At 44.3% G+C, this 69,550-nt stretch overlaps 2 protein-coding genes across 3 annotated transcripts in view; one reads left to right on the forward strand and one right to left on the reverse strand.

Annotated features, from left to right (window-relative positions):
• The first annotated feature begins 33,503 nt into the window (after positions 1 to 33,503).
• Positions 33,504 to 60,314, forward strand: ZDHHC7 (zinc finger DHHC-type palmitoyltransferase 7). 2 transcript variants are annotated; one of them, XM_070761885.1, is made up of 8 exons: positions 33,504 to 33,712; positions 42,347 to 42,431; positions 47,727 to 48,049; positions 49,977 to 50,101; positions 52,505 to 52,601; positions 54,480 to 54,561; positions 58,126 to 58,256; positions 59,205 to 60,314. In XM_070761885.1, exons 3-8 carry the CDS (start codon positions 47,744 to 47,746, stop codon positions 59,382 to 59,384), a joined length of 921 nt encoding a protein of 306 aa, XP_070617986.1. In that variant the 5' UTR covers positions 33,504 to 33,712; positions 42,347 to 42,431; positions 47,727 to 47,743; the 3' UTR covers positions 59,385 to 60,314. The 2 variants fall into 2 exon arrangements, with proteins under 2 accessions (XP_070617986.1, XP_070617987.1); XM_070761886.1 differs by having other exon boundaries at positions 33,515 to 33,712; positions 42,351 to 42,431.
• A 6,466-nt stretch (positions 60,315 to 66,780) lies between these two features.
• LOC139172656 (hepatocyte nuclear factor 4-beta-like) overlaps positions 66,781 to 69,550 on the reverse strand; it is a 23,800-nt gene continuing 21,030 nt past the window's right edge. Inside the window, exons 9-10 of the mRNA XM_070761887.1 lie at positions 68,328 to 68,447; positions 66,781 to 67,112 (exon numbers count right to left, since the gene is read on the reverse strand). Coding sequence (XP_070617988.1) covers positions 66,976 to 67,112; positions 68,328 to 68,447 — 257 coding nt within the window. The 3' untranslated portion in view covers positions 66,781 to 66,975. The remainder of the gene's footprint in view (positions 67,113 to 68,327; positions 68,448 to 69,550) is intronic.

Here is a 69,550-nt window from a genome sequence, read left to right on the forward strand (position 1 = left end):
AATGTTAGGACCAGAAACTAAAGGATTTTCAGGAAGGAAAAAAATGTAAATGTTTATAAAGGAAGAAAGAGGGAGTGAGGGGGGAAAGAGAAGAGAAGAGAAGAGAAGGGAGGGAGAGAGAAAGACAAAGAAAGAAAGAAAGACAGACAGACAGACAGACAGACAGACAGACAGACAGAAAGACAGACAGAAAGAAAGAAAGAAAGACAGACAGAAAGAAAGAAAGAAAGAAAGAAAGAAAGAAAGAAAGAAAGAAAGAAAGAAAATTCTTAAGGTATATTTTGAGTCCACTCTAATGCTTTAGAGTCTCTGTCTGTCACCCTTCTTGGTGGAACAGTGAAATGAAACGACTGCAGAATGTTTCACAAAATATTTCCTCTCCTCCTTGTATGGATTTCCACAACTCTGGTCTTTGGCAAAACACGAATCAGTTCTGCCAATATAAAACTTAGCAAAAATAATCTCACCAGGGAAATACGAAGACCCTAAATGAAGCGACCGCTAGGTATATAAGGATATTTTCTTTCTCACCAATTTTTTTTCAGAAGGGAATAAATATGGTCGAAGATTTGCTGCCCATAGAATGCAAGATTAGAAATAAATCCGCTTTCCAAAATAAATTTTGGAGGACTCCAACTCAGCCAGGAAGCTTGTCCCGAAAGAGCACTCAGACGTTATCCAAAGGAGCAGTATTATGCTTTTGAATTAAAATATTCCCAGGAGATGCCATCTATAAAAGAATCGGACTGCAGAGCCTGCTCGATTTTTGGTTTAAAAAGAAATGCTTACCTCTCTTCAAACACATTCTCAAGAGTGGACGGCATTCAAATCAGCAGAAGGCCGACATGCCATTCCATCTGTACAATTGGAAGGTCAAATGACTTTGCCCTCATTTTCTAACTACTTGATCCAACGTGGGAAGTGAGGGGAAGGCAGATACGTTTGCTAGTACCTTGAACCCAGTTGCTGGAGGGTTTGATCGCAAGTCAAGTGCTCCTGAAGCTCCTTAGAACTTCACTTCTCCTCCCTTGAGTCTTAACGCAAAGTCTTGTTGAGTTGAGCTCTTGGTTGTTTGCTTTCTTGGCATGCTTGCTGGAGAAATATCTTCACGGCATCTGACCTTGCTCCTATCTCCATTTTGAGCTTCACAACAACCATGTCAGTTAGGTTGGACTCACAGGCAGGGACAGGACAAAACCACACACTAAGAGTTATACAACTGGTGGGGGATTTAATCATAGCTCCCTCCGGTTCTTTGTCCTTCCCAAGGCAACCCATTTAACCAAGGCAGCAACGTTGAGATCTGAGCTTCCTGGCCGTGAGTCCCACTGTACAAACTTCAGGTCAGAGCCTTTCAGCTATTTGAAACCATATTTGTACAGTAATCCCATCACCTAAAGTTAGAACAAAGCGTTCCCCTCTCTAATGGCTGCTTCAGAGTGACGTTGAGAACAGCTTCTGATGGTATCTGGACCTCCCAGATGTGTGGTCTCCAGCTCCAACATGGAGACACATCACTTTTATGACCTTGCCTCCCAAAGTTTGTTTTACTTAAAACTTACTTCTCCAGTTTTGGACAAAGTTCTTTTCTTAGACCTCACAGAGCTTCGTTTTATGTGACATGATGTCAGGGGGATAGGTTCTTCTTCTCCCTCCCTTTCCTCCAAAAACTTTTGTCGTTTCACTGCTGAAGAATCAACGTTGAAAAGCAAGGAGGGTTAAAAGCAATCGATGCATCTTTATCACCTCGAGGTTCGACTACTGCAACGCTCTCTACATGGGGCTACCTCTGAAGAGTGTTCGGAAACTTCAGATCGTGCAGAATGCGGCCATGAGAGCAATTGTGGGGCTTCCTAGATTCACCCATGTCTCATCAACACTCCGCAGCCTGCATTGGCTGCCGATTAGTTTCTGGTTACAATTCAAAGTGTTGGTAATGACCTATAAAGCCCTTCATGGCATCGGACAAGAATACTTTTGGGAACGTCTTCTGCTGCACGAATCCCAGCGGCTGATCAGGTCCCACAGAGTCGGCCTTCTCTGGGTCCTGTCGACTAAACAATGTCGACTGGTGGGACCCAGGGGAAGAGCCTTCTCTGTGGCGGCCCCAGCCCTCTGGAATCAACTCCCCCCAGAGATTCGAACTGCCCCCACCCTCCTTGCCTTCTGCAAGATGTTGAAGACCCATTTATGTCACCAGGCTTAGGGGGATTAATCCCTCCCCCTTCTGACTTGTAGCATTTGTGTGTGGTGTGATTGTGTAGTATTGATTGTTTTTAGTAACTTGTTTTAACTTGTTCTTTTTAATATTAGATTTGTCTTTGGTGCAGATGCTCTCAGGGTACATAAAAGAAAAAGAGACATTTGTCAAGAATCATGTGGTACAACACTTAATGATTGTCGCAGGGGTCAAATAAGCAATGAAGAAGCAATATTAATAAAAATTTTAGGATATAAGCAACAAGTTACAGTCATACAGTCAACATGGGAGGAAATGGGTGAAAGGAATGATGAGGAAAACTAGTAGAAATAGAAGTGCAGATTTAGTAGAAAGTCTGACAGTGTTGAGGAAATTATTTGTTTAGCAGAGTAATGGCATTCGGGAAAAACTATTCTTGTGTCTAGTTGTCTAGGTGTGCAGTGCTCTGTAGCAATGTTTTGAGGGTAGGAGTTGAAACAGTTTGTGTCCAGGATGCGAAGGGTCAGTAAATATTTTCACGTCCCTCTTTTTGACTCATGCAATATACAGGTCCTCAATGGAGGTGGGTTGGCAGCAATTGTTTTTTCTAGCTATAGGTCCTCACTGTGCAAACTTTTTCCCCATTGCATCTCAGGGCTGAGCCAATGGGAGAAGAGGTAGAGCCTACAAGCCTCAGTCCACCCCTGGGGGTGTCCTCGGGACCCGAAAGTTGAACTCTGCAGCCTTTCGCTGGCTCGTTCAGTCCGCCCTGCTTCTAATCACGGACATCCCAGATTCCTATTGGCAGCCGACCCGATTCAACAAACTTTGGCCCTCCCCTGCGGCTTCGCAGTCCCAGGGAGACTGAAGGCGAAAGCATCAGTGGGGAAGCTGAGGGCTGGGTCACAGCTTGCCGACTTCAAAGAGTGCCGCTTGGATTGCGTCCCTTTAAGAACGGAACCGGTTGCCAAGGATCACGCCAGGAGCAAGGAGGATGGGTCAAGGGAAGCATCTCCTGAGAGGCTGCTTGGAATTGGTGCAAAGGGGAGGGGGGAGCTCTCCGGTTTGGGGAAGGGGCTGGAACCCACACTGCGTATCGGACACAAACACTCTAGAACAGTGTTTCCCAACCTTGGCAACTTGAAGATATTTGGACTTCAACTCCCAGAATTCCCCAGCCAGCAAATGCTGGCTGGGGAATTCTGGGAGTTGAAGTCCAGATATCTTCAAGTTGCCAAGGTTGGGAAAAAGCTTTCGAGAAAACATCCAGAGATACTTTACGAGAAGAGCCCTCCACTCCTCCACTCGCAACAGAATCCCCTACGCAACCAGACTTACAATCCTAAGTTTAGAAAGCTTAAAACTACGTTCAACACGACCTAAGCACAGCCCATAAAATCATCTGCTACAACGTCCTTCCTGTCAATGACTACTCCAGCTTCAACCACAACAACACACGAGCACACAACAGAGACAGACTTAAAGTAAACCGCTCCAAACTCGACTGCAGGAAATACGGCTTTAGTAACCGAGTCGTTGATGCCTGGAACTCACTCCCAGACTCTGTAGTATCATCACCTAATGTCCAAAACTTTACCCTTAGACTGACCACTGTTGTTGACCTCTCCCGATTCCTAAGAGGTCAGTAAGGGGCGTGCATAAGTGCACCAGCGTGCCTTCCGTCCCCTGTCCTAATGTTTCTCTCTTACTAGGATCATGTATATGAATATTATTATATCTTTGCACACCACCAACATGTACTTGACAAAACAAATAAATAAAATAAATAAATAAAAATAAAGGGCCACCGTTCAAATGATATGCCTGGGGTTGGGGGTGGCAGTGGGGGAGAAAAAGCATTTTTCAGCCAAGGGTGAACAAGGATGTGTGGGGTTCAGCCCCCCCACCCCCATCTGCTCCAAAAGGGGTCAAGCTGTTGCTGAGTGTCGCCTTGCCAAATGTGCACCAGTGGGTGTTAATGTCCACTTAACAGTTCCAGACAGATGTTCTAAGCTGGGTGGTAACCTTTTGCCCAGCCCCCCCCCTTTTTTTTCCAGTCTCGCTATATTTTTTGGGATATACATACTTTTTAAATTTTATTTCCTTCCTTCCCCCTTTCTCCCTTCCTTCCTACTTCCCTTACTTACTTATTTACTTACCTTATTCTTTCTTTCTTTCCTTCTTTCTTTCTCTTGCCTGCACCTTCCCTCCCTTTTCCTCTTCCTTTCTTTTCCTTCCTTCACTTCCGTCTCATATCATTCCTCCCTCCCTCCCTTCCTTATTTCTTTCTTTTCCTGCCTTCTTCCCTCCCTTCTTATTTCCTTTCTTCCTTCCTTCTTTCCCTTTCCTTTTCTCCCTCTCTTCTCATATCCTTCCTTCCTTTTTTCTTCCTTTCTTTATTTTGCTTGCTTCCTCCTTCCTTTTTCCTTTTCCTTTCTTTTCCTTTTTTCACTCCCCTCTCATATTCTTCCTCCCTCCCTTCTTTCCTTCTTTCCTTCCTTCTTTCCTTCCTTCTTTCTTTCCTTATTTCTTCCCTCTCCTGCCTTCTTCCCTCAGTTCTTATTTCCTTTCTTCCTTCCTTCTTTCCCTTTCTTCTCCTTCCTTTTCTCCCTCTCTTCTCATATTCTCTCTCTCTCTCTCTCTCACTCACTTTCTTTCTTTCTTTCTTTCTTTCTTTCTTTCTTTCTTTCCTCCAACCAAACTCCCAAGGGATACTCAGCAATCATAGAATCCACAATTGATTCAGGCTGGATGCCAGAATTTTTCTTTGCGAATGGCTCTTATTTTTAAAAGCTTGTAATACTTCGCATACATATAATTCTGTTTTTCCCCTTTCCCCAGAGATGCCGCCTCTCATATCAAATCAGACACTCTCTAAAAGTGCTTTGAATTTTCAGTAATAAGTCCAGCAAGAGACTGAACCAAGTCTAAGGTTGCCCGTAAAATGATTCTGTAGAGCAAAAGAGGTTTTACGAGAGCCATGATTAAAACACTTGTGAGATAGCATGTTTACATCCAGGATTATAAGGCTTAAAGGCTGGAAATATGTGCCTAAGAGAATTAGCTTCTCTGCTTTTAAACAGAACCATTAATTATTCCTGTCTTCTATATGATCCTTAAGTGGTCCCTGAAGAAGCAGCATTTTTTCAGTCAAATATTATATTTACTTATTGGGTTCAACAGAGAGTTGGAAGACTGTACATGCTGTTATTTATATATTCATTCGTCTTCTGCCAAAAACTACCAGAGTTTCTAGTCCTCGCTGAATTGTCATATCCCTGAAAAGGAAAAGAAGTAAGGGAGAGATGGAAAGGGAAAGGGAGAGGGGGAGGGGAGGGGGTGGGAAGAGGAGAAGGAGGAGGGGGGGAAAAGAAGAAGAGGAAGAGGAAGAAGAGGAGGAGGAGGAAGAAGAAGAAGAAGAAACATAGATTGACGGCAGAAAAAGACCTCCTGGTCCATCTAGTCTGCCCTTATACTATTTCCTGTATTTTATCTTAGGATGGATCTATGTTTATCCTGCGGATCTACCAACCACATCTGCTGGAAGTTTGTTCCAAGCATCTACTACTCTTTCAGTAAAATAATATTTTCTCACGTTGCTCCTGATCTTTCCCCCAACTAACCTCAGATTGTGCCCCCTTGTTCTTGTGCTCACTTTCCTATTAAAAACAGGAAGTAGAAGAAGGAGAAGGAGGACAAGAAGAAGAAGGGAAAGGGAAAGGAGGAGGAGGAGAAGAAGAAGAAGAAGAAGAAGAAGAAGAAGAAGAAGAAGAAGAAGAAGAAGAAGAAGAATTATTTGTTCTCATTATTATTGAGGACTTTCTTTTTTTAACATTCAGGGATGAAGAAAAACACCACCCAACCCATCTCTTTCTCATTGCCAAAGTAGCACAAAGGCTATTGTTCTTTCTATCAAGTATATTTCTATCCAAATAATGGAATTAATTCGTCTTGGTGGGGAAGTGAAATGGTTAGCGGTGACTGACATTTATTTACAGTATAATACGAAGCCCCCCAGAGAGATTTCTGGCCCCGTGACCTGCCCCATCAATACAGCTTTTATTCACTAAAGCAAAAATAATCACATATTAATAAGTGAAACCATTTGGCTTCCTGTTTAGATTGCAAGGCTATGCATTTCCCCCCATTTATTCTACAAGAGGATTAACTCACATTTATTTTCGCCGATTTCCAAGAGTTTGTAAGTGAGATCTTTTACTTTTTAAAATCATTATTTTCCCATATTGGAAGTCCCGGTCAAGGTGTAACTTTTACTACTGGGTACATTTAAAACAAGGCTATCCCAAGTTGGCAACTTTAATACTTGTGGACTTCAACTCCCAGAATGCCCCTGCCAGCAAACTCCGCAACTTTAAGTATGCCCATGTTACACCAACACTCCGCAGTCTGCATTGGTTGCCGATCAATTTCCGGTCACAATTCAAAGTGTTGGTTGACCTATATGACCTATAAAGCCCTTCATGGCATCGGACCAGAATATCTGCGAGACCGCCTTCTGCTGCACGAATCCCAGCGACCGATTAGGTCCCACAGAGTTGGCCTTCTCCGGGTCCCGTCAACTAAACAATGTCGGTTGGCGGGCCCCAGGGGAAGAGCCTTCTCTGTGGTGGCCCCGACTCTCTGGAACCAGCTCCCCCCAGAGATTAGAACTGCCCCTACCTTCCTTGCCTTTCTCAAACTCCTTAAAACCCACCTTTGTCATCAGGCATGGGGGAACTGAGATACCTTCCCCGGGCCTATACAATTTATGTATGGTATGTTTGTATGTATGTCTGCTTAATAATGGGGTTTTTAAAATATTTTAAATTGTAAATTATTAGATTTGTTATGAACTGTTTTATTGTGTTGTGAGCCACCCCGAGTCTACGGAGAGGGGCGGCATACAAATCTAATAAATAATAATAATAATAATAATAATAATAATAATAATAACAACAACAACAACAACAACAACAACCACAACAACAACAACTCCACAATCTGTGAAGCTAGGATTTCTGCTTGCCAAGTTAGTAGGTTCTGCCATCTTTCAAATGCACTAATGGAAGTTCTGGTCCAGAATCGCAACTGGGACCAGTGTCAGCTCCTGCGTACTGGCTATCTGGGAAGTTGCCATTTGGTGGGTAGAAGCTGTACCGGTCTTTGAGCAGCTTGGACACTAATGGAAAAAGATATTAGAGCCTTGGTGGTGCAATGGTTAGAGTGCAGTACTGCAAGCTACTTCTGCTGATCACCGGCTGCCACCAGTTTGGCAGATCAAATCTCCCTTCCATCCTTTCAAGGTGGGTAAAATGAGGACCCAGATTGTTGGGGACAATATGCTGACTCTCCAAGACCGCCTTCTGCCACATGAATCCCAGCGACCGGAGAGGTCCCACAGAGTTGGTTTCCTTAGGGTCCCATTGACCAAACAATGTTGCTTGGCGGGATCTAGGGGAAGAGCCTTCTCTGTGGGGGCCCCGGCTCTCTGGAATCAGCTCCCCCTGGAGATTCTGTACCTGCCCTCCTTGCCTTCCGAAAGACTTTAAAAACTCATCTTTGTCGGCAGGCTTGGGGTTATTAGATCTTCCCCCTGACCAGTGAATGTTTCTTAGTATGATCTGTTGAATGAATTGTTAATGGAAGTTTTTTTTAAATTAAAATTTTTAAGGATTGTTTTTTATGTATATTAATTGGATTGTTTACTACTGTCTCTTTGATGAGCTGCTTAAACTTGAAACTTATTCTCTATAGACCACTTAGTGAGGGATGCCCCAGGTCGCCTCTGGTTTGGGGGCAGGTGAAGGGGCTTTGAACAGCCCCTAAATGAACTGTTCATTTAGGCATCTGTAATATGGCGTATAATAGGGGTAGTGATTTCTGACAGTCTCAAAATGGGTGAGCAGTGTGGTCGGGCAGTAGGAAAAACAAGTAAGGATGCTTGGCTGCATAGCTAGAAGTATAACAAGCAGGAAGAGGGAGATTGTGATCCCGCTATATAGAGAGACCACATTTGGAATAATACTGTGTTCTGTTCTGGAGACCTCACCTACAAAAAGAGATGGATCAAATTGAACGGGTCCAAAGATGGGCTACAAGAATGGTGGAAGGTCTTAAGCATAAAACGTATCAGGAAAGACTTCATGAACTCAATCTGTATAGTCTGGAAGACAGAAGGAAAAGGGGGGACATGATCGAAACATTTAAATACATCAAAGGGTTAAATAAGGTTCAGGAGGGAAATGTTTTTAATAGGAAAGGGAACACAAGAACAAGGGGGCACAATCTGAAGTTAGTTGGGGGAAAGATCAAAAGCAACATGAGAAAATATTATTTTACTGAAAGAGTAGTAGATCCTTGGCACAAACTTCCAGCAGACGTGGTTGGTAAATCCACAGTAACTGAATCTAAACATGCCTGGGATAAACATAGGTCCATCCTAAGATAAAATACAGGAAATGGTATAAGGGCAGACTAGATGGATCATGAGGTCTTTTTCTGCCGTCAGTCTTCTATTTTTCTAACTGTTTTAAGTAGAACACAGCTTCTACTCCGAAGTTACAATGGAGAACATGATGTGCCCTTAACTGGTGCTAGATATGTGGAATTTTGCTGGGGTTCCGAATAATTTGCAACCTTTGAAAAGCAAAGAAAAATCCAGACAACTAGAGATGGTTTTCCAGGTCAGCGAGAGGGCTGGGCTGTTTGCCGTCTTCCGCAACGCTCTTTTAGATGACTTCAAAGGAAATTCGAACCTGCTTGAGCAGCAGATTAATCTCTTTCCAGAAGAAATAGCATTACTGATAGAGGCATGGCTTTTAATCCTCAATGATTAAATCCGCAAAAGGAGGTATTAATTTGTCAGGGAGCATTTTTGATACATTTTTGGACACCTTTCCAATGCCTGCTTGGAGGTTGCTGAACGTCGCTCGTACGTACGTGCGTTGAACTACAGGTGAACTCCAGGTTGTTGTGAGTTTTGGGGAGAAGAGCAATGGGGCAACCGCTCCAAAGCTGAACTGACGTTGCGAAACAACTGACATCGGTAAAATCAGGTGTTGGCTGTCCGCCTGACCGGCGTCTTTGTTGGGATCTGAATTTCCTTCTTCAGTTTAGAAAGATGGGACGTTCTTTAAAAAAAAATCAAAGAAAATTCTTCAGATCATTTATGGAACTTAGTGGAGCAGAAGATCCAAGCAGATAGATAAATGGATAGTTAAATAGTCCTGTTTTAAGAACCAAACTTATAGATATACTTTCTCTCGAAGAGTTCTGAGAAAAGCAATAGATATGAGGAGGGGACTGGAGGCTAAAATAATAATAATAATAATAATAATAACAACAACAACAACAACAACAACAACAACAACAACTTAATGTCATATGGACAGTTGGCGGAACAAAGCATTGCATGGACAGTTCTTGGAGAAGATTGAAGGCAAAGTGGATAAAGAAAAGACCTGGTCATGGCTTACAAGTGGAACACTCAAAAAGGAGACAGAAGGACTAATACTGGCGGCACAAGAACAGGCCATTAGAACAAATGCTGTCAAAGCTAGAATTGAAAAATCAACAGATGATCCAAAGTGCAGACTCTATAAAGAAACAGATGAAACAATTGATCACATACTCAGCTGCTGCAAAAAGATCACACAGACTGACTACAAGCATAGACATGATGCTGTGGCACAGATGATCCACTGGAACGTGTGCCGGAACTACCACCTACCAGTGGCAAAGAACTGGTGGGATCATAAACCCGAAAAAGTGGTCAAAAATGAGCAAGCAAAACTACTGTGGGACTTCCGACTTCAGACTGACCGAATTCTGAAGCATAACACACCAGACATTGTGATTGTGGAGAAAAAGAAAGTATGGATCATCGACATCACAATCCCAGGAGACAGCAGAATTGAGGAGAAGCAGCTAGAGAAATTAGTGAATTACGAAGATCTAAAAATCGAGCTGCAACAACTCTGGCATAAGCCAGTGAAAGTGGTCCCAGTGGTACTTGGCACGCTGGGCACAGTGCCAAATGATCTCAGCGGACATTTGAAAACCATCGGAATTGACAAAATCTCCATCTGTCAATTGCAGAAGGCCGCTTTACTGGGATCAGCAAACATAATTCACCACTACATTACACAGTCCTAGGTACTTGGGAAGCGCCCGATTGGTGATGAAATACGAAATCCACAACATTTGCTGTGTTGTATTGACATAATAATAATAATAATAATAATAATAATAATAATAATAATAATAATAATAATAGGTTTGTATGCCGCCTCTCTCCGAGGACTCGGAGTGGCTCTCAACAAGTAAAAACATCATATACAAATCCAATATTAAAACAGTTTTAAAAACCCCTATTAAAAAATAATCATACAACCCAAACACACCATACATAAAGTCAAGACAGCTGAGGATATATCAATTTCTCCATGCCTGGTGACATAGATGGGTTTTCAAAAGTTTACGAAAGGCAAGGAGGGTGGGGGCAGTCCTAATCTCCAGAGGGAGTTGATTCCAGAGGGCCGGGGCTGCCACAGAGAAGGCTCTTCCCCTGGGTCCCGCCAGATGGCATTGTTTTGTTGATGGGACCCAAAGAGAAGGCCAACTCTGTGGGACCTAATCAGTCACTGGAATTCGTGGTGAAATCTATGAAGAAAGATTGCAGGATTCATACACTGCTCAAAAATAAATAAATAAAGGGAACACTTAAACAACACAATATAACTCCAAGTAAATCCAACTTCTGTGAAATCAACTGTCCACTTAGGAAGCAACACTGATTGACCATCAATTTCACCTGCTGTTGTGCACATTCAACTTTGGACAGAACAAAGTATTCAAAGTAGTTTAATGAAAAGAAGGACAAGGGGAGACAGGATAGCAGTCTTCCAATATCTCAGGGGTTGCCACAAAGAAGAAGGAGTCAAGCTATTCTCCAAAGCACCTGAGGGTAGAACAAGAAGCAATGGTTGGAAACTAAACAAGGAGAGAAGCAACTTAGAACTAAGGAAAACATTGCTGACACTTAGAACAATTGATCAGTGGGACAGCTTGCCTCCAGAAGTTGTGAATGTTCCAACACTGGAAGTTTTTAAGAAGATGTTGGATAACCATTGGTCTGAAGTAGTGTAGGGTCTATTGCCCAAGCAGGATATTGGGCTAGAAGACCTCCAAGGTCCCTTCCAATTCTGTTATTCTGTTATTATTCTGTTAGTGTACTAGATTCCAAGAAACTAGCACTATTTGAGGTTACCTAGTTTGGGTAACAAAACATCTGCAAGGTTAGAGAGCACCAAGGACTCCTGATTCCAAGAAACCTCACCACTGCAATGAGATTTCTCTTATCTCTATCACATGGTGATATGGACTTTGAATCTTGATCTGTCAAGCTACTAAGAAGGAGCTGAGTTGAAGCCACAGATCTGAAAGTCGACGCAAGGACTTTTTGGTCAATGCCAGGTGATGTTTTGGTTGAGAGAAGATTCCGTCTTTTTAGAAGGGGGAAAAAAATCCCCCACGGTTGATTTCTGGGGGTGTTGAAATCTCAGCTGGTGTTTCCATCATGCTTGACCCCTTATTTGTTTATAGTGAAGCTGGGTGTTCGAGGATTGTAATAAATACAGAAGGAAAGAAACACAGCCCTTCTCGTGGGAGAATTAATTCCAAGGAGAAAAGGTAATAAATAGAGTCAAAATAAGAGGAGAGGGGCCTGGTGGGGAGTGACAAAGATTTTTTACAAAATGACATTGCTGGAATGTAAACCACAAGGCCTTTCGTGGCTAGGCAGGGATTCGGTCTCTGCCCCTTTTGGGAAACTTAAGACAAAATATAGTTGAGTGACTGTTTCTGGCCTGGGGCCTCTTTGACCTTGTTAAGGAGTATGTAGAGTGATCCCTGAGTTACCAAGGAGGAAGGGGGAGGAAGAGGAGGATGAGGGGAGAGGAGGAGAAGGGAGGGAGGTAAAAAGGAAGGAAGGAATGAAAGAAGGAAGGGGGAGGATGAGGGGAGAGGAGGAGAAGGGAGGGAGGTAAAAAGGAAGGAAGGAAGGAAGGAAGGAAGGAGGGGGGAGGAAGAGGAGGATGAGGGGAGAGGAGGAGAAGGGAGGGAGGTAAGAAGGAAGGAAGGAAGGAAGGAAGGGGGAGGAAGAGGAGGATGAGGGGAGAGGAGGAGAAGGGAGGGAGGTAAAAAGGAAGGAAGGAAGGAAGGGGGAGGAAGAGGAGGATGAGTGGAGAGGAGGAGAAGGGAGGGAGGTATAAAGGAAGGAAATGTGAAATCTTAGCAGATTTCCAGCAGATAGTCAGAAGATATGAGCAATGGTTCAATCATATAAACCAGATACAACAAAGCGTACAAAATAGTATTTACTTTAGCAAATATCGGAGTCAAGTTAAACAGTCCAGTCATACCCAGTCAAATCAATCAATAACTCTCAATACTTCAAGCCTTACTTGTACAGCTTACAAATGCATAAACTCATTGAGTCTGTCATCTGCACCTCTATAACTGTCTGGTTTGGTGCTGCAACCCAACAGGACCGACACAGACTTCAGAGGAGAATCAGAACTGCAGAAGAAACAATGGCTGCCAACCTGCCTTCCATTGAGGACTTGTAGACTGCACGAGTCAAAAAGAGGGCAGGGAAAATATTGACTGACCCCTCGCATCCTGGACACAAGCTGTTTCAACTCCCACCCTCAAAACGTTGCTACAGAGCACTGCACACCAAGACAACTAGACACAAGAATGCCATCACTCTACTAAACAAATAATTCCCTCAACACTGTCAGACGTTTTACTAAGTCTGGACTTACTAAGACTTCAGCAGAACAACAGAGTTGGAAGGGACTTGGAGGTTTTCTAGACCAACCCCTGGGTCAAGCAGGACAACCGACCTAGGCCATTTTCAACAAACGGTTGTCCAATCACTTCTTAAACGCCTTCAGCGTTGGAACCCACACAACCTCTGGTGGCAAGTTGTTCCACAGGTTCATTGTTGTTACCATCCAAAACTTGGTCTCTCAGAGGTAGTCCTCATCTTGCGACTTACCCTTTAGCAAAGTTAAAATGGCCTCAGGAGAAAGGAGATGGAAGGAAATGACCATTCCTTATACTTATGACCATTGCAGCATCAAACAATGCCGCTTGGCAGGACCCAGGGGAAGAGCCTTCTCTGTGGCGGCCCCGGCCCTCTGGAACCAACTCCCCCCAGAAATTAGAATTGCCCCCACCCTCCTTGCCTTTCGTAAGCTACTTAAAACCCACCTCTGTCACCAGGCATGGGGGAATTGAGATACTCTTTCCCGCTGGGCCTTTACAATTTTATGCATGGTATGTCTGTATGTATGTTTGGTTTTTATATTAATGGGTTTTTAATCGTTTTTAGTATTGGATTATTATTGTACGCTGTCTTATTGTTGCCGTGAGCCGCCCCGAGTCTCTGGAGAGGGGCGGCATACAAATCCAATCAATCAATCAATCAATCAATAATCAATCTCCATGGTTATATGATCAGAATTCAGCAACCGGCATAGATTAATGACAATTGCCATGTCCTGGGGTCCCAAGATCTGACGAGCAAAGTCAATAGAGATTCGCTTAATGACTGTAGCTACTGACTTAACAACTCCAGTGATTTACTTAACAATGGTGGCAAGAAAGATGGTAAAATTGGGGTAGGGGGAACCTCACTTAACAACTGCCTGGCTCAGCGACAGAAGGCTCAGTTGTGGTCAATCAATTGTGGGGATTGTCTGAATGTGGCTTCCAGGTGATCTGGGAGCGATGAAGACGGGAGGGGAGAGAGAAGAGTCTTCCTCTATGTGTTGGTGGCATGAGACGGTATGCTTATCTAGGTCTTGTGAGGTAGGTGACAATCTCCCAGTTCACCAACCAGCCAAGATGTACACAATGGTCTATAGGAGGTCTTGAGCCAAGAAGCCAAGGAAGCGTGAGATGGGTCGGAGCGCTCTTCTATCAATTAGCCGAAGGGAACGAAGAGGAAGGGAATTCTTGGGTGGCTGAACAAGATCTGAAAGATGGTGAAACGCTTGGCCTCCGAATTGGCATCCTTTTAGGGTATCGTCTCTGGGGGGGGGCTTCTTCCAACGGAGCTGGCCCAAACCAGGACCTGTCCAACTGTTGTTTGGATTCACACCTTTACTGCTGGAAAAAATGTTACGTCTTGGGGACCCCCAAGAGGAGAGAGAGAGAGAGAGAGAGCTGCCATTTGGCTAGTCTGACACCTGTTCCATCTAGAGGGGCAGGTAACTGGCAAGATGGATTTGAGAGGCTGGAAAAAAGAAAGGTTGGAACAAGAGCGAGTATGGGAAAAAGGATTAACAATAACAACAACAACAACAATAACAATAACAATATATTATTATTATTGTTGTTGTTGTTGTTGTTGTTGTTGTTGTTTTGTTGTTATTCTTATTCTTGTTCTTGTTCTTGTTATTAATAATAATAATAATAATAATAATAATAATAATAATAATAATAATTAGATTTGTAGGACAAGGATTCTTCCTAGCCAAGCATCTGTGCCCTTGCTAGGTTATCTTAGTAGCTATAGCATGATCCTAATTGTGCCAGAAAGGGAGGGAGGGAGAAAAGAAAGGAGGGAGGGAGGTGGAGGAGGAAAAGTGAGGGAGGTAAAAAGGAAGGAAGGGAAGGAGGTAAAAAGCAAGGGAGAGAGGAAGGAGCAGGAGGAAGGAAGAGGAAGAAGAGGAGAAGGGAGGGAGGGAGGAAGGAAGGAAGGAGGAGGGGGAGGAAGAAGAGGAGGATGAAGGAAGAGGAGAAGAAGGGAGGGAGGTAAAAAGAAAGGGAGGGAAGAGAAACTGGAGGAAGGAAGGAAAGAAGGAAGGAAGGAAGGAAGGAAGGAAGGAAGGAAGGAAGGAAGGAAGGAAGGCGTTTCCTCTCATTTTATCAGGTAACCTTCAGGGCTACTGAACATTTTTAGATGTAGCCCCTTTTACCCTCTTCTCTAATTTACTCTGAGCATTTATTTAGCAATTGGCCCAAATGTATAAGGAGCCATGACCTGAGACCTCAAGAGGGTTCTCCTGCACGGATACTGAGCTCTTTGCAACCAATTGGATCAGGAAACCTCAGGTTCTCTGCAATCTGCTGGGAAAATCTGCTGCCTCTTTCAATGCTCAGCCTTCCCCCTTTCATCCAACTATTCTATTTTATGAAACATGGAACAGCGTCACCTACTGTTCCTACTCAGTAAAAGCACTTACTTCTTGCTCACAGTCAAAAAGCTTTTTGACTTCTCAGGACTAGTTAGGAGGAGGAGAAAAAACAGAAAGCCATGTACGATAGGAATCATCCCTCCTTCCATCCATCCATTTCAATGTCTATAGCCACCCATCACATACAAGTGATGTTTCTTCCCTCCCTTGGAGAGGGAGGGAGGAGGAGAGAGAGAGAGAGGAAGGGGAGAGAAAGAAAAAGGAAAGAAGGAAGGAAAGAAGGAAGGGAGTGAGGAAGGGAGGGAGGGAGGCAGGGAGGGAGGAAGGAAGGAAGGAGATGGGAGGGAGGGAGGAGGAGAGAGAGAGGGGGGAAGGGGAGAGAAAGAAAAAGGAAGGATGGAAGGAAAGAAGGAAGGGAGGGAGGAAGGATGGAAGGAAGGGAGGGAGGGAGGAAGTAAGGAGATGGGAGGGAGGGAGGACAAGAGAGAGAGAGGAAGGGGAGAGAAAGAAAAAGGAAGGATGGAAGGAAGGAAGGAAAGGAGGAAGGGAGGAAGGAAGGAGATGGGAGGGAGAGTGAGAGAGAGGGGGAAGGGGAGAGAAAGAAAAAGGAAGGATGGAAGGAAAGAAGGAAGGAAGGAGATGGGAGGGAGGGCAAGAGAGAGAGAGAGAGGGAGGGGAGAGAAAGAAAAAGGAAGGAAGGTGTTCTGTCTGGGTTTTCCCAGACCTCCACACCCACTGAAAAAACAGCCAGACACTCTGGTAAAATCCAAAAGTAGTTTATAGCAGGAAAAAAATAAGCACAAAGGAAAACCTGTCTTCACAGCAGACAGGTTACAGATACGTACAACAGGGTCCTGATGTCCAGTCAATTTCACAAGCTGCTTGCTGGCACCCCCCCCCCCCCCCAAGGTTTCAATAGTCCAAGGCACAAACCAGGATTGTAGCCACCAAAGTTCACAGACAGGTCTCACGAATCTCCAAGATAAAACTCCACAAGCCAGGAAGGGTGGGGCCACCTTTTATCCTTTCCCAAGAGCACCACACCCAAACCCAGCTGCAACCACTAATGCTGGAAATACCTAGCCAATTGCGTTCTTCTCTCGTTAGCTCTCCTCTGTCGCATATCTATGAAGTCACTAGCATCTTCCCCCAGGGAATCCAGGCTGCTTGCTGGGGAGAGCTCCCCCTGGTGGAACTCTGGCTGTCCTTCATCTTCAGCCTGGGATTCAGCTTCTTCGTCAGTCTGCCCCTCCTGGTCCTCAGCCTCTGAGCTGGACACCGACAGCAAATCAGCCCTTCCCGGAGGGGTCCCAGGCTGAACCACAACAGAAGGAAAGAAGGAAAGAAGGAAGGAAGGAAGGAAGGAGATGGGAGGGAGGGCGAGAGAGAAAGAGAGAGGGACAGCTAGAGAGAGGGAGAGAGGGGGGGAAGAAAAGGGAAGGAGGAAAGGTGGCAAGAAAAGGGGCCAATTTACTCCACACCTGAACTTGAATGAACAAACCTCCATTCTCTTTCCCCTCCCCCCCCCCACAAATCCTCTTTCAGAGGCACTAACTTTGGATCTGGAGCAATGATGGAGATTTACAAAATATTTGGGATATTTTTTCTGCTCCACGTCTTCTCTCTCAGTGTCTGGAATGATGCTTCAAGCATTCTGGGCAAGGAATGTGGTGGCTACCAGTTTGGAAGAATTCGTAAAAAAAGAATTGTGGGTCACTTTCACGACTGTTGGTCAAGACTAGAATGTCCATCACACCAAGCCGAGGGCACCCCGGGGTTATACAGCCACAGTTGTTGGGGGAAAGAGACAAACCCGAGGTCTACAAAATGTTTCCACTTTGGAGCACATTGGAGAGCGAATGTACCAATGAAAATTCCAGGATTTGGGGAAGGCTATAAATATATTTTTTTTCCAAAACCAAGGCGGGGAGGGAGATGCCAGGAAGAATTCATTTCCCATCTCACTTGTATAAGCCCAAGCCTCTCCTTTCCTTGGAGAGAGTCGGAATTGGCGAAGCTTGCCCTCTCGTGGTCTGTGGGCTTCCCGCAAAAGACCCTCCCCAAAGTCCTAGACATTCAGCGAACTGACTCTGCTGTGGTTCTTGAGCCGCTCGCCTAAAGAGGCGGGTGGAAGAAGGGAAGGGAAATAATGGGGAAGAAAGGAAAGGAGGAAAGAAGGAGAAAGGAAAGAGGAAAGGAAATAATGGGCAAAAAGGAAAGGGGGAGAAGGAAGGCAGAAAGGGAAGGAATAGTTTTAATGGTGATTTTAGAAATTAGGGGGGTTTTTTCCTTGACTTCTTTTTATTGTTGTTGTTAATTGTAATTTTTTTATAGGATTGGGCAGTAAAGAAGTAACATTAAATAAACAAACAAACAAACAAACAAAATGGAAAAAAGGAAAGAAGGAAAGATGGAGAAGGAAAGGAAAATAATAGGAAAAAGGGAGGGGAGAAGAAAGAGGAGGAGAAGGAAAAGTTGGGGAAAGGAAGGAAGAAAAGGAAGAAAAAAGGAATGAAGAAAGGAGAAAAGAAAGAGGGAGAAAGAAAGCAAGAAGGAAGGAAGGAAGGAAGGAAGGAAGGAAAGAAAGAAAGAAAGAAAGAGAAGAGACATTTGCAAAGGAAATTTCTGGCATGCAGCCTAAATCAATTGCAGATTCTATGATTGCTGGGTATCGCGAGTTTGATTGGAGGAAAGAAAAAAAGAAAAATAGAAAGAAAAAAAGAAAAAAGATAGAAGGAAGGAAGGAAGGAAAAGAAAAGAAAAGAAAGGGATTTTCAAAATGTGCATTGCAGATGTCAGAACACCAAGATGGGAAGCTGTGTGAAGGGGGGAGCGCCCATTCTCACAAATCTAAACTCCGCGGTCCGTCGATCTTGCTGGCTGGTTTATTTTATCTCTTCCTCCTCTTCTCACTCATCGCCTCTTCTGACGAGGCTCCTCCGTCGGCCGGCCGAGGGGGCCCGTTGATTGCAGATCATTAGCAAAGGCTCAGAAGCTGGGGAAAAGATGTGCCGGGAGCTGCTCCCTTTGCCCACCCGGCGAGAGAGAAGGCCGCCTCTCAAGCCCCTGGTAGGAAGATTGCCCAAGCCCCCCAGAATCCCCCTCCCCAGCCATTAATCCCAACACCTGGCCACCTGAAATAACACGCAGTCAGCAGGACCGGCCCATCTAGGCTCGGTGGAGATATGTGGCCGTCTGGAAGAAGGGAGGGGGGTTATTGGGGTGGGTGGGTGGGAAGAAGAAGAAGAAGAAGAAGAAGAAGAAGAAGAAGAAGAAGGTGATGATGATGATGATGAAGAAGAAGAAGAAGGTGATGATGATGATGATGATGAAGAAGAAGAAGAAGAAGGTGATGATGATGATGATGATGAAGAAGAAGAAGAAGAGGAGGAGGAGGAGGAGGAGGAAGAAAATGATGAAGGGGAAGAGGGAGAAGAAGAAGGAGGAGGAGGAGGAGGAGGAAGAGGAGGAGACCGCAATATGGGTTAACTCCAAATTCACCAAAGAAGAATAAGAATAAGAGGAGGAAGAAGAGGAGGAGGAGGAAGAAGAGAAAGAAGAAGATGAAGAAGAAGAAGAAGATGATGATGATGAAGGGGAAGAGGAAGAAGGAGGAGGAAGAGGAGGAGACCGCAATATGGGTTAACTCCAAATTCACCAAAGAGAGCCATCCGTAGGCTTTGAACAGGAGGTGGCATTAAAAGTTTGATTCTTTAGTTGGTTTCATCTCCTCTGCAAATGCAAAAGCCTGAGAGAACGGATTGCAATGCCAGAATATTTTGGGAATTATTTTCTGCTGAGATTTTCAAAAAAAAAAGGGGGGGGGGAGAAAGTCTCCCAAATGGTTCCAGGCTTTTGAAACCGAACCACACAGGGCAATTTTTCCAACCCGCTCAAAGCGTGGCTGTGTTTCTTCAGCTGGGCAAACGTGTTTCCTTCACACAAGATGGGCCACAAAGATGGGTTGGTTTTGTTTTTTTTCCAGAGCCGAGTCTTCCAACCATGGGCACAATTTGGCATCTGGCTCTGTGGCTGATGCCAGCTTGTTGTGTTAATTGCTTGCAATTGACAGCACCACACACCCAGGAAGCTGTCGGGGGTAACACAACCACCCTGCCTTAGATCTGGCACAATCTGCAATTGTGTATACGTAAAGCAATAGGGGTTTGGAGACGGGGAGATTCCTTGTGACCAGCGTCCAAAACAGGGACATCTGATGCCCCAAATGCCACCGTTTCAACCTGCTGGTAATGGTGGGAGATGAGATACTTTCAAAGCTACACACAAATGGACTGCCATTTGTCTAGGGTGGTGTAGGGTTCCTGCTTGAGCAGGGGGTTGGACTAGATGACTTACAAGGTCCCGTCCAACTCAGATAGATAGATAGATAGATAGATAGATAGATAGATAGATAGATAGATAGATAGATGGATGGATGGATGGATGGATGGATGGATGGATGGATGGATGGATGGATGGATGGATTAGATGGATGGATGGATGGATGGATGGATGGATTAGATAGATAGATAGATAGATAGATAGATAGATAGATAGATAGATAGATAGATGATAGATAGATAGATAGATAGATAGATAGATAGATAGATAGATAGATAGATAGATAGACAGACAGACAGACAGACAGACAGACAGGATAGATAGACAGGATAGATAGATAGATAGATAGATAGATAGATAGATAGATAGATAGATAGATAGATAGATAGATAGATAGATAGATAGATAGATAGATAGATTAGACAGACAGACAGACAGACAGACAGACAGACAGACAGACAGACAGACCCAGGCAAGAAAGCTGAGTGTGCAAACATATGAGTTTGCACACTTTAAGTCAAAGGGAAAAATTAGTTGTAACTTGTAACTGATGTCATGAAGCTGGGAATGTGCATATGTGCATAATTGTGCATATGAAACATATGCACACATCCATGTATATACATATGTACATGTATGTAAGTATGGCCAAAAGAACCCTCCTTGCTCGACATTTGTGTGGGGTTTACTTACTCCCTATTAAATTGCCATCTCTGTGATTCCAATGGTGCATTGAGACCAACTAAAACATCCTGGGGAAGAGGGGGGGAAATATTTGGATTGGAAGGCTTGCAAAAATGCAATGGCAGCCCAGATGGACATAGTTCCCTGCATTGCTTAGATATGGAATTGTCACACACAGAGGCTGGAGAAATTGTTCAGAAATATTTTTAGTAGTAGGGCAGGCCGAGCCAAATGTTGGAAGGGTTTCCAAAAGAAAGTTGGAAGTTGGATTATATCAATATTTGGAATTATATATACTACTTATAGGTGCTATAATTAAATTCCTTTCATGATACAGAAACTACACTGCTCAAAATTCTTTGTTCTGTATGAAGTTGTGCTGACAACAAAATGAAATCCCCTGTCCAACTGTCTCTCCTATATTTTATATATCTTTTCTCCCATCCATATATCCTTCCTCTACTCTTCATTGATGTATTCTATTCTCATATCTCTTCTTCTATCCCTTCCCTGATATTTACTACTACACTTTTTTATTCTCTTTAACTTTCAATTTGTGTTGGACAAAATAAATAAATAAATAAAATAAAATAAAATAAAATGATTGTCAACCAGTGTTGCTTCCTAAGTGGACAGTTTGATTTCACAGAAGTTTGATTTACTTGGAGTTATATTCTGTTGTTTAAGTGTTCCCTTTATTTTTTTTTGAGCAATATATAATGATAATAGACATAGATAAAATAGTAAATAAGCGCAAATTAAGAGTCAATATATAGGGTTTCCTGCTTAAGCAAAGGGATGGACTAGAAGACCTCCAGGATCCCTTTGGACTCTCTGGTTCTATTATTCTATTCCGTTATTTTGCAGCATTAAAAAAAATTGGAGGGCGACGTCACCCCCATCCAATTCTTCATCGTTGGCCAGATTTATATTTTTCAAGCTCCCTCGGGATTCCCATCTCATTCGCTCCCATCCATCTCACCCTACATGTTGACAACTTTTATATCAAGCTGAACTGACCAGTCCTGACTCAGATTCCCAGCATGGCCATTGAAATCCTGTGATTAATCACCTTGCCTATCTTATCTGGGGGGGTTTTGGGGGGTGGAAGGAAAATAAAAAAATAGGACGGCTTGTTTCCCTTTGATTACAGGCTCAGCTTTAACAACAGGAAAGTTGCCTGGTGACTTCATGTTTTATGGAGGTCGCCTTCCAAATGAGAGAGGGAGAAGGAGAGAGAGAGAAAGAGAGAAAGAAAGAGAAGGAGAAAGAGAGGGAGGGAGGGGGAAAGGAGAGAGAAAGAGAGAGGGGGAAGGAACAGAGAGGGAGAGAGAACGAGAAAGAGGGAAAGAGAGGGAGAGAGGGAGAAAAAGAAAGAGGGAGAGAGAGGGGGATGGAGAGAGAAAGAGAAAGAGAGAGGGAAGGAGAGGGAGAGAGGGAGAAAAAGTGAGGGAGAGAGGGGGGATGGAGAGAGAGAGGGATGGAGAGAGAAAGAGAGATGAGGAGAATGAAAAAGAGAGAGAGGGAGAAAGAGGGAGGGAGGGAGAAAGAGAGAGGGGGAGAGAGGGAGAAAGAGAGGGAGAAAGGGAGAGAGAAAGAGAGAGAAAAGGAAATAGAGCGGGAGAGGGATAAAGAGGGAGATAGAGAGAGATGGAAAGAGAAGGACAGAGGGAGAAAGAGAGGGAGGGGGAGAGAGAGAAAGAGAGAGAGAAAGAGAGAGAAAGAAAGAGAGAGAGGTAGAGAGGGAAAAAGAGATGAGGGAGAAAGAGATGAGGGAAGGAGAGAGAGAGAGAAAGAGAGAGAGAAAGAGAAGGCAGATTGGCCACTGGGTTTTCTTGTTGAAGGGCTAGGTTTGGGCCATAAGGCAGGAGAAGGTCAGAAGTTCATTGCAGGGACATGTGGGTTTGAGGAACGAAGAAAACTGCCCCCCCCCCCAGTAGGGATGGAAGGTGAGAAGTCTTCGTCCGCATGTAAGACAGCCTTCCAGATTCATACCAATTTGAATTGAATGGTCCAGTGGGAGCATATTTTCATATTTTCTGCCTTCACTTTGGACAAAATCTTTTCTGCATATGCTCAAAAGCATCCAAACAGTCCACAATTGCCTTGGATACTTCTTGTTTGGTTTTGGCTGCTTGTTGATTTTTTCCAGTTTGATGAGTCCAAGTGAGTTGATTCTGAAGTTCAACCAGACAACTTTCAGATCAAATCCTATTATCATCCCGCCCCCCCCGCCCCCCAGTTCTATTGGTTCCTCTCCTGCAATAGATGGACAGAGGTTTGGAAATAATTCTGCCCTGGATGGTGGAGACTAAGACCAACAAAGCTGACAACGGTCAGTAAACTGGGATTTTTTAAAAAATTGGAAGGTGGTTGAGTCCATGATCACTGGTACAACTCATGAAAGTGTTTCATGATCTTCTGCTGGTGAGCTGAGTTTTTGACCTGGGCCCAAACAAGGGATAAATTTGCCGCTCTTAAAATGCCCACAAAATTAGTAGGACTTTGGAAAGCTACAGCGGTCAACTTGAAAGACCACTCCTTTCCCTATCTGCAGAATCGGTCCAACGAAAATATCATCTTGGAACCTGCTTAAATGTATCCTTTTAGAATATTTATGTGAAAAAAGAACAATATAGGATCTCTATGCGAGGCCGCAACTTGGCTCGGTCGACTCTACCTGTGGATACACATTCAAAAATTCCTCGCTTCCCCCTTGATCTAAAACAGCCTGAACCCATCGCCCAGAAGGGCTTTATCAAAACACCGCGTGGTGGAAGGTTCTTTCTCAAATTATTTTTTATTTTCACAGGCTCGGAGCATAGAAGGGGATCTCGATAGAAGAGCGCCTACCCCTGGGTTTCAGATTGATCCTAATTGTCCAAACAAATGTCCGTTTCTTGGAGGCCAGTACCACGAATTCCACTCCAAAATGTCACTCCACCCCAAAGCCAAATAAATACACCGTTTATGCTCTCATCTCTTCACAGCAAGGGACAGCCTTTGAGTGAAGCCCAAGACTCGGCCATCTTCAACATTATCTGTTCAAGAAGGGGCGGGGGAGAGCCATTTGAAGGCAAAAGTCCATTGAAAACATGTTAGCGTCGGCCCTTGGATGCTCTCGCAGGCCACTCCTGTGAGATCTAAGATGCTCAGCGAAATTCAGGAGGAGACGCTGGAGGATGACAAAGATTAAAACCAAATTCTTGAAAGGGTCCCAAAGTTAACAAAAGGAACAGAGCGGTATAGGAACTTCAGCTAATTGGCTCTGAGTTCAGATTCGGGTTTGTTCCTCCTTACCAATGCAAGAATTGGCTTGGATCTTTTCCGCTCGAGGGTTCCAGCAGGTAGAAATGAGGAGGTGGGCTACATTCACCTCCTGTTTGAAGTTGGTCTCCTTTTCATTTGATAAGCCACTGCTCCTTGCTCAGGTTAAAGGAACTGGGTAGTTTTAGTTTACTGTATTTTTCAGAGTATAAGACGTACCTCTTTCCTCCCTAAAAGAGACTGATAATTTGGGTGTAACGATCTTTCCAGCTCTTACCTTGCAGGCTGTTTCATTGTTACTCTCTGCAAAGAATATTTCCAAGTCTTTGCAGGGGGGTTTTCATTGCTCTATTTGCTCCAAATGTTCCTTTCCAGGTGCTAATGATGTTCCCAGCTCTTACCTTGCAGGCACTTTCATTGTTTCTCTCTGTGAAGAATGTTTTCCAAGCCCTAAGTCTTTGCAGGGTTTTTTTCATTGCTCTAACTGGCTCCGAATAAGTTTCTTTCCAGCTAACAATCTTCCCTGCTCTTACCAGCTTGCAAGCTCTTTCATTGTTACTCTCTGCAAAGAATGTTTTCCAAGCCTTAAGTCTTTCCAGGGTTTTTCCCATTGCTCTATTTGCTCCAAATGTTTCTTTCCAGGTGCTAATGATGTTCCCAGCTCTTACTGGCTTGCAAGCTCTTTCATTGTCACTCTCTCCAAATAAAGTTTTTTTAAAGCCACCAGAAGTGGTGAGTGCTCCATTATGGGAGGTTTTTAAGAAGAGACTGCACATCCATTTGTCTGCAATCGTATAAGATCCCTTGCTCAAGCTGGGGTTGGACTAGAAGACCTCCAAGATCCCTTCCAACTCCCCAAAACTTTACCCTTAGACTATCCACTGTTGACCTCGCCCAATTCCTAAAGGGTCACTAAGGGGCGAGCACAAGTGTACCAGCGGGCCTTCCGTCCCCTGTCCTAATGTTTCTCTCTTACTAGTATCATGTATACATATTGTTTTATCTTTGCATACTACCAATATGTACTTGACAAAATAAATAAATGTTCTGTTGGGCTCTCTGGTAGAATCCTCCCAAAAATCCACAGATACAAATTTCAGACACACACCCGTTTGAAAATTCAAAACAATGTTCTTTATAATGAAAATTCCCTTAACCTAAGCCCTCTTTTGGTATAGCAGAGAGCACTTGTCTCCAAACAAACTGGTAATTTGTACAAGTCCCTTATCAGTTCTGTGATACTTAGCTTGCAGCTGTGAGGCAATTCACAGTCCTTCTTCTTTCACAAAGTGAAACACACTTTGCTCTGGTTTAGTTTCCAAGCGGAGGAAAATCAGCACACAAAAGGTCAAAGTCAGTAAAGCAGTCATGAAACACAACGATCAGATAATCCTCCACAATGGCCAAACCCACAGGCTGCTCTTTATAGCAGCCTCACTAATGACCACAGCCCCACCCAACCACAGGTGGCCTCATTTTCTTTGATAATAATCTCTCAGTTGTTGCTGCCTATGCATCGCTCTCCGCATGCGTGGCTGTATCATTAACTCTTGTTCTGAATCCAAGGAGGAGCTAGATAATTGATCTCCTTCTGAGCTGTCTGCCCCACTCTCCTCCTCCCTGTCACTCATGTCTTCTTGGTCAGAGGAGCCTTCATCATCAGATTCCACCGGGGGGGCAAAACAGGCCTGCAGCATGTGGATGTCTCCCCCACATCCACAGTCCTTGGGGAAGGAGCTGGGCCAGAGCTAACCACAACAATAAATAAATAAAAATAAAAATAAAGCTTTGGTGTGATTCAACCTCACAATTTCTTCCAAATGTAATCCTTCACACCCCCCCCATTTTTTTTTCCAGCACTGTGCCCTTTTCAAGTCCGCCTATCAATGGAACGAAGAACCTTCCCTCCCCTCTGCCATTTTTGACAGTTGGATTTTAAACATTTGTTACACAAATGTGCCCCTGGACACAGGACAACCTTTAAAAAAGAAAGCTCAATCCCTGGGGAGTTTGGCGGAGTTTTAGCAGCCTCTGCTCTGGGCTGATTTAAGGGATGCCATCAAACTTTAGTGCTGTGTCAGTATGAACTTCGCTTGCACTGGGGTTTTTTGGGGTGTGTGTGTCTTTCTCCCTTGCAAATGTGTTTAAAAGGACACTTAAAAAAACAATACAAGATGGAAGGGAATTTATTTTCCAAATGTGAAACCTTAAAACGATTTGGTTTGGGGGGGGGTTGGTTGGGGGTTTTTTTAGCATTAAGATTGCAAGGCTCAAAACATTCCTTCCCTTTTGTCACCATTATGCCTTCCATTGTTTATTTATTTTTATTTATTTGTTTTGTCCAATACACAATGATACACAATGAGGGTTATAGAGGATATAATCAAGTAGAATGTATTAAAGGGGGAATAGAGGAGAAAATAAAGGAGTGAAATATAACTATGTTCTATAATACATATAATATATTATAGATCATATAACTATAATCCACAGTAACTGCATTTAAACATGTCTGGGATAAACATAGATCCATCCTAAGATAAAATACAGAAAATAGTATAAGGGCAGACTAGATGGACCATGAGGTCTTTTTCTGCCATCAGTCTTCTATGTTTCTATGTTTCTATGAGAGAATAGCAGAAAAAGATATAGGGATAGAAGAGAAGATATAGGAGATATAGGAGAGACAATAGGACAGGGGACGATAGGCACTCTGGTGCATTTATGTACGGCCCTTACTGACCTCTTAGGAGCATGGTGAGGTCAACCGTGGATAGTCTAAGGGTAAAGTGTTGGGGGTTAGGGGATGATACTACAGAGTCCGGTAGTGAATTCCACGCTTCGACAATTCAATTACTAAAGTCGTATTTTTCACAGTCAAGTTTAGAGGGGTTAATATTACGCTTGTAACTGTTGCGGGCTCTTGTGTTGTTGTGGTTGAAGCTGAAGTAGTCGTTGACAGGCAGGACGTTGCAGCATATGATCTTGTGGGCAATACTTAGATCATGTTTGAGGCATCTTAGTTCTAAGCTTTCTAGACTCAGGATTGTAAGTCTAGTTTCGTAGCGTGTTCTGTTACGGGTAGAGGAGTGAAGGACTCTTCTGGTGAAGTATCTCTGGACATTTTTTAGGGTATTAATGTCAGAAATGTGGTATGGGTTCCAAACAGATGAGATGGGTCTGTGGAGGGACCTTTGCCACCCGGTCCCATAAATACTAGAAAAATAAAGAATGTGGCCATAGATGGATCAGATTTTTGATGTGACACCAAATGGGTGTAGGTTAGTCTGTCCCAACTTTCCAGAGGGATGAGCCATAGTTGCTACAATCCCCAAAACAAAACGATGGCTGCCAATTACGGCCACTGAATCCAGCATTCATCTGAAGGCTTGGGCAAAGCTGAGTCAGCCAAATACAAGAGGTACGGTTAGCAAATGCCATTCATCCTATAACACCAAGGCATTTATTTATGGGTCAGCGATGAGCAAGAAAACAGGAAACTTCCATGTTCTGTTAACCACAGTCTATCCTTATGTCAAAACCAAAAATTATAGTCAGCTCGGATGAGCAAAAAAAGGCAAGGTTATAAGCCACAATTTGGAGATGCCTTGTTTCAGAAAACCCCATCTGAGGCCAAATGAATGCTGGTCTTTGATTCTTTCAAAAGTCTTCTTCTAAACCCTACAATGAATGGCTAAGGGGACCGGGTAATATCTAGTCCTGAGGTCTTCAAGCTTGGCAACTTTTAAGACTTGTGGACTTCAACTCCCTTCTTAAAGTTTGGGCAAACCTGGTCTAAGCTTCTTCTTCTTCTTCTTCTTCTTCTTCTTCTTCTTCTTCTTCTTCTTCTTCTTCTTCTTCATCATCATCATCATCATCTCCTTCTCCTCCTCTTCCTCCTCCCCTTCTAATCTAACGATAGTAAAGACCCCTGGTCTTTACTACCGGTTCTGTGGGTATGGCTTGGTGAACGTGGTAGGGAAAGGATACTGCAAAATCCCCATTCTTTCCCCACTCCTGGGGGAAGGATATTGCAAAACCTCCATTCTCACCCCACTCCAGGGGAAGGATACTGCAAAATCCCCATTCTTTCCCCACTCCTGGAGGAAGGATACTGCAAAACCTTCATTCTCATCCCACTTGGGGGCCAGCCAGAGGTGGTACTTGCTGGTCCTCTGAACTACTCAAAATTTCCACTATCGGTTGGATTTCAGGTTGGATTGACCTGATAGCTCTCTTCCAATACTTGAAGGGCTGTTATGAAGATGAGCGAGTCAACCTATTTTCCAAAGCACCTGAAGACAAGCAAGAAGCAACAGATGGAAATGAATCAAGGAGAGAACCAAGCTAGAACTAAAGAGAAATTTCCTGAGAGTGAAAACAATCGACCAGTGGAATGACTTGCCACCAGAAGTTGTGGGTGCTCCAACACTGAAGGTTTCAAAGAAGGGATTGGATATCTCTTGGTTCAGGATGATGTAAGGATTCCTGTCAATGTCAGGGGGTTAGACTAGAGGACCTCCAAGGTCTCTTCCATCACAAGGAAGGGGCAGAAAGAAGTGTGGCACCAGCAACCCTCCAGGTACAGCTCCCTCTGAATATTCTCAATTTTTATTTGGGAAACTCAACTGTCCAGCCATTGCTTCTCACCACAAGGGGTCACTCCGAAGCTTCCAAAAATGTGAGCGAAACAAGCTACTCTTTTAAGTTTCTCTGCACATATTGAAAATACCTAATCATTTATAGTAGGGAGATCACAGCTCTCGCAGGCAAAATGTTGCTGGGGATACAATTTCCCTTCTGAAATGAGATCTAAAATGCCACCCTTCTTCCTCTGACACATAGGGGACGTACAGTAGCAGAATGGCAGGATGAAAATAATATTTCAGGCAAGCACAGAAATGAAAGACAGTTCCGCCCTCTCAACCCCCACTTTGAATTTTCAGGTAGCCTTACCAATTTTGGAGGTAGAGGAGGAGGGGGAAGAGTGACATCCTTGGTGCTCTCTGAGATTCCAGTTGTTTTATGAACCAGTTAGACAGCTCCATCAGTGCAAGAAGAGTAGCTAGAAGAGTAAGGAATTTGGAGGGAAGAGGAGGAAGAGGAGGAAGAAGAAAAGGAAGAGGAAAGAGAGGAAGAAGAGGGGAGGTGGAGGAGGATGAAGAAGAGGAGTGAGAAGGAGAAGGAGGAGGAGGAGGAGGAGGAGAAGAAGAAGAAGAAGAAGAAGAAGAATTAGAAGGAGAAGATGAAGATGAAGAAGAATTTGAAGAAGGAGGAGGAAGGAGAAGAAGGAGAGGAAGAAGAGGGGAGGTGGAGGAGGAGAAGGAAAAGAAGAAGAAGAAGATGAAGAAGAATTAGAAGGAGGAGGAGGAGGGGAAGAGGAAGAAGAAGAAGAGGAGGAGGAGGAGGAGGAGGAGATAAATCTATTATTGCGGGGTTCTTAATGATCTCTTAGCTCGGCTGTTTTCCTGCAGTCATTTTATAACCTAACCTCAAAGAATTCTCACTGGGCCAAGGTGATTTGGGCAAGGGTATTTCCTGCTTCTGCAAAGCCATTGGGCAATTCAACCAACCAGTTCATCCTTACCATTGCCATGAGAACAGGAAGTATTTTCTTTTTAAAAATGGTCAACTTCTTTGCTTTAAGCAACTCAATATTCAACCAGAGGTCCAAAAACCCTGAAGAAGGATGAGACGGTCATTCAAGGAAGCCCCTCTACCCAAATTTAAGCCCCGGAACCAAGGACTCCAAGCCCCTGTAGGGGAAAGAGGAGCTAAAGGAATTTAAAGGCCATTTGATGAGGTGTGAAAAATAACTTCATAACTTTTCTCGCTCAAGAAAAGTTGGGGGGAGAGCATTTTGGAAGAACACATTGAACCTTGGAGCGCTGTTTTTTTTAGCAGCTTAAACTCGGAGAATTCCATTATTTTCCCCCTTGCCAAGGTGTGATTTGGACGGGGTTCCTCTGCCATTTCGCGCAAGAAGGAAGTGGGTTGCCAAGTGAAACAGAAGGACAAAGAGAGCTATGCTATGCCCACCTGGCTCCGGGATAAATTAATATTTTTTTAACGCTCCATCCTGAAATTCAGACGGTTCCTGAGTTGGTTTCAAGTGTCCCCTGCTGTAACATGGACACCCCTGTCTTCCTGTTCCCCTGCCCCAGTAAGGAAATTTTCATTTGTCTCCTAGCAGGAATAAGACCGAGTTTCCAATTTGCAAATTATTTTATGTATTAATTTATTTATTTATGTATTAATTAAATTTCTATGCCGCCCTTCTGGAGATGACTCGGGGTGGCGTACAACATTAAATATAACAATGTACAAGAAATCTAAATAACTATAAAAATTTACTAAAAAAAACACATTTTAAAATATCCCATATACACTCACACACATTCATTCATCCAATCCAATCATATCTAGTAACAGTCTCATCACTCACGGCCTCTATGCCCGCCGACAGAGGTAGATTTTTAAAGCTTTACAAAAGACCAAGAGGGAGGGGGGCAGTATGTATCTCCGGAGGGAGTTCGTTCCAGAGGGTTGGGGCCGCCACAGAGAAGGCTCTTCCCCTAGGCCCTACCAGCCGACGGGACCTGGAGAAGGCCGACTCTGTGGGACCTAACTGGCCACTGGGATACATTAGGCAGAAGATGGTCCCAAGATAATCTGGTCCTAAGCCTAAATTATAGAGCGAAGTAAACCTACATATTCGTAAGAGAACTTATTTAACCATAAATGTCCTTCTTTCCAGAATTCTTGATGGATTTGCCCCAAAGGGTGGGAAGCACAACAGTTAATTTTCACTTCTGATTTTCTCCCCCTTGGCATGGAAGCCCAATTCTAAAGCAACAGATGTACAGATGTTTCAAAACATCTGGATCCCAGCTGGACTTGCAGCTGGACTCCATCGGTTGCAGGTTGCCAAGTTTCGCAAATATTGTCAGGAGGAAAGCCATAAATAAGTTATCCATCCTGAACAGATGACATCGTCCGCCGTCATTCTTCTTTCGCTACCACTTTGGCAAAACAAGATATTTCGGAGGTTTACGGATTCCAAGCCCTGAATAATTTTCCATCTTTCTTTCCTTCCTTTTTTTAAACCAATGGTGCATCTACACCATGAGCTCTTCCAAAATGTTCCCACCGTCCCAAAGTGGGAATATGTTTTCTTTGCATGGAAATATCGATATCCCTAAAGGAGAAATGTAGGAAAGATTTTTGCAGACTTCATTTCTTCTTGAGAAGCTAGCTTTCCAAATGCAGGGAAGAGTTTACGCAGAGCGATAGTGAAAAATACGGGTCTGTAAATTGACCCATACTTCATTACGGGCTGTGGATAAGAAAACTGAAAAGTGGATCAGCTTTGGGAGGAAGAAAACTGAAAAGTTGGCTAGGAAGTTTCCTTTTTCAAAAAGCACTTTCCTATTTTAATCAAAGGCTGCTCCCTAGTGGACACAAGCAAACCTATTTAAAGAAAGAAAACTGATTTGCACATTTAAAAAAAAAAGACTCAGAACTTGATCTAGCAATGAGTACAGGATTCAACTCTTGTAAGATGTTTCTTTTCCTAGAGAAATGTGGGCTATTCAGTCCACAGAGAGAGGCCAGTGTCTTCAGCTAACATTTATTCATTTTGTCCAAAGGAAGTTCTGAACTTTGAAATAAACATGAAATAAACTACAGAAATCCCATCATCAGAGGACAGTAATAGATTTTGGGGGCCTCCAGGCCATTTTGCACTTTTCAAATGTACCTACAATCACCTACAAAAAGATATGGATCAAATTGAACGGGTCCAAAGACGGGCTACAAGAATGGTGGAAGGTCTTAAGCATAAAACGTATCAGGAAAGACTTCATGGACTCCATCTGTATAGTCTGGAGGACAGAAGGGAAAAGGGGGACATGAGCGAAACATTTAAATATGTTAAAGGGTTAAATAAGGTCCAGGAGGGAAGTGTTTTTAATAGGAAAGTGAACACAAGAACAAGGGGACACAATCTGAAGTTAGTTGGGGGAAAGATCGAAAGCAACATGAGAAAATATTATTTTACTGAAAGAGTAGTAGATCCTTGGAACAAACTTCCAGCAGACGTGGTAGATAAATCCACAGTAACTGAATTTAAACATGCCTGGGATAAACATATATTCATCCTAAGATAAAATACAGAAAATAGTATAAGGGCAGACTAGATGGATCATGAGGTCTTTTTCTGCCATCAGTCTTCTATGTTTCTATGTGGTCTAAAATCAATCAAATAATAATAATAATGTCAGATCTGCATCTAACACTTCCAGATGAAGGCATGTCTCAAAAAATCGGAGTACTTTAGATTAATTCTCAGATTTTAAGGCGATTCACTCTTTCTCAAGAGTTTGCATTCTAAGGTGGCAGAACTTTAGAATATTCTATAGATTATCTATAGTATCTATATTCTATAGATACTATAGAGTATCAATATTCTCATCTACAGAAAGGAGAATGAAAGGAGAGCGGAAGGATTTATCTTAGTATGATTTATATCGATTGTTTGTTTAGCAGCCTATCACTAAGTATTGTATCTTATGATTTATGATGTATTTTATGACAATCATTTATCACTTGTTGCTTGTATATACAGAGAGCTTGGGTATCCAATCACGCTTGGCCCATAAAGAATTTTATTTAGGCTGGGCAAGCACGCATTAAATTATTGTTTTTGCACTTGTAATAAAGACTGCAATTGCATTTATTGGCTGTCAATCACCAGCAAAGTACGGAATTGCAGTTAAAGGGAAACTGCGTAACCATGGAGTAATGAACTACAGGGGCTGCACACAAAAATGGAAACACCTTGAAAAATCATCAAATCATCAGATTTGTGAAGCTCCCTTCGAACAGTTTTTCTGGAAACTGGGTTCTGTAGGTGTCTATTGAGCTCTGCAGTGATTTTAGGAGCTGCGGTCTAGCGATCCGCTCTAACAATTCGCTTTAGAGTCCGACGGTCTCTCTCAGACAATTTCGACTTTCGACCAGATCTGTGCTTGGCTGAGGACGTTTTCCCTTCTCTTTCAAAAGCAGTCATGACGTGTTTCCATTTTTTTGTCCACCCCCTGTAAGTCTGCAACTTGCAGTAAGAATTGCACGCGCTTCTCCGTCTCACCGCGGTCAGATCGGTGCACAACTGTCCTGCACAGGTTGCCCTGGGTTTGATAAGAAGCATATTATATAAAATGCATTACTTATTTGCAAGCAGGGAGGGTGGAATACGACAGCCTGAAAGGTCTTGGAGGAAGAATGGAGCCCGAGGCTTTCTGCACATGCCCAGAGGCGGTGCAAAACCGGGGGATAAGCGAAGGTAGGAGCCCGGCGGCTCCCACCGCAGTTGCAGCACTGATGAATTGCAGCAACCCTGCAAAGGAGGGCAGGAGAGGCAAGCGTGCATTCTGCGCAGGCGCGGACCCGGCCGAGGCCGAAGAACACCCTAGAGTTGGAGGCATAAGGAGGCACGCTCGCGCAAACGTCACTTCCGGTGTTATTGGACGGCCGCCATTTGCGGAGCAAGCGGGCCTGTCAACGCCACTCTCGTTCTTTCTCTCCGGCCAGGGGGTCCCGCGAGTTTGATTTCCCACCACCACCAATTTCCCACCACCAACAATTCCCACTCCGCTCAATCCGCGAAACGAGAGAAGCTAAGGAGTCTCCTCCGCCCCCCACGAAGTCGTCGCGAATCCCTGCTTTTATTGCTCCTCCCTCTATCCCCTTGGGGGGGTTAAAAAAACACAACAACCAGTGCTCTGAACGCATGCGCGGACGCTCCTTCCGCCCTCCTGAGGGCCGGGCCAAAAACGCGTGACGGGGCGCATGCGCCGGATGCCGTGGTGCTTCTGGACCTCGTTCACTCGCTCGGCCGTGCCTCCGCGGCGACGGGTCCTCAGCCGGCGGGGCCTGCGGGGCTGGGCCCCTTCATCTGGGATGGGCCGGTACCTCCGCCCTCGTCATCAGCCGGGAACGCGCGAAGCCAAACCCTGAAGGAACCCGGGACGAGGTGAGTCTGTCAAGGGGGCGAGAGGGCGGGGCATTCCGAGGCTCCGCCCATCTGGCTCCTCCCCTCCCGCCGGATAGCCCCGCCCAGCTGATCTCTTCCCTTTCTGGGTGGCCCCGCCCCTCTCCAGCCTCCACCAGGTGCCTCCTCATCCTCTCTCTTGCCCTGGACCTCACCTCCCATAATCCCCAACCGTAGGGGATTATGGGATTTGAGGTCCATCTTGATTTGGGCTCAGGTCCCATAATCCCCAGATGTGGGGGATTATGGGAATTGAGCCCCACCCCAATTTTGGATGGGTTAAGTCCCATAATCCCCAACCATGGAAGGGGGGAGGATTATGGGGATTGAAGCTCACCCCAGTTTTGGAAGGGTCAGGTCCCATAATCCCGAGCCACTGGAGGGGGAGAGTGGAAGGGAATTATAGTACTTGAAACCCACCCCAGTTTTGGAAGCGTCAACTCCCATAATCCCCAGCCATTGGGGGAATGGAAGGGAATTATAGCACTTGAAGCCCACCCCCAATTTTGGAAGGGTCGAGTCCCATAATCCCCAGCCACAGGGGACAGTATTATGGGACTTGAGGCCCATCCCAATTTAGGAATGAGAAAAAGCCGATGGGAGTTTTACCAACTGGATGCCCTCTGGGCAGGTTGGACTTCCATCTCTCGCCTTCCTCTTTGGACTCCTTGTTGGGAATGATGGGTATTGAAGCCCTGTCTTTATAAAGGGACTGTGGCCTCCCAGGATGAATTTCAGGATATGAAGTGCCAATCCCTATCTGGGATTGAATAATGGAGTGGGAGGTCATCTAGCCCAACCCCGATAGACCCGAGATCTTTTTCATCATGCTTATCTTGCCTTGTTTCACTCAAGTCGAGATTTCCCTGCTTTGGCTCAGGGTTTCTCAACCTCGGCAGCCTCAGCTCCCCAAATTCCAGTATTTCCAGCTCTAAGTCAGAGATGGAAGTCTCTCCAAATCTCTTAGCGGTGATACTTCTAGAAAACAATGTGAAAGTGATGGCCTTGAGCTAGTTCAGGATGTAGTGTAACTCCTTTCTAACTAGAATGTGTATTAATTAGGGTGTGGGAAAATCTAGCATTAATTTCTGTGGGGGGGCAGGGAGGGAGGTATAGTTTTAATTAATTAGATTTGTGTACACATTGTTTTACATTGTACCCTGCGAGCCACCCCTAGTCTTTGGAGAAGGGCGGCATACAAGTCTAATAAATAATAATAATAGTCTAAAAAATAATTATTAGATTTTTTTTTTTTAGAAGGAAAAAAAAAGGAAAGGAAATGAGACATTTTGCAAGCAAAGCGTAGTCTGTTACTGCATTGGGTCATGTTTCCCAAATGCATTCAGGAAGTGGCACACAATAGAAAGGGTAGGCTTTCTCCTCGCCTGACAAAACCTTCAGATTATTTCTACCCTTTCCCCCCCCCCCCCAATGCAATAATTGGCTACTGCACAATTATTAGGAAACAACCCTAATTGGAGGGCTCTGAAAGACTCTGGAGGTCATTAGCGGAGACCCTGCTTCCGTAAGTGTCAAATAATTGAATGAAAGAGATGTCCAACTCATCAGATGACTTCAGTACTTGGTCATCTGCATATCAGTTTTGGCCAGTAGAGCCATCAGCCGAAGGATGAATTGCAAAACTTTGAGAGCCGATCAAAATTGATGCCCCTGGGGAGGCTGCTAAATGGAAAGGTTTTTAAAAAAAACAACAGATAAAATTTTCACTTCGGTCTTAAAAACAACAAGGAGAGAGGAAAATAAAGCAGACAGTCAAGTATTATAGCTTTAAAAAAAATCTGAATTATATTACAGACGTCATCAGCAAAACGTGAAACGTACCATGGTTTGCCCAGGTGTTTGGTTTTTAATAATAATAATAATAATAATAATAATTTATTGGATTTGTATGCCGCCCCTCTCCGTAGACTCGGGGCGGCTAACAGCAATAATAAAAACCACATGTACAATCCAATAATAAAAAACAACTAAAACCCCTATTATAAAACCAAACATACGTACACACAAACATACCATGCATAACTTGTAACGGCCTAGGGGGAAGGGGCTATCTCAACTCCCCCATGCCTGGCGGTATAAATGAGTCTTGAGTAGTTTATGAAAGACAGGGAGGGTAGGGGCAGTTCTAATCTCCGGGGGGAGTTGGTTCCAGAGGGCCGGGGCTGCCACAGAGAAGGCTCTTTCCCTGGAGCCCGCCAAACGACATTGTTTAGTCGACGGGACCCGGAGAAGGCCAACTCTGTTTGTCCTGTTCCTGGTCAGTTGCTCGTAGGATAAAAAAAAATGACCCCTGTTTGTTATAAATCTCCAAAGCTCACATCAACAGAATGACAGAGTTGGAAGGGACCTTGGAGGTCTTCTAGTCCAACCCCCTGCTTGAGCAGGAAACCCCCTGACATTTCAGACAAACAGTTGTCTGGTCTCTTCTTAAAACACCTCTTGTGTTGGAGCACCAACAACCTCTGGAAGCAACACAAACACAGTAGTAGCACATGGGAGATTAAACAAATATATATTTTGCTGAGTGTTACAGTAGCTTTCCTTTTCCTTTCAAACACACACATAACACACATGTTATTTTTCTGCACAACACACGTGTGCATTACTGCAGAAAGAAGAGTCAATCCTTCTGGGCTACTATTAACGCTCAACAAAATAGACACTTGCTCGATCTTCCCGTTTGTGAGTGACGAAGTTGGTTGCCACTTCCAAAGGTTTGGCTTCAGATTCACACGAAGGTCTCTGCCATTGGTTGATGTGCTTCTCGACCTACCTGTGGTCCCCTCTCCTTCCTTCAGCAAAGTAGTTGTAATAATAACAACAACAGAGTTGGAAGGGACCTTGGAGGTCTTCTAGTCCAACCCCCTGCTTAGGCAGGAAACCCTACACTACTTCAGATAGATGGTTATCCAACATCTTCTTGAAAACTTCCAGTGTTGGGGTATTTACAACTTCTGGTGGCAAGCTGTTCCATGGATTAAGTGTTCTAACTATCAGGAAATTTCGCCTTTCATCTGTTTCAATAACCAATACACTTGGCATCCATGAATCTGTCTAATCCTGCCTTGAAGCTATCAAGACTGACAGCTGTCACAACTTCTTCTGGAAATGAATTCCATAAACCAATGACCCTCTGGGTGAAGAAATATTTCCCTTTATTTGTCCTCACTTTCTTACCTATGAGCTTTGGGGAGGGCCCCCTCGTCCTAGTATTGTGTGATGGAGAAAAGAATTTTTCTCTATCCACCTTTTCTATCCCATGCATGATTTTATACAGTTCGATCAAGTCCCCCCTTAAATGCCGTCTTTCAAGGCTGAAGAGACCAAGGTGTTGCAACCTGGTTTCATAAGGGAGGGGCTCCATTCCCTTGACCTTCCTTGTTGCCCTTTTTTGCACCTTTTCCAGTTCCAATCATTCTATGATTTGTTGTGATCACAGAGACCTAGAGAGATCTTTGTGACACCAGAACTTCACAAGGCCCTGTTGAGGTCCCAGATCTGGAGAGCAGCAGCCCAACGGCCCTTCGCCATGCCCCACGACGTGGCTGGACCAGGCCTTGGGTAGCCTGCACATCATTCCACCACCGCCCTTCCACCCTCACGCTTCAAACATCCTCCAAATTTGTCGGGCGGAAGCGGGCTGGCTCAGGGAAACGATTGTAGGTATGTTGCAACTCCTTAAAAAAAAAAAAAAAGCAAAATGCAGAAGCTTTAAGGCAGAGGGTGAGTTTGCTTCAATCACAGCTGGTCCCCTGGCGGAGAGGCAACCTCGGAAAAATATGTAACTTTAGGATGGCTTGGAATATTCAGTTACAGGCAAGTTCACCGTTAAGCGGGCGCGAAGCAACTGTGACCTTGGATGTGTGATACTTGGAATAATTAATCAAGAAGAGGTTTTAATTGGGCGCTTAGAAGGTCAATGAGCCTCCTGCAGCTGCTGCTGTTCCTGGAGAGTCAAACGGGCGGAATGGGTTGGTTTCCTCCAAGACAGGTTGCGTTGACCCAAAAGAGCGTCGGTTTCACACACACACCCAAAAAATCGTTGAAAACGTATCTGGACTGCGGACGAGAATTTTGCATTGTTAGGGTGGACATTTTGTCCCTGGGACCCTGGAATCAGTGGCTTTTTATATTCTTATTTCTGTATAAAATATGCACTGCTCAAAAATAAAATAAATGGAACACTTAAACAACAGAATATGACTCCAAGTCAATCAAACTTCTGTGAAATCAACTGTCCACTTAGGGAGCAACGTTGATTGACAATCAATTTCACCTGCTGTCGTGCACATTCAACTTTGTACAGAACAAAGTATTCAACGAGACTATTTTATTCGTTCAGATCTAGGATTAATAATAATAATAATAATAATAATAATAATAATAATTCGACATCGCAATCCCAGGAGACAGCAGAATTGAGGAGAAATTAGTGAAATACGAAGATCTAAAAATCGAGCTGCAATGACTCTGGCATAAGCCAGTGAAAGGGGTCCCAGTGGTCCTTGGCACGCTGGGCGCAGTGCCGAAGGATCTCAGCGGACATTTGAAAACCATCGGAATTGACAAAATCTCCATCAGTCAATTGCAAAAGGCCGCTTTACTGGGATCGACACACATAATTCGCCACTACATCACGCAGTCCTAGGTGCTTGGGAAGCGCCCGACTGGGGATGAAATACGAAATCCAGCATAGTGATCTCATTTGCTGTGTTTTACTGACAATAATAATAATAATAATAATAATAATAATAATAATAATTTCTTAGATTTGTATGCCGCCCCTCTCCAGAGACTCGGAGCGACTCACAACAATATTAAAGTGTGCACATCCAATACTTAAAAAACAATTAAAAACCCTTGTCATTAAAATAGTCACACAACCCAATCAAACCATACATAAATCGTAAAAGCTAGGGGGTATATCAATTTCCCCATGCCTGGCGACATAGGTGGGTTTTCAACAACTTGCGAAAGGCAATTTGAGGTTATTTGAGTGTTCCCTTTATTTTTTGAGCAGTATATTTTAGACTGACGGTCTTTTTATTTCTCCTTATTCTTTCCTTCCACACATCTTGCTTGCAGCCAGAGTGGGTTGAAATATCCGAAGGCACGGCTTGACTTGATTCTAGGAAAGTCCCTGCTCTTAACGTGGATCAGCCCACTTACGAGATGCCTGAAGTTACATTCTGTACTTTTGAATTATTCACTCGTGTTGACGTTATCACCCCGCTGTTGAGTTGAGTTGTTTGCATTCTGGGCTGTTGAGAGAAAAGTCAACAGTTATTTGGGAGAAGCGTTTTGTCTCTCCACTCGTTGTGATTTTTGTGTTTTATTAGCAATTTCTCTTGAATTTGTTGGCGGTCCTCCTTTTGCTTGGAGATCTTCATAGTTTTTCTAGGTAATAATAATTTCCGTAACACTCCGCCGCCTGCACTGGCTGCCGATCGGTTTCCGGTCACAATTCAAAGTACAGTGATCCCCCGAGTTTCGCGATCCTGATCATTGCGAATCACTATATCGCGATTTTTCCACCCGATGACGTCACTCCCTTCCTTTCTCATCTTTCTTTCTCTCTCTCTTTCTCTATCTTGCTTCTTCCTCTCTCACACTCTCTTCCTCCCTCTCTCATCTCTTTCTTTCCTTCTCTCTCTTTCTCTATCTCTCCCCCCTCTTGCTCTCGAGCGGCAAGCGAGCAGCCGAGCGGGCGGGCGAACGGGCGAACGGCAAGCGAGCAGGCGGGCGGGCGAACGGGCAAGCGAGCAGCCGAGCGGGCGGGCGAACGGGCAAGCGGCAAGCGAGCGGCCGGGCGAGCGGGTGACGGGCAAGTGGCAAGCGGCAAGCGATCTTGGGGTTTCCCCTTTGCCTGGGCGGCGGGGAAGACCGGGGAAGGTTCCTTCGGCCGCCCAACAGCTGATCTGCTCCGCAGCGCGGCAGCAGCGAGGAGCCGAAGATGGGGTTTCCCCGTTGCCCAGGCAACGGGGAAACCCCATCTTCGGCTCCTCGCTGCTGCCGCGCTGCGGAGCAGATCAGCTGTTGGGCGGCCGAAGGAAACTTCCCCGGTCTTCCCCGCCGCCCACACGCAAACTCCACCATCTGCGCATGTGCGGCCATGGAAAAAGGGGCGCGCATGCGCAGATGGTGTTTTTACTTCCGCACCACTACATCCCGAAATATCGATTATTGCGAGGGGTCTTGGAACGGAACCCTCGCGATAATCGGGGGATCACTGTAATGGTAATGACCTTTAAAGCCCTACATGGCATTGGGCCAGAATACATCTGGAACCGCCTTCTACCGCACGAATCCCAGCGGCCGATAAGGTCCCACAGAGTTGGCCTTCTCCGGGTCCCGTCAACCAAACAATGTCATTTGGCGTGCCCCAGGGGAAGAGCCTTCTCTGTGGCGGCCCCGGCCCTCTGGAACCAACTCCCCCCCAAGATTAGAACGGCCCCCACCCTCCTTGTCTTTCGCAAATTACTTAAGACCCACCTTTGTCGCCAGGCATGGGGGAGTTAAGTTATCCTTTTCCCCCCAGGCTACTACAAGTTATGTTTGGGTTTTTTTTATAATAAGGGTTTTTTAGTTGTTTTTATTAATTGGATTGTTCATGTTGTTTTATCACTGTTGTTAGCCGCCCCAAGTCTGCGGAGAGGGGCGGCATACAAATCCAATAAATAATATTATTATTATTATTATTATTATTATTATTATTATTATTATTATTATTATTTATTAGATTTGCATGCCGCCCCTCTCCGAAGAACTGCTACTGGGTTCCCCTGCTTTTCAAGTGGCTTTAGATTTTCTGTTTAAAATAAGAGAAAAGTACAGTATATCAAATGAAAACATTCATAGCAAGAAAGTACTGTATACCACAGTTACCTTCTAGTGCAGTGGTTCTCAACCTGGAGGTAGGGACCCCTTTGGGGGTTGAAGGGCCACTTCACAGGGGTCACCTAAGACCATAGAAAAAAACAAATTTCCCGTGGTGTTAGGAACTAAAGCTTCTATTCTGGCGCCCTGGAGCATATTTTTACAATCCGACCAATCAGGCGTTGACAGTGGGGGTGTCCCTCTGACCTTGATGCCAATCAGCTCCAGGCTCTGTTGGGAGAATTGGCGCTAGACTTATGGTTGGGGGTCACCACAACACGAGGAATTGTATTAAGGGATTTTGGCATTAGAAAGGTTGAGAACCACTGCTCTAGAGGTAGCAAAAGGGGAGAATAAAGTGGCAAAAATATAAACACTAAAATAATTTCAGTAAGTGAAATTAATTTGCAGCTTAGTTGGAAGCCTGGGGAATGAAAATAACAGCCACTAAACCTGAACTGAAACGGTGACTGACAAAGTAACTTCGGGTGGGGGGGAGAATGGTGGAAATTACCAGAAACAAAGACATATTCTCATCTTAATTACCCAGGGAAGAACGTATTGTCTACTGTAGAACAGAAACAACCTTTAGGGGACCCAAGTCCCAAGCCTTTAAAAACCCGCTCCAGCTGGATGAATAATACCTGACAACAAATGGGAGTTGGTTGGTTGGTTGGTTGGTTTATTCAATTTGTATGCCGCCCCTCTCCGTAGACTCGGGGCGGCTAACAACAGTAAAAAGACAATATGAACAAATCTAATATTAAGAGTAATGTTAAAAAAAAACCAATTTAAGAAACCAATCATACATACAGACATACCATGCATAAATTTTATAAGCCTAGGGGGAAGGGAATATCTCAGTTCCCCCATGCCTGACGGCAGAGATGGATCTTAAGAACTTTATGGAAGGCAAGGAGGGTGGGGGCAGTTCTGATCTCCGGGGGGAGCTGGTTCCAGAGGGTCGGGGCCGCCACAGAGAAGGCTCTTCCCCTGGGTCCCGCCAAACGACATTGTTTAGTCGACGGGACCCGGAGAAGGCCAATTCTGTGGGACCTAACTGGTCACTGGGATTCGTGCGGTTCCCAAGTCATCCTGATCACTTTGTTTTTGTTAGTTAGTTAGTGGTTGGTTGGTTGGTTGGTTGGCTGGCTGGCTGGCTGCCTGCCTGCCTGCCTGCCTGCCTGCCTGCCTGTGTGACTGACTGACTGACCTACTTACTTACTTGTATGCCGCCCTTCTCAACCAAGTCACGGCATCAGTTGCAAATTTCAGGCAGCTCCCAGATAGCCGACAACGTGCATTCTGCCTTCCAGATGGGTCATAACCTTCTGGAATATGGTAATGGGCTGCAGACAGCTGGTCAGCAAGAGTGCAGGGCAGATGGCCTGAATTTGACACTTGGTGGCGGATAACACTGCCCATTAAGCACAACCTCTCCTCTTTGGAAGAATCAAAAGCCTCTCGCCATCTCTCTCTCTCTCCCTCTCTCTTTCCCTCTCTCTCTCTCTCTCCTTTCCCCTTAAGAGATTTCAGGATTCAATCCAGAGAAAGGGAGATGCTTGAACTTGACAAGTGAGCCAGGGGTCAGCAGGGCTTCTCTAGGGAGCACCTACTGCCATGTTCGCAGATGTTCTGCAATTTCCAGGTGTGATGTCATTTCGGTTTTCTCTCGGGCTGTTCTGATTGTGAATAAAACGCATTTCTATTTATGCCCAGGCAGGTCACACCAGATATGATCGCGTGCGCATCATAGAAGCCCAAAGGAACCTCAAGATGTCTGACTAACCGTTGTCCCTAACAGGTACGTATCTTTTTTTTCCCCTGGTGCTTAGAAACACCTGCACGCATAGACCACCACACCGCTTACCCAGCTTCCCTTCCACAAATCTTTCTCCGGATAGGCAGAGGCAAAACAGCAGAGAAAAACTCGTGACGTTGGTAAACTGGCCTTGACTGTTCAATTAGAAAGCCACAGAGGAGGGTCTTATCCATGTGATCCCGCTGTATAGAGCGCTGGTGAGACCCCATTTGGAATAATACTGTGTCCAGTTCTGCAGACCTCACCTACAAAAAGAGATTGATCAAACTGAACGGGTCCAAAGACGGGCTACAAAAAGGGTGGAAGGTCTTAAGCATAAAACTGATGAGGAAAGACTTCATGAACTCAATCTGTATAGTCTGGAGGACAGAAGGGAAAGGGGGGACATGATTGAAACATTGAAATATTGAAAGGGTTAAATAAGGTCCAGGAGGGAAGTGTTTTTAATAGGAAAGTGAACATATAAATCCAATTAAATAAATAAATAAATAAATAAAACAAACACAAGAACAAGGGGGCACAATCTGAGGTTAGTTGGGTTAGTTGGGGGAAAGATCAGCAGCGTGAGAAAATATTATTTGACTGAAAGAGTAGTAGATGCTTGGAACAAACGTCCAGCAGACGTGGTTGGTAAATCCACAGTAACTGAATTTAAACCTGCCTGGGATAAACATATATCCATCCTGAGATAAAATACAGGAAATAGTATAAGGGCAGACTAGATGGACCAGGAGGTCTTTTTCTGCCGTCAATCTACTATGTTTCTATCAAATTTAGGGAAATGTGATTGATGGATAATGTTTCACTTTCTAAGCACCACTAGAGGTTCGTGGCCAGCTGCCACGCGCACCTGACTAGGCTGTTTTCTTTTTTTAAGTGGCGGGGAGATGTATTTTCATCAAGAGTTCACATTATATCACGGGTTGAGTATTTGACGGACATCTCTCTGAACCTTGGGTACGGTTCATATTTTAACTCATTGTGGCATCTTGTTCTTGACCGCCCTCTTCATCAGTTCCACGGTGCAGTAATTGCTTTTATGCAGCGCGTGCATAAACCTGTTTATTTGATATTCTCGTGACTGGAAAATCTAGACTTGACACGTCCCGAGTTAAAAGCGTTTTCATCTGCCATCCTTCTCCAAGATCAACCTCTCTTTGGTCTTGGCTAAGAAGAGGATGCTGGCTAAGATACATACACATAAGCTGCAATGCAGCAGGCTCGGAGGGCTTGAAGGTTAGAGAAAACAAATGCAGGCAATTTTATAAAGCTTCAAAACACTCAAGCCCCTTTGTGGAATGTTTGTGGTTTGAAAGAGATCCTTTTTTATGTAAAGGCTCTGTGCATCAGTGTGAAGTGGCAGTGATTCCCTCCTGCCCCAGTCTAATGTTTGGACACTTTTTGGGGGTTTTTCAACCAGCCAACCTCCTTCGTGCTGTCTTCTCCTCCCCCCCCCCCCCCCCCATTGCCTACTGCCAGGCTTTTAACTTACACAGCATCTTTGAAAACAAAAAAACAAAGCAGATTTTCGCTTGCAGAATTGCTCCATGCATTAAGATATGAACCCTGTACCAAAAATGAAGATTTTTTTTTTTGTTTCCCTCATCTGGGTTATTGTTAAATAAGATAAAATACAGGAAATAGTATAAGGGCAGACTAGATGGACCATGAGGTCTTTTTCTGCCGTCAATCTTCTATGTTTCTTTCTATCTATCTATCTATCTATCTATCTATCTATCTATCTATCTATCTATCTATCTACCTACCTACCTACCTACCTACCTACCTGTCTACAGTATCCTAAGAGTAGTAGATACTTGGAACAAACCTCCAGCAGATGTGGATGGTAAATCCACAGTCACTGAATTGAAACATGCCTGGGATAAACATAGATCCATCCTGAGATAAAATACAGGAAATAGTATAAGGGCAGACTAGATGGACCATGAGGTCTTTTTCTGCCGTCAATCTTCTATGTTTCTTTCTATCTATCTATCTATCTATCTATCTATCTATCTATCTATCTATCTATCTATCTATCTACCTACCTACCTACCTACCTGTCTACAGTATCCTAACAGTAGTAGATACTTGGAACAAACCTCCAGCAGATGTGGATGGTAAATCCACAGTCACTGAATTGAAACATGCCTGGGATAAACATAGATCCATCCTGAGATAAAATACAGGAAATAGCATAAGGGCAGACTAGATGGACCATGAGGTCTTTTTCTGCCGTCAATTTTCTATGTTTTTATGTTTCTTTTCTTCAGTTTTCTGGCCCAGCAATTCCCCCCACCCTTGATTGTAATCAAGGATACAGCTCATCTGTTTGGAACCCATATCGCATTTCAGACATTAACCCCCTTGAAAATGTCCAAAGACACTTCACCAGAAGAGCCCCTCACTCCTCCACTCGAAACAGAATACCCTACGAGACTAGACTTTCAATCCTGGGCCTAGAAAGTTTAGAACTAAGACGCCTTAAACAAGATCTACGTATTGCCCACAAGATCATATGCTGCAACGTCCTGCCTGTCGGCGACTACTTCAGCTTCAACCACAACAACACAAGAGCACACAACAGATTTAAACTTAATATTAACCGCTCCAAACTTGAATGTAAAAAATATGACTTTAGTAATCGAGTTGTCGAAGCGTGGAACTCATTACCAGACTCCATAGTGTCACCCCCCAACCCCCAACACTTTACCCTTAGATTATCCACGGTTGACCTCTCCAGATTCCTAAGAGGTCAGTAAGGGGCGAGTACAAGTGCACTAGAGTGCCTTCCGTCCCCTGTCCTATTGCTCTCCTATATCTCCTATATCTGTCTTCTATTCCTATATCTCTTCTTCTATTCTTTCATTGATATGTTCTATTCCTATATCTTCTTTTCTATTCTTTCTTAGATATATTTTTCTATGAGTATCTCATCTATAACCTTCATCATGTATTTTACTATGTGTATATAGATATATACCCACTAAAACCCTCATTGTGTATTGGACAAAATCAATCAATAAATAAATACATAAATTAAACATTGAGCAACACCAGCCTCTAAAACTGCCTTCACAGGTGCTGGTTTGTAGGAAGAAGGAAGCTGAGTAGCATCTGCTCAGATACCAGCAAATCAATAGCAGGCTCTCAGCGCTCTTCGTAATAGCAGCGAAATCAATAGGGATTTCAGGATGAAAAGGGTCCCTGGGATTTCTTCTTGCCATTCCCGGCATTTGAGAGACTTAACACTGCAGCTGTTCCTTCCCCGCACTTTGATTTTCCGTTCGGAATCGCGGGGCCCTCCCTGGGAACTCCTTCCTTCCCCAAGCCAGCCGTGATTTAATGAGGCCGTTTGTGCCTTCACGGAGCTCCTTGGAACTTCACTTAAAGGCACCAAATGGGGTTTGGCAATGTTCCCCTGAAGACTTCCATGCGCAAATAAAAGAGAAACGAGGACCAGGAGATGGATCCAAAGCAGGACTTTTTTTTTAATTTCAGAAACGTAAATCCTAGGTGTGACTTCTGTGTGAAAATAACTTAATTTGAAATGGCCATCTCATTTGGCACGGCTAAAGTTATTCAGACTTCTGCCAAAAAACCAGCATTAAACAATGGAAGTCTAACGCTGCTGGGCCTGTGAAGAAGGAGGTGGATTTCATGAGCCTCCTTCTTGTAAGGTTCCTCCCCGAAGGTTTTACACTGGAGAAGCCGGGAAACAAAAGCAGTGTGGAAAGAGAGGAAGATTTTTTTTAATTTTATGGGCTCCTTGGGGCTTTCTGAGCTGGATTGTTCAGTGATGGTGTTACCTAGTTTGGGTAATGAAGCATCTGCAAGAAAACAGGCACCAAGGATGACACAATTGTCTCCTCCTCTTCCTTCTCCTCCTCCTCTTACTCCTCCACCTCTTCCTCCTCCTCTTCCTTCTCCTCCTCTTCCTCTTCCACCTCTTCCTCCTCCTCTTCCTCCTCCTCCTCTTCCTCTTCCACCTCTTCCTCCTCCTCTTCCTTCTACTCTTCCTCTTCCTTCTCCTCTTCCTTCTCCTCCTCCTCCTCTTCCACCTCCTCCTCTTCCTTCTCCTCCTCCTCTTCTTCCTCCTCCTCCTCTTCTCCACCTCCTCCGCCTCCCCCGCCTCCTCAAAACCTCTCTTCCTTCTAGCACTGATTATGTTATTTAATTAGATAAGGAAATGCCTGCAAGAAAACAGGCAAGCTGAGACCCCTGGTGTCAACTCTGAGTTCCAAACAGTGCTTTAATTTTATTTTTATTTCAACAGCCGACTTGAGGACTTCTAGAAGTTCTTCTAGGCAGCCAGTATAATGTGGATGGGGAGGGGGGGAACCTGATTGACTCTTAGGTTCTGAAATATTTGGCCTCGTGAGTCTGTTGAGATCAACCTCGGGTACATCGATTCTGGAGTCCTTCCTACAGTGTTTGACTTGCCTCGTTTAAATTGGCAAAGGGTGGGCTATTCTCCATCCCTTGTAGACGGGCTGCAAAAATGGTGGAAGGTCTTAAGCACAAAACGTACCAGGAAAGACTTCATGAACTCAATCTGTATAGTCTGGAGGACAGAAGGGAAACGGGGGACACGATAGAAACATTTAAATATGTGAAAGGGTTCAATAAGGTTCAGGAGGGAAGTGTTTTTAATAGGAAAGTGAACACAAGAACAAGGGGACACAATCTGAGGTTAGTTGGGGGAAAGATCAGAAGCAACGTGAGAAAATATTATTTCACTGAAAGAGTAGTAGATCCTTGGAACAAACTTCCAGCAGAAGTGGTGGGTAAATCCACAGTAACTGAATTTAAACATGCCTGGGATAAACATATATCCATCCTAAGATAAAATACAAAAAATAGTATAAGGGCAGACTACATGGATCATGAGGTCTTTTTCTGCTGTCAGCCTTCTATGTTTCTATATATCCATCCTAATATAAAATAGAGGAAATAGTATGGCAGACTAGGTGGACCAGGAGGTCTTTTTCTGCCGTCAATCTTATAAATATATATCCATCGTAACATAAAATACAGGGAATAGTATAAGGGCAGACTAGGTGGACCAGGAGGTCTTCTTTTGCCGTCAATCTTCCATCTTTCTATAATTGTGGGGGCAATGCGCTGGCTCTGTTAAAAGTGCTATTTCATACATGTTGTAAGCCTCCCTGAGTCTAAGGAGAAAGGCATCATTAAAAAAAAATTGAATACATAAATAAGTAAATGTGCCGTCTAGGAGCCTCGGTGCACCGCTACCCGCTGGTTCTTTTCCCACAGGGCCAGTCGGGAAAACCATGCAGTCATCCGGGCATCGGTTGCGCGAAGTCGAACACCACCCGCTTCTTGCCGAGAACGACTGCTACGATTCGCCGTCGTCCGAATGTGACGCGGGAGATCGCCTCTGGTTCATCCGCGACAGCTGCGGGATGGTCTGCGCAGTGATGACCTGGCTCTTGGTGGTCTATGCCGACTTCGTGGTCACCTTCGTCATGCTGCTGCCTTCCAAAGACTTCTGGTACTCCCTGGTCAACGGGGTCATCTTCAACGGCCTGGCTGTGCTCGCATTGTCTTCTCACCTGAGAACCATGCTGACCGATCCAGTGAGTATGGAGGCCAATGGGTTTGGGTGCCACGTGGAGGAGTCTTCCTTGACCGCGTGGAGTCATGCTTCCTATAATCTATGGAGTCTAGGCCAACACACCATGACCAACTCACCCGGGGACAATTTGCCACGTCCAACTAGCCACGGAACAAAAGTTACATGATATTGAAGAAATGGTGGAGCAGAATCATTAAAGGAAGGATGCAAAAGGAGGGACAAAATGAAATCTGAATGACAACGATTACAATAATTTTTAAAATTACAGTGTTACCTCTGCTTACGAACTTAATTTGTTCTGTGACCAGGTTCTTAAGTAGAAAAGATTGTAAGAAGAAGCAATTTTTCCCATAGGGATCAGTGTAAAACAAATAATGTGTGCAATTGGGGAAACCACAGGGAGGGTAGAGGCCCTGTTTCCTCCCAGGAGATTCCTAGAGAGGCCCCACAGAGGCTTCTCCCCATTTTTTCCGGCCATTTCCTCCCAGGAGATTCCTAGAGAGGCCCCGTTGAGGTTTCTCCTCGCCTTTTCCAGCCCTGTTTCCTCCCAGGAGATTCCGAGAAAGGCCCCACGGAGGCTTCTCCCTGCCTTTTCTGGCTCTGTTTCCTCCCAGGAGATTCCTAGAGAGGCCCCACAGAGGCTTCTCCCCATTTTTTCCGGCCATTTCCTCCCAGGAGATTCCTAGAGAGGCCCCTTTGAAGTTTCTCCTCGCCTTTTCCTGCCCTGTTTCCTCCCAGGAGATTCCGAGAGAGGCCCCACGGAGGCTTCTCCTTGCCTTTTCCAGCCCTGTTTCCTCCCAGGAGATTCCGAGAGAGGCCCCACGAAGGCTTCTCCCTGCCTTTTCCAGCCCTGTTTCCTCCCAGGAGATTCCTAGATAGGCCCCACGGAGGCTTCTCCTTGCCTTTTCCGGTTAGAGTTTCAGAGGCTCAGGTTTGTAAGTGGAAAATGGTTCTGGAGAAGAGGCAAAACAATCTTGAATACCCGGTTCTTATCTAGAAAAGTTCGTAAGTAGAGGTACCACTGTATTTTAAATAAATAATATTTGTTGAATTGTCCTGTGGTGGGTTGGCAAAGTCAAGTTGTCCACCGCCAAGTTGTCCATGGCAAACTGGCCACAGCGAGTCGGCCGTGGCGAATTGGAACGGTAAGTTGGTTGTAGTAAGTTGGCCGTGGTGAGTTGTCCCGTTCCGAACCCCACAGCCGATGCAGCCTTGGGGATTTTGGGAACGGAAGGACGGCCTGTTTGGAAAACACGAAATCGAGGAGTCCACTGTCAATATGTAGCCTCCTGAATCCCTGAGTTTGATTATTCTGGCTTTTTTAAAAAAAAAATAATTTTTATTATAATACAAAGATTAAAAGAAAAAAGAGCAGGTATGTGTTGTTTTACATCTTATATCATCTTATATCATTTCAAAACATAATCATTACTATATAATTGTTGTGCTTAAATTCTAAATATTTTCTACAAATATTTTATACAACACTGCCCTTAATTACCCCTCTCCCCCCCTTTGAACTGTTGTTTTAACAGTTCCAATTTTCTTTTAAATATCAATATGCAGCTTATGGCATCATGTTCTGCCATGCAATTAATCTAAAATCAGATTGGATTGATCTTAATGTTATATCTCCAGATGTTTTCCAGAACATATTGTTTATTCACTACCATTATTGTTATTATTTTTATTCTTATTTGGATTTTAGTTTTTTGTCTTTCTTCCTTGTTTCTACCCAGTCATAAAATTTATTCCAAATTTCATAATATTTTGATTCTTCTTTGTTTTTGAGTTTTTGGGTTAATCTGTCCATTTCTGCACAGTCATATTTTTTTTTAATCATTTCTCTTTCTGATGGGTGTTTCTTCTTTTTTTCCAATTTTGTGCTATTGTAATTCTTGTTGCAGTAATCATATGGCTTTTTTTAGGGTGCTGTCCCCAAAGGAAACGCTACAAAAGAATACATGGAGAGTTTGCAGCTGAAACCAGGCGAGGTCATCTACAAGTGCCCCAAATGTTGCAGCGTGAAGCCAGAACGTGCCCATCACTGCAGGTATCTCTCACGCTGCCCTTGGTTTGCTGCGAAACCAGCACATCATGCCTCGTTTGAGGATCTTGTGGCTCAGTGGTTAGAAAGCGGTACTGCAGGCTACTTCTGCTGGCTGCTTGCAATTTGGCAGTTTGAACGTCACCAGGCTCAAGGTTGACTCAACCTTCCATCCTTCCAAGGTGGATAAAATGAGGACCCAGATTGTTGGGGGGCAAGAGGCTGATTCTGTAAGAGCCGGGTTAGCGCAGTGGTTAGAGTGCAGCACTGCAGGCTACTTCGGCTAGCTGCGAGCTGTAGTTGAACAGTTCAAATCTCGCCACCAGCTCAAGGTTGACTTAGCCTTTCATCCTTCCGAGGTGAGTAAAATAAGGACCCAGATTGTTGGGGGCAAGAGGCTGATTGTGTAAACCGCTTAGAGAGGGCTGTAAAAGCAGTATATAAGTCTAAGGGCTGTTGCTACTGTTGCCTTCTCCATCTGCTTAGAACTGAGGTGTGAATTCCTTTCTTTTATTTCAAATATTTTTATTGATTTTTAATATTTACACAATACTTTCTATAACTTTCAGGTGGGTTAACATCCATGTATTCACGTCCCATTGATATTTTGTTCATTTTTACATTTGTGTATTTATGACACCCTATCCCTTATTGTTGATTTGCGTTTCTTTTTTGTATCCAATTGTACCAGTTCATCCAAATAGCATAGTAATCTGAGTCCTTTTTGATCATCCAGTTCCATAGTCAAATGGTCCATTTCTGCACATGCGTAGATTTTACTGATTAACTCCTTGTCGCTGGGGATATGTGGATTTTTCCATTTTTATTTTTTTTGGGGTAGACTATTCTTGCAACTGTTATAAGGTGCAACGTCAAATATTTAACATTTTTCTCATACAAGTTACTGATAGTGCCTAATAAATTTCACCAATGCTGGTGAAATAAATACATTTCACCATTGCTGCCCTGAGGTCCCATCAGCCTAGTTTTCTTTCAAGGCATCTCCTCTCTTAGAGTCTTGTAGAGCTTCTCAGTCGTCCACGTCATGGTTTATTGATTTGATTTGATTTGATTTGATTCGATTCGAATTGAATTGATTTGATTTGTATGCCGCCCCTCTCCGTAGACTCGGGGCGACTAACAACAGTAAAAAAACAATATAAACAAATCTAATATTAAAAATAGTTTTAAAACCCCAATTTAAGAAACCAATCATACATACAAACATACCATGCATAAATTGTAAAGGCCTAGGGGGGAGGGAATATCTCAATTCCCCCATGCCTGACGGCAGAGGTGGGTTTTAAGGAGCTTACGAAAGGCAAGGAGTGTGGGGGCAACTCTAATATCTGGGGGAGCTGGTTCCAGAGGGTCGGGGCTGCCACAGAGAAGGCTCTTCCCTTGGGTCCTGCCAGACGACATTGTTTCGTCGACGGGAGTCGGAGAAGGCCAACTCTGTGGGACCTAACTGGTCACTGGGATTCGTGCGGCAGAAGGCGGTCCCGGAGATATTCTGGCCCGATGCCATGAAGGGCTTTATAGGTCATAACCAATACTTTGAATTGTGACCGGAAAACTATCGGCAACCAATGCAGACTGCAGAGTGTTGGTGTAACATGGGCATAGTTATTCCCAAAGATGCTTTTTTTCCTCCCAAGACAGCTGGACTTCTTTGAAAATGTTTTGCTTCTCATCCAAGAAGCTTCCTCGGTTCTTTGGAATTCTATTCTGATGGATTGATAGCGATGGGTGGTCCCGTCCCCGAGCCCTTGTTTTAAACCTTCGCCCTGCTTCCCCTGACCCCAAAATAGCTTTGTCTCAAAAACAGACTGAACTCCCAGACTTTTCAGTGGCTTCTGCAGTCCCAGAAGTGTGGATCAAAGCCATTCCTGTTCCAAGCGGTTTCTCTTTTGTGCTCAGCAGGAGAGCACCACGAGGGGGCTGTTTCCTAGCTGCTGCTTTGGTTTGGCTTAGCCCCCCCCCCCCTCTTCAGAACCCCCACCACCACTTGAAACAGAGGGTCTGTACAAATGGCAGAGGTACGGAGCACTCCGAGCCTCCAAAAATGGCAGCAAAGGGCTTGTTGAGCTTGATAAAGCAGGGTCTTTTTTCCATATTGAGCTCTCTACCGCTGAGAGCCAAAACATGTTCTTGGATTCTCCCCTTCAGCATTGTGGCCAGGTACCATGGTATAATCTTCAGTCTTATCAGAAATATCCTGATGCGATACAGACCCGATTGGTTTTCCAGCGTTTCTCCTAGAGCGATTCAAAGATATCAAATATAAAGTTTTGTCCTAAAAGAGGAAATAAACACCTGTATGTAGATACCTTGGATTTTCAAAAGAAATAGCTTCTGCTTTTGACTCCAAAACACGCATAATGTTTTTTCCCCCCACTTGTTTTGCAGTATTTGCAAACGATGCATTCGGAAGATGGATCATCACTGTCCATGGGTGAACAACTGCGTAGGGGAAAGGAACCAGAGGTTTTTTGTGCTTTTTACTGTGAGTAGGCGTTACAAACTTGTTTATTGCAAATGGGGGGAAGAGGGAAGAACGTCCGGCAGAACATTTGAATTTGCAAGAAAGAATATTGGTGACGTTTTAATGCTCACATCATTGGTGATGGTGTCTGCCTTGTGAAATACACTGCTCAAAAAAAAATAAAGGGAACACTCAAAGAACACATCCAAGATATGAATGAATGAAACATTCTCGTTGAATACTTTATTCTGTACAAAGTTGAATGTGCACAACAGCAGGTGAAATTGATTGTTCATCAGTGCTGCTTCCTAAGTTTGATTTCACAGAAGTTTGATTTACTTGGAATTATATTGTGTTGTTTAAGTCTTTCCTTTATTTTTATTTTTTTTGAGCAGTGTATTATCTGTCCTATGTCTGTACCCTTTTGGCTTTTTCTCAGATCTTCCTTGGGTTGGAAATGGAGGCTGAGCTTTTTTCGTTTTGCTGTTTGAACTTTTGGGGGGCCGTCTTCTGATTAGCACTGTTCCTTTCATTTTATTTTATTTTTTTTGATAGGCAAAGTTTGCCTTTAATTTTTATTTTCAGCTGCCTCAAATCATTGTGGAATCAGGCAGCTTCCAGAATGGAGAAAATAAATCAGGGGTGTCAGAGTCAAGGCCCACCGGGTGCATAGATCTGGCCCGTGGGGCTTCCCTGGAAACAGCAATGGACTGGTCCGTGGTGACTCTGCCATTGAAAACGGAGCTTGGGAGGGCTCCATGCAACCTGCTTGGGTTCTGTTTTGGCTGTGACGGCCCCCTGCAGCCTCTGCCAGCGAAAACGAAGTTTGGGAGGGCCACATGTGGCCTGCTTGGGTTCTGTTTTGGCCGCAATGGCCCCCTGCAGCCTCTGCCAGCGAAAACGAAGTTTGGGAGGGACATGTATGGCCTGCCTGGGCTCTGTTTTGGCCCTGATGGCCTCCTGCAGCCTCTGCCAGCGAAAACGAAGCTTGGGAGGGACATGTATGGCTTGCTTGGGTTCTGTTTTGGCCCTGATGGCCTCCTGCAGCCTCTGCCAGCGAAAACGAAGCTTGGGAGCACCATGTATGGCCTGCCTGGGCTCTGTTTTGGCCTGATGGCCTCCTGCAGCCTCTGCCAGCGAAAACGAAGCTTGGGAGCACCATGTATGGCCTGCCTGGGCTCTGTTTTGGCCCTGATGGCCTCCTGCAGCCTCTGCCAGTGAAAACGAAGCTTGGGAGGGACATGTATGGCCTGCTCGGGCTGTTTTCACTGGCAGATAGCTACAAGAGGCCATCACAGCCAAAAATGGAGCCTCAGCAAGTTATGTCGAGCTGAACACACCCAATTTGGCCATTTTCACCCCCCCCCCAGGCCACACACATCCCTGACCACCCCCCAAGGTCAAACACAACCCTGATGCAGCCCTCAATGAAATCAAGTTTGACACCCCTGAAATAAAGGAAGATAGATGAGAAATAATTGAGCCGAGGTGGCGCAGCAGCTAGAGTGCTGTACTGCAGGCCCCTGAAGCTGACTGTAGATCTGCAGGTCAGCGGTTCAAATCCTTCCAAAGTGGGTGAAATGAGGACCCAGATTGTGGGGGCAAGAGGCTGGCTCTGTTTAAAAGTGCTATTGCTAACATGTTGTAAGCCGCCCTGAGTCTAAGGAGAAGGGCGGCATAAAAATCAAATAAATGAAGGAGGGAGGGAGGGAGGGAGGAAGGAAGGAGAATGAAGAGGGAAGGAAAAAGAAGAGAAGGAAGGAAGGAGAAAGGAGAATGAAGGAAGGGGGAAGGAAAAAGAAGAGAAGGAAGGAGGAAGGAAGGAAGGAAGGAGGCACGCGATGGCGTTGAAGGCACGCCTTCCGAAGATTGATGTCTACATCTTCCTTTCTTTTCCAGATGTACATAGCTCTAATTTCGGCTCATGCCCTCATCCTCTGTGGATTTCAGTTCTTTTCCTGCGTCCGAGATCAGTGGATTGGTAAGCGAGCACGTGGCCTTTGACTGTATTTATTTTAAGCATGGCTAAATCACGTTGTCAGGTAGAACGGTTCAGGTGTCGTCAGGCCATAAAGGAACTGTGGTGCAAACCTGAAACCGTGGAAGGATTTGAAGTAGCCCTTTACAAAAGCAAGCGGCGGCATCCATCGATAAAAAGCAGGGGGGAATGCACCAGAATGATTAAAGCTGTACCAAAGCCAAATCATGCCTTGCAAAGAGAAAGGATTCGGGAAAAAAGAAATAAAATTTGGTGTCTAATCTCCATTAAATAAGGGACTTTCTCACTCTGCTGGACAAGGTTTTTCAGAAGAACCGTTGTCTTTTTCAAGCTTCTCTCCAGAGCTGGGGTAGTTTTGGAAAATGGATCTTGAGAAATTTTAAAACTGTATTTCTCAGAGTGTAAGACGCATCTAAATTTACAGGAAGAAAACAAGAAAAAATTAGTTTTTGGCCTCCATACATCGCATTTTTGCCCTCCCTGGCCCCTAGAAGGACTCTACAGTGCTCTGCATGGCCTGTTTTTTCCCAAATGGCCATATTTTTACCAAAAACGCATCCATTTTTGACCTGTAGAGTGCTTCTGGGGGGCTAGGGAGGGCAAAAACATGATGCACAGAGGCCAAAACCTCCCATATTCGGTCTATAAGAGGCACCTAAATTTTCACCCACTTTTAGGGGGAAAGGTGTGTCTTATTTTATTTTATTTATTTATTTATTAATCAGATTTGTATGCCGCCCCTCTCCGCAGACTCAGGGCGGCTCACAGCAATAATAATACAATGTAAACAAATCTAATATTTAAGTTAATTTAAAACTCCAATTTAAAAACCAATCATACATACTAGCATACCATGCATAAATTTTATAAGCCTAGGGGGAGGGAAAGTCTCAATTCCCCCATGCCTGACGACAGAGGTGGGTTTTAAGGAGCTTACGAAAGGCTAGGAAGGTGGGGGCAACTCTGATATCTGGGGGGAGTTGGTTCCAAAGGGTCGGGGCCGCTACAGAGAAGGCTCTTCCCCCGGGTCCCGCCAAACGACATTATTTAGTTGAAGGGACTCAGAGAAGGCCAACTCTGTGGGACCTAACCGGTTGCTGGGATTCGTGCGGCAGAAGGCGGTCCCTGAGATATTCTGGTCCGATGCCATGAAGGGCTTTATAGGTCATAACCAACACTTTGAATTGTGACCGGAAACTGATCGGCAACCAATGCAGACTGCAGAGTGTTGGTGTGACATGGGCATATTTAGGAAAGCCCATGATAGCTCTCGCAGCTGCATTCTGCATGATCTGAAGTACTCCAAAAAATACAGTAGTTATATTTTCTGGGAGAAGATTTACCTTTTGAAAATCTAGATACCCAACGGTTAAAATCGAAAATCAGCCGTTGAGTGTCCAAATGATGGGAAGTCTTGGAGACGTCCACATTACTTTGCTTCCTGAAGAAACCTGGCCCATTTCCAAAAGAGCATTTTGTTGAGTGCTCGGGTGACACATCTTCCAACCGTCCAATGTTTTGGGGAGTTTTGTTTTCAAAATAATTGCCTTTTTGAATTATGCATGGGAGTGCAGCGTGGGCGATGCTTAGATCGTGCCGCCGGAGAGTCACGTAAAAAACACAACCTCTCCGTGTTGACATTTTGCAGTGTAAGGGTGTGCGCTTGTGGTACCTACATGGCATCAGACCAGAATACCTCCGAGACCACCTCCTGCCGCACGAATCCCAGCGGCCGATTAGGTCCCACAGAGTTGGCCTTCTCCAGGTCCCGTCGATTAAACAATGTCGGCTGGCGAGGCCCAGGGAAAGAGCCTTCCCTGTGGCGGCCCCAGCCCTTTGGAATCAACTCCCTCCAGAGATTCGAACAGCCCCCACCCTCCTCGCCTTCCGTAAAATTCTGAAGACCTACCTTTGTCACCAGGCGTGGGGATAATTAACCCCCCCCCTCCCTTTGCTAAGTTTTTCGACCTCTATTGCAGTTTTTCCCAACCTTAGTACCTTGAAGATATTTGGACTTCGACTCCCAGCAAATGCTGGCTGGGGAATTCTGGGAGTTGAAGTCCAGATATCTTCAAGTTGCCAAGGTTGGGAAACACTGCTCTATTGTATGATGGACTGGGTTGGATGTGTATGATTGTGTAGATGGGGATTTTATAACATTGGTTATGTTATTAATGTTTTTAAATTGGTTTTTAAATTTTATTATTGGATTTGTAATGCATTATGTTATTGTTATGGTGTGAGCCGCCCCAAGTCTTCGGAGAGGGACAGCATACAAATCTAATAAATAATAATAATAATAATAATAATAATTATTATTATTATTACTACTACTACTACTACTACCTGAATTGCAAAGGTTATCACACACACAAATGCGTCCCATTCAACAGGATGATCGGAGATGGCCCGCTTGCTTTCTTGGATATTTTGCAGCCATGAAAATATAATTCCTTAAATTCCATCTCGGCAGATGGCTGGCCTCATCTCGCCCTAGGAATTAGCTGGGTCAGGCCTGATTATGAGTTGGATAGGAAGCCACAAGCAAATCCCAGGCTTTAAGGTTAAATTAGGACAGGGTTTCTCAACCATGGCAGCTCAAACGACAAGAGGACTTCAACTCCCAGAATCCCCCAGGCTGGAGAATACTGGAAGTTGAAGCCCCAAGTTGCTAAGGTTGAGGAAGACTTGATTAGGAAGTCAAAAATGCTTCCTAGGAGGAGACAGGGTGGGTTTTTTGGGTGTGCATGTTTGTGTACTGTTGCCAACGCTATTAATCTGTTGTAGTACAAGAAACATGGTTTTTAACAATAGTTGATAGTTTGAACGGGCCAAACAAATGCCTTCTGGTTTATCAATGTATCCAGGGAGATTTCAGGTGTCGCCCTTAAGTTGAAAGACATTTTTGAAGCCCTGAAATAAAAATGTCACCCTCAGAGACCAATAATAATCTCCTATGATGTCTGGCCAACATATGTAATATAGACTACTCAAAAAAATAAAGGGAACCCTCAAAGAACCCATCCTAGACCTGAATGAATGAAATATTCTCATTGAATACTTTGTTCTGTACAAAGTTGACTGTGTTGACATGTGAAATTGATTGTCAATCAGTGTTGCTTCCTAAGTGGACAGTTTCATTTCACAGAAGTTTGATTTACTTGGAGTTATATTGTGTTGTATAAGTGTTCTCTTTATTTATTTATTTTTTGAGCAGTATCTTTCCACTCTCTGTGACTCCCAAACACACACACACCCAGTATTCCCCATTCAACATGCCTATTCCTCCAGTATATTGTACAATGTTTTTGTGCCTTCTTATAATTACAGTCTTTTTGTATTTGCTTCCAACCACTTGCAAGCCGGTTTTGAATTCTACCTCTTTGTTCCTCTTTATTTTGACTTGCTAATTATTCTTAAAAAAAAAAAAACCCTTGTGAATGTGGTGGTTCTGAATTCAAAGTTAATTTTTCCTTTCTTCCTTCACCCTCTCCTTCCTTCCTTCCTCTCTCTCTCTTTCTCTCTCTCTCTCTCCTTCCTTCCCAGAATGCAGTAATTTCTCCCCGCCTGTGACAGTCATCCTACTGATCTTCTTGTGCCTTGAAGGGTTTCTGTTTCTGACCTTCACTGCCGTGATGTTCGGCACTCAGATCCATTCGATATGCAACGATGAAACGGTAAGCCTCCAAATGGGTGAACAGTGCGGTCAGGCGGCAGGGAAAGCAAGTAGAATGCTTGGCTGCATAGCTAGAGGTATCACAAGCAGGAAGAGGGAGATTGTGATCCCGCTGTATAGAGCGCTGGTGAGACCCCATTTGGAATAATACTGTGTCCAGTTCTGGAGACCTCACCTACAAAAAGATATTGATAAAATTGAACAGGTCCAAAGACGGGCTACAAGAATGGTGGAAGGTCTTAAGCATAAAACGTATCAGGAAAGACTTCATGAACTCAATCTGTATAGTCTGGAGGACAGAAGGCAAAGGGGGGACATGATCAAAACATTTAAATAGGTTAAAGGGTTCAGGAGGGAAGTGTTTTTAATAGGAAAGTGAACACAAGAACAAGGGGACACAATCTGAAGTTAGTTGGGGGAAAGATCAGAAGCAACGTGAGAAAATATTATTTGACTGAAAGAGTTGTAGATGCTTGGAACAAACTTCCAGCACACGTGGCTGGTAAATCCACAGTCACTGAACTTAAGCTGAGTTTAAATTCAGTGACTGGGATAAAGATATATCCATATATAAACATATATCCATCCTAAGATAAAATAGAGGATAAAGTATAAGGTCAGACTATAGTATATATATATATATATAATATACAGTATAGTATAGTATAAGGGCAGATATATATAAACATATATCCATCCTAAGATAAAATAGAGGAAATAGTATAAGGGCAGACTAGATGGACCAGGAGGTCTTTTTCTGCTGTCAGTCTTCTATGTTTCTCTGTAAGACATCCACACACACACACACTCCTACCCCGTTGCAATTTGGACCTGCTGTTCTCGCAACTTCTCCCCTTCCCCTGCAGCCGAAGCCTTGGGTCTTGGCTCTCTTGCCCCCCCACCACCGCCAGGTGTGCAAAATTTCACCCCAATCCCCCTTAACTTGCAGGAGATCGAAAGGCTGAAGAGCGAGAAGCCCACGTGGGAACGGAGGCTCTGCTGGGAAGGGATGAAGTCGGTCTTCGGGGGGCAGCCCTCCGTGCTGTGGATAAACCCTTTCGCTGGATTCCGGCTCCGCAGACTCCTACTGATGAGAGCAAAGAAAGGAGCGCCGGAGTTCTCTGTCTGAGCCTGTCCAACCGTGCCGAAAACCACAGGAGGCGTTCGTTGTATTTATTTTATTTTTTTTTGGGGGGGGGGGAGCGGGGAGAGAGCCAAGACGGGGAGAAAAAGCTGCAACCTGGGGCCAGTGGACTTTTAACAAACGTACGGAACAAACATTTTGCTTGTAGCAAGCAGAGTTTTATACCTTTATAAACTTCCGGCGCCTCGCTCTCGGAAGGGGGCCACGCCTGGGTTTCGTGGAGCAGAACAAACCAAATTGCAAAGGCGGGGGAAAGGGACAGTGACGCCGAGGAAGCCCAAATAGTCTCTTCCACCGCGGTTACGTGATTTTAGAGGAACTACATAGAGATTTTTTTTTTTGCCCCCTGCCAAATCTCTTTGTTCAGGAGTCCGTGGAGTTTTCTCTTTTTTTTTTCCTCTTTCGAAAAAGACTGTTTCTGCAGCCACCATTGTCCATCAGGGGAGGCTGTTTTTTTCTACCACGAGATGCCATTGTCAATCATAAGACACCGTTGTCAATCATGAGACTCCGCTGTCAATCATGAGATACTGTTGTCCATCGTGAGATGCCATTGTCAATCCTGGGACCTGCTGGAAATAGCTAGCCAAACTCAATCTCTAAAATGAGACTCACAGTCACTGAATTTTAAACCTGCCTGGGATAAACATAGATCCATCCTGAGATAAAGTACAGGAAATAGTATAAGGGCAGACTAGATGGACCAGGAGGTCTTTTTCTGCCGTCAATCTTCTATGTTTCTATGAAAAAATCTGGCACCATGGTGTCCTTTTTTCTCTTAACCCGAACAAGGCGCGTGAGCTGTGTTAGGATGGGTGATTATCTCACACGACCTCTGATTCTCCACTAGAGAAGCCAAAGTTTGGCACTGGATCAGTATCAGTTTGAGTATTAAATAGGAAGCAACCGTACAAACATTACCGTCTGCTTGTGGATGCTTGGGTCCAAATGGCTGTTTTTGTCCTCAGTTCAAGGGAAAGTCCTTCTCTGCTATTTGGAAATGTCGAGAATGGGTTTTAAGGAAACACAGGAAGTCGAAACCTCTCAAAGTCAGCAAACTCCCCGGTGTTTCTTTTATGCACTGGGTCGTTTTCACAAAATTCTCACCCTCATTCTCCCACCCTGGGCACTGCTAGGGAGTCAGGAAACCGGGTCAGTTCTTAAGCATAAAACTTATCAGGAAAGACTTCATGAACTCCATCTGTCTAGTCTGGAGGACAGAAGGGAAATTGGGGACATGATCAAAACATTTAAATAGGTTAAAGGCTTAAATAAGGTTCAGGAGGGAAGTGTTTTTAATAGGAAAGTGAACACAAGAACAAGGGGGCACAATCTGAAGTTAGTTGGGGGGAAAGATCAGAAGCCACGTGAGAAAATATTTGACTGAAAGAGTAGTAGATGCTTGGAACAAACTTCCAGCAGACGTGGTTGGCAGATCCACAGTCACTGAATTGAAACATGCCTGGGATAAACATAGATCCATCCTAAGATAAAATACAGGGAATAGTATAAGGGCAGACTGGATGGACCATGAGGTCTTTTTCTGCTGTCAATCATCTCTGTTTCTCTGTCATTGGAAAGGAAGTCTTCTCTTGGAGCTTAGCAGAAGTTAGTCTGGAAGTTCAGCCATCAACAGATGTTCCACAAGCCAGTCCATTTGTTTTTAAACAAGCTGCCTTAGGTTCCCCCAGAGTATAGGTGGTCCTTGATTTGCCACCCTTTGTTTAGTGGTCCAAGGCTGGCTGGAGGATTCTAGGAGTTGCCATAGTTGAGATACGTGATAAGAAGGAGAAAAAGAGGTTGAAAAACGCTGCAATTAAGGAAATGCCCGAGAAAGGCAGATGGGAATTTAACTCCACATAGGATTCAGACCCGTCATCAAATTCCACTTGTTTCCTAATGGTAATTCTGCTTAAATTCTGCTTGAAGCAAAAAGAGAGAGATGGCCCTCCCCGCCCCGTGCAGCCTCCTTGTAACCAGAAGATTGAGTACAACTCTTGAGTATATATGTGTATCCTGAATTTTTTTTTAATTAAAACAAAAAAAAAAACCAACGAGCTGCTTTTAAGAGCTGCTTTTAATGAACTCAGTCTGTATAGTCTGGAGAACAGAAGGAAAAGGGGGGACATGATCGAAACATTTAAATATGTGAAAGGGTTAAATAAGGTTCAGGAGGGAAGTGTTTTTAATAGGAAAGTGAGCACAAGAACAAGGGGACACAATCTGAAGTTAGTTAGGGGAAAGATCAAAAGCAACGTGAGAAAATATTATTTTACTGAAAGAGTAGTAGATCCTTGGAACAAACTTCCAGCAGAAGTGGTTGATAAATCCACAGGAACTGAATTTAAACATGCCTGGGATAAACATATATCCATCCTAAAATAAAATACAGGAAATAGTATAAGGGCAGACTAGATGGACCATGAGGTCTTTTTCTGCCATCAGACTTCTATGTTTCTAAGAGTTGTCTTAACTCTTAATAGGGATGAGTTCTTTTTGTTCTGTAATGGCATGGCCTGCTTCTCCCCTCCTTAGCTGGGCATCTACAAAGGGCGGCAGGAGGATACCCGTGCGATGGTGTCACGCGAATGTTGGCGCTTAACATTCTTGTGTGTCCCAGTATGTTACAACTTGAGATACAAGTTCACCAGAACTGCAGTTGCACAATGAGGTGTATGGATTAAGGAGGGCTCGTGGGGGGACAGCCCCCGAGTCTGTGGTTGACCTCTCAGAGAAGATTTTGAATTGAATGAACTTCTCTGGGTGTAGATGGAGCATTTGTGGTGGGGGCACGGTGGCTTGGAGGTCAAAGACAGTGGAGTAGTGGGCTGGAAAGTTGGCAACTGAGACCCGAGTGACACATGATGGGGCGAGCTCCCGTCCTCATTCCAACTCCTCCCAAACTAGCAGTTCGAAAGCATACAAATGCAAGTAGATAAATAGGTACCACTTCGGTGGGAAGGGAACAGCTCTCCATGATGTCCACACCTCCATGGAAATGGATGTGTTGGTTCAATGGCTTTGAAATGGAGATGAGGAATCCACCCACCCCATAGAGTCAGCAACAACTAGTGGAGTAAAATTCTGCAGGAGCTCCTTTATACCTTAGCGTTTAGACAGAGCTATGTGCATCAGGCTGTTGTCTTAGAATTGAAGGCCGTAGGGCATGGGTCCCCAAACCTTTTACACAGGGGGCCAGTTCACTGTCCCTCGGACTGTTGGAGGGCCGGACTATAAAAAAGCCTATGAACAGATTCCTGTGCACATTGCACATACCTTATTTCTTTCTCTCTCTCTCTCTCTCTCTCTCTCTCTTGTTTTATTTCTGTATCTTGCTCTCTCTGTCTCTTTTCTCACTCTCTCTTGCTATCTCTCTTCCTCCATCCCTTTCTCTCTCCCTCTCTTTCTTCCCCTTCCTTCCTTCCGTCCTTCCTTCCTCTCCACTTCTCTTTCCCTCGCTCTCTTTCCCTTTTCTTTCTCTCCACTTCTATCTCTCTCTTTTCCCTCCTTCACCCTCCCTCTTCTCTCCCCGCAGAGGACTCACCCGACAAGCCTCCACTCCCATTCAATCCCCATTCAGAAAACAGGAGCTAGCAACTCAAAGAGGAGGAGGAGGAGGCGGGTGTGTGCGTGTATGTGCGTGTATCGTGCCCAGCTTGGCTTTCAGCAAGTCTTACTTTACTGAGGGGGATGTTCTCACTGCTTTTCCAGTGTGGCCTTGGAAAAGACCCGCAGGCCAGATAAATGGCCTCAGCGGGCCGCATGTGGCCTGCGGGCCATAGTTTGGGGACCGCTGCCGTAGGGTGTGACCCTTCGGACGAAGTTAGCTTGCATTGCTTCCCATCCCTCGTATTGGATCTCCGTGATTGACCCTCGCCTGAAACCCAGTCTTCTCATTTGCCTGTGGGTTTTGGCAAGACAACCTTTGTCTCACCTCGCTGCTTGTTGTATAGTGCCTTACCTTTTTTGCAAGTTGGGTTGCGTGTTTACAAAAGGTTTATAACAGAGCGTTGTTGTCCATCCTTCCTGGGGTGTGTCAGCATTTAAAAACGCACGGAATTGATGAAGAGAGGTGAGGAAGAAGAGGGGCAAAACCACAGGGGTGTTCTTTGGTATGTTTTTTTATAAAGAAGATGCAGGTGTTTTCTCCTTTTGCAAGCCAAATCTAGTGTTTCTTCTCCTTTCTGAGAGAACTTGGTTGATCAGTATGTCCAACATGGTATTTAGGAGCATCCAAACCCTCCATTCTCAAGGGGCATGTCAGGCTAATAAGCCTATAAAGATATCCATGAATATTTCCCCTGATATTGGTTGCCACTGCCTGTCATTTTTCACATCTGCCGTGCAGAAGAAATATCCTTAGTAGGAGTAACGAATTTATCATTTGCAGAATCCGGCCAAGGAGTGCTTGGTGTATCTTTCCCAATCATATATAAATAAAATGTAGGCAGTTCAATCATAGTTTGAAGTTAATCCTTGGGAGAAGTGCCAATGGAAGAAAATGCAACACAAGATTAAAAGGGATCCAGTTCAAGATCCGTTGCGGTTTCATTTCTGTTGTTTTGAAAATTAGGTATTTGGACTTTTAAGGACCTCATTCACATGTCCAAGTGCCGCCTCTCTCGGTTGAGACAGGCAGGGTTCCCTTGTTGGGGGTCAAGGGAAAGGGAGGGTCTTGCCTTCTCTTTCTGCTCAAGATCCCCATGGACAATTGGCGGCCACTGTGGGACACAGAATGCTGGGCCCGATTCAGTATGGCTCTTCTTATGTTCTTATATCTAGGCCGCCTCTGGTGGGATGGCCCTTCTAGTACTCAACAGTTCATGTTTAAACAGCTGATTATGTCTCCGATTTAGCAAAAATGTTGTGTGGAATGGATGGAAGCGAAAGTTCCTTGGTTTTTCAGATCCTCATTCTATTGTAATTTTTTAAAAAATTAAAATGTGGAATAAAGTTAACTGATTGAAGGTTTGTTCAGTAGCACCAGGCAAATGGGGGCTTTGATTTTCTTTATGGGTAGGGGGGCACAATTGCTTCAGGGAAGGCGCCACAAAGTACCCCAGGTATATAACGTAGCTGTCTTTGCCGATCAAGACAGAGAATATGGGCTCACGTATGGATGATGCGATAGCAGGGTTCCAATGTTTGAGGAGGGACCGCCACAAAGAATGGGGTCAGCCTATTTTTCCAAGGCAAGACAAGAAACAATGGATGGAAATTAATCAAGGAGGAGAAGCAACCTGGAATGGAGGAGAAACTTTCTGACAGTGAGGACAATTAACCAGTGGAACAGCTTGCCACCAGAAGATGTAGGTGCTTCATCACCGGAATGGTATTAGATCTCCTGTTAAATGGGAGGTTTGTCTAGAGCAGTGTTTCCCAACCTTGGCAACTTGAAGATATCTGGACTTCAACTCCCAGAATTCCCCAGCCAGCATTCGCTGGGAGTTGAAGTCCAAATATCTTCAAGTTGCCAAGGTTGGGAAACACTAGTCTAGAGGACCTTAGAGGCCCCTTCCAGATCTATTCTGATTAATTGCTTGATTGAGTGCTTACTTGAGCTTCTTGTGAAGATCTAACCTACCCACAAGCCATAAATGGCCACTCTTGAAGTATTTAACTCGATATATTGCTTGAAGATTTTTTTAAAGTACCATTTATTTCGTTCCAACATCTATATTTTTACAAACGGTAGGAGGAATCTCAAAAATTTAGGTTAAATCCTGGGAGTAGGCCAATCGTAGGTACTGTATGTATCTCTCAACTAGGTGCACTAACCAAACAGGTTAGATCGCAAGAAAGTAGAGACAATTGGGCGCAACACAGGTTTTGTAGACCGTAAACAGAGGGTCAATCAAAATGGACTCGAATGCCTATATTCCAGAGTATGAGGAATAAACAGAGTGAGTTGGAAATTCAAGTAAATGAGAGCAGATATGATGTTGTTGCCGTTATGGAAACCGGGTGGGATGAAACCCACAAATGGAATATACAGGTAGAGGGGTTTAAATTATTCAAAAGGGAAAAAAATAGACCAAATAAAAGAGGAGGTGGAGTTGCACATATGTTAGAAATGACTACATCTCTACAGAAATGCAGTAATCCCTCGGTACTTCGCGGTTCATCTTTTGCGGATTCGCTATTTCACGGGTTTTCAAAGGGGGCTTAAATCCATTAAAAAATTTAAATCCTTTAAAACTTCATAAAATTCTTCTACAGTACTACTGTGCTCTATTAAAGAAACTGGTAGGATATCACATGTAGTTCCAGCTGAGAAACATTATAGAATGACTGCTCAATGCAAAGGGTGGGTTTTAAAAGTCCAAATACTCATTAAGTACATTAAAAAAATCCTTCACGGAAATTCATTTTTCACGAGTGGTCTTGGAACGCATCCCCTGCGAAAATGAGGGATCAACAATAATGAAAATTATCTTGGATGCCTTTGGATCAATATCAAAGGATGGGAAATAACATTGCCATAGGTCTATACCAGTGATGGCGGACCTATGGCATGGGTGCCAGTGGTGGCACATGGAGCTATATCTGCTGGCACGCAAGCCGTCGCCCTAGCTCAGCTCCAATGTGCAAGTGTGTGCCAGCCAGCTGATTTTTGCCTTGCACAGAGGCTCTGGGAAGGCGTTTTTGGCTACCAGAAAGCCTCTGGTGGGGTGGGGAAGGGCGTTTTTACCCTCCGTGGCTCCAGGGAAGTCTTTAGAGCCTGGGTAGGGCGAAACACGAGTTTACTGGACCCACCAGAAGTTGGGAAACGGGGCGTTTCTGGCCTCCAGAGGACCTCCAGGGATTGGGGAAAGCGGTTTTCATCCTCTCCAGGCATTGAATTATGGGTGTGGTCACTCAGGTATGGGTGAAAGTGCGCACATATGTTCTTTTGGCATCCGAGGAAAAAAACATTTGCCATCACTGGTCTATACTATAGACCAGTGTTTCCCAACTTTGGCAACTTGAAGATATTTGGACTTCAACTCCCAGAATTCCCCAGCCAGCAAATTCTGGGAGTTGAAGTCCAGATATCTTCAAGTTGCCAAGGTTGGGAAACACTGCTATAGACCACCTAACCAAACAGAGAAAATAGACGGACATTTTACTAGTCAGTTCAGGTACGTAGGAAGCACATCACAATAGTAACAGGAGATGTTGGATAACTATTTGTGTAGGGTTTCCTGCCTAAGCAGGGGGTTGGACCAGAAGACCTCCAAGGTCCCTTCCAACTCTGTTATTTTATTCTGTTATGGGACTGTGGCCACCAGTCTGGTTTTAAGATCTGCCTGGGGCTTATCTCCATTTGCTGTTCCACCCAAACCAGTCCTGTGTTTCCACAACAATGCAATAGATGGGAGCGTAACAGAATACAAACCACTTAAGTGCCAATGTTTTATATGATAGTTAACACCTGTTACGCTAAACATCGTGGGATTGTTTCTCTTGGGGAGGGCACAAGTGACATGCAAGGCGATTTACTTGGAGGAGAAACCTAGCAATGTTAGCTGCTGTTCACGAGAGCGAAGCTTGTTGAATTCAAAAAGGGGCAACTAATAAAATAAGAGTGGATTTCCTAGACGATCTCTTGTTTGGGGATGACCACCTGGGGCAAAAGGGTTGTTGGGATTTCAGATCTAGGGGTGGGACCTAGTTTGTAGTCTTCACTTCCTGTGCTGGTGGAAGGAGAAGGGAGCGAAGTTTCTGGTGAAGCTGTAGAAGAAAAAATGAAAAAAATATTGTTGAATATTACGAAGTCCTTAGTGAAAAGCAAGTGGCTCTAATCTTTTTAGATGCCCAGAAGGCCTTTGACAATGTCTCGTGGAATTTTATGCTTAAACAATTGGAATACATGGAATTTGGTAAAAAAAATATTTATTTGTTTGTTTGTTTATTTATTTATTTATTTATTTATTTATTTAGATTTGTATGCCGCCCCTCTCCATAGACTCGGGGCGGCTAACAACAATTAAAAAACAATATAAACAAATCTAATATTAAAAGTAGTTTAGTAACCCCAATTTAAGAAACCAATCATACATACAAACATACCATGCACAAATTTTGTAAGCCTAGGGGGAAGGGAATATCTCAATTCCCCTATGTCTGATGACAGAGGTGGGTTTTAAGGAGCTTACGAAAGGCAAGGAGGGTGGGGGCAACTCTGATATCTGGGGGGAGCTGGTTCCAGAGGGTTGGGGCCGCCACAGAGAAGGCTCTTTCCCTGGGTCCCGCCAGATGACATTGTTTAGTTGATGGGAAGGCCAACTCTGTGGGACCTAACCGGTCGCTGGGATTCGTGCGGCAGAAGAAAGAAAAATGCAATCAAAGCTATATATACTCAACAATCTGCTTATATTATTATAAATGGAGACGCAACAACTAGAGTTAACATTTGGGAAGGTACAAGGCAAGGCTGTCCCCTACTCTGCTTTTTATTTTAACGTTAGAAGTTCTTACTAGAATCATTAGGAAAAATGATGAGATAAAAAGGACTAAATTGTAAAAAAGAGTCATATAAATTACAAGCATTTGCTGACGATCTACTATTCATTGTAGAAGATCCGCTTGACTCCGGACCAAAACTGCTTAAAATTTTAGATGAATATGGCAGTGTGGCAGGACTTAAAATTAACGAAAAAATGAACATGATAATTACTATTCATGCACATGATCATACACAGCCATGATTTGCTTTCCTGACTAGTCTGTCCTGGGCTTTCAAAAAGTCCATCATCATGTACCCATTCCTCAGTGGATCCACTCCTTGTCTACTGTCTTCCTGCCAGTCTACGTCATCACCACCCTTTCATCCAATCGGTATCACCCACCCATTCTGGTCATTCCAAGCATTTGTATCCTTTGGTTTAATGGTCAAGGTTCAACCACAAATTTCCTAGTTGAAGCATTGAGAACCTGGGTACCTACAGACTGAAATGGTGTGAATGACTGAACCAATTGTGCTAGGCAGCACGATGTGACTTGGAAGATGCTCCATATTATGGCTGGACGGTCCTGGCTGGTATTGGGGCATATCCATGCTTGCTCCTGCAGAAAGAGAAAGCCATCTCAGTCCAGTCATATTCGATGAACAAACCCCAAATAGCGGTCTGATTTTAATTCCTCTGCCTTTCAAACTACGTCAGGTGACACTCCAAGGAAATCTTGGAGCCTGTTCCCTTTCAAGAATCTACACAGAAGTCGAACTACAAGTCGAAGCAAAGAGCATCAAACCCTCCAGGCACTACTTCTTAGTTTTTAACAGGTGACAACACCCCCAAATTCTGACCGCCAGCCATTTTCAGATCTCTAATAAGTAGTGATGGGCGAACCCAACGGTGTTCGGGTTCGGCAAGTTCGGACGAACTTTACGCAAAATTCGGCTGAACCCGAACCGAACCCGAACCCGAATGGGGAATCCCACAAAGAGATTCTGGGGGCGGAGCTTTGACGTCATGTATACCGGCAGGTTGCTAAGGACGCCAAGGTGATCACTTCCTGGATTCCATGGAATCCAGGAAGTGATCACCTTGGCGTCCTTAGCAACCTGCTGGTGACGTCAAAGCTCTGAACACCGAACGCGACCCCTAACTTTGCCCGAAGTTTCAAAAAATTTCGGGTTCGTGTTCGACATACTGAACCCCCTCAAAATTTGGTATAGACCCGAATTGTGCGGGTTCGGTTCGCCTATTACTACTAATAAGTCTCACGAGGCCGGGAATAAACTAAGTTCAGCCCTTCTTGAATTCCAAGTCATTTAACATGGTAGTTTTCTAAAAAGACATTTAATAGAAATGGAGTCTGTGCCACACAGTTTTGTTTGTTTGTGTTATAGGGCAGGGAGTGTCCAAACTTGGCAACTTAAGGCTTGTGGACTTCAACTCCCAGAATTCCTCAGCTAGCACAGTTCACAAGTCTTAAAACTGCAAAGCTTGGAGATTCCTGTTATATGGCTATCTATGTTCACCATCCCTTAAAACAAAGTCAATTCTGGAATGAACACCCCCCCCAAGCCTTCCACAAAATCAATGGATTGGGGGAGCAACATGGACTCTCTTGCTCCTATATCATTATTTGAAGATTTAAAGACTTCCCTTACTGTATAAGGAAGCCATATTAACATATATTTTCCCCCGTAATCACCTATTCAA

The sequence above is a fragment of the Erythrolamprus reginae genome, chromosome 9 (assembly GCF_031021105.1).
Source record: "Erythrolamprus reginae isolate rEryReg1 chromosome 9, rEryReg1.hap1, whole genome shotgun sequence".
Taxonomy (NCBI): domain Eukaryota; kingdom Metazoa; phylum Chordata; class Lepidosauria; order Squamata; family Dipsadidae; genus Erythrolamprus; species Erythrolamprus reginae.

What these genes read in the sequence shown, in the direction of transcription:
- ZDHHC7 (XM_070761885.1), top strand. Translation starts at nt 47,744, where the DNA reads ATGCAGTCATCCGGGCATCGGTTGCGCGAAGTCGAACACCACCCGCTT. An exon ending in GAACCATGCTGACCGATCCA is followed by an intron (nt 48,050 to 49,976) that starts GTGAGTATGGAG and finishes GGCTTTTTTTAG; the next exon opens with GGTGCTGTCCCCAAAGGAAA. An exon ending in CGATATGCAACGATGAAACG is followed by an intron (nt 58,257 to 59,204) that starts GTAAGCCTCCAA and finishes CTTAACTTGCAG; the next exon opens with GAGATCGAAAGGCTGAAGAG.